The following is a 72089-nucleotide window of genomic DNA, read 5'->3' as shown; positions in this document are numbered from 1 at the left end:
GTTTTATATGGTTCAGTGTTTGGAAGTTTTGAGGGGCATTTCATCCGAAGGTGGCGCGTAGTACTGTCAAAACGGTTTGACAGTTCGGGTTCGGTTCGGTTTGAAATCGGTTCGGTATTAAATTGGGTCGGTTTGAAATCGGTTTAAGTGTCTCGCGGGTCGGTTTCAGTTCGGTTTAAATAATTATCGGTTCGATTTGGTTTCGGTTTATTCTTGAGCGGTTTTAATTCGGTTCGGGTTGTAAACAGTCCGGGTAGTAAACGGTTCGGTGCAGACGGGTCACGGTTTGTTGACGATTCGGTGTAAACCGTTTTTATCCCGGTTCAAACAGTTTCGGGTTGGAAACGGTTTCGGGTTAGAAAAAGTTCGGTTCTTTTTTGGTTCAGTTTATAACTAGTTCGGTTCTTTTTCGGTTCAGTTTATAACTAGTTCGGTTCTTTTTCGGTTCAGTTTATAACTAGTTCGGTTCTTTTTCGGTTTAGTTTATAACTGGTTCGGTTCTTCTACGGTTTAATGTTATTCGGATCGGTTCCATTTCGAGTTTACTAAATTACGGTTCGAGTCGGTTTTCGGTTTCAAAAAATCGATTGTCTATCGAGTCGTTTGGATTCGGGCAATGAAATGGTTTTGGTTTGAAATTTGATAGTATTGCTAACCTTTTGTTGGTTAACAAGTTTTATATTAAGTCGAGACTTCATCATTTCTTAAATAGGCATCATATTACATATAAATTCTCATTGATTTTATAAACACATATCATGTTCTGTTTCATGTTTAGCCATACCGATCTTACTAGTTTGTAGTCGATTCGTTTATAAGGGGTCCGGTTCATTAAACGATTCGGTTTGCAAGCGGTTCAGTTAATAAACGGTTTGGTTTATATACAGTTCGGTGCAAACGGGTTGCAGGTTGTTAACGGTTCGGTGTAAACGGTTTTTATCTCGGTTCAAACGGTTTCGGGTTGAAAGCGGTTTCGGGTTAGAAACAGTTCGGTTCTTTTTGGTTCGGTTTGATTTCAGTTCGGTCTAGAACTGGTTCGGTTCATTAACGGGTTCGGTTCTTATACGGTGTAACGTTATTCGGATCGGTTCGGTTTCGGGTTCATTCACATACAGTTCGGGTCGATTTTCGGTTTCAAAAAAACGGTTTTTAATCGGTTCGGTTCTCATTTGGGTCGGTTTTTTTCGGGCAGTTAAACGGTTTCGGTTTAAAATTTGACAGCACTAGTGGCGCGGGATCAAGTCCCCTACCAAACAATTTTATGCTTTTCTGTAATTTTTTTTCCTCACATTTTATTTTGGTTTAATTTATTTTGTACATATATGTATTTCATTATACACATTAATTAATTGATTAAAATTATTCCTTTAGATTTAGTCAGATCAAGTCTCCTACCAAACAATTTTATGCTTTTTTGTAATTTTTTTTCCTTACATTTTATTTTGGTTTATTTTGTACATATATGTATTTCATTATATACATTAATTAACTAATTAAAATTATTCCTTTAAATAATCTAATGCAATACTACTATTGGTAGCATTATCAGGGTACTAACTACTAAGGGATGTTTCACATTTTATGTTTTTTTTTTTTTTTTGTTATTTTTTCTACACATTTTATTTTGTACATACATGTGTTTCATTATATTATATACGTAATTAAAAAATTTAAATTATTCCTTTAAATAATCTTATGCAATACTACTATGGATAGCATTATAAGGGTACTAAGGGACGTTTCTTTGATTAACCAAGTCTTGTCAGAGTATTTCTAATTTTGTTAGTTAGATTTGGTTGTAATTTTTTGCAATTTAGATCTGTACATTAATCCTAATGTTGTATTTTGTCAATCATAACAAGAAATTTCATCTGGATATACGGACTACCAATTATGTAGGAATTTGACAATTTTTGACCTAAATTTGTGACCAGGAGGCTACAAAGCAATATTATGCAACTAGTAGTCTTGTAAATTTTTTTGACAAATAGTAGTTTTGTAATTGGGTATGCTCTTTGTTCAGTTTTCTAAGCTGTGATAAATAAATATGCAATTACTCGGTTAAATTATCTTGGACGGTTGATTGCCTTGCAATATTTAATTTCTCGCTTTAGGGGTTTGGATTTTGGAGAAACTAAGTGGTCAATCGGTGGCGGTGACCCAGCACCCATAAAATCCTGGATCCACCACTGCCTATTGGTGCAGTTTTTTCTTCAATATCCCTATTTATTTTTTTATTTTTACTATTTTTTCCACTAAAATCAACTACTTTCTATTTATTATTTGGGTAACATTCACCAAATCTTTTAGTTGTAATAATTTTGATGTACATACATATATATACACACACTAAAATAACAACCGATGATGTCATCATTGCCTACGTGCCACTTTTTTATTTAATTTTTTCCCTCCAAATTGTAAGTATGATGTCATTTTTTTTCTTTTTAAAGCTACCCTATTTAACATAGCTTTGAAATATATATTCCATTTAAATTTTTAAATTTTAAATTTTGGGTTTTCTAAACGAGTTGTTAACAATAGTTAATAATATAATTTAATTGAAATTTCTTAATTAAATATGAAAATTATGCACTTTCAGGAATTGTATATTCATATTTAATTAGAAATTAGTTAGGAAAAATGAGGAAGTTATTTTCTTTCAATACGTGTTAAAAGTCTATAATTCAATTCTTTAAAATTGCGCATCGTACGGGGTTAATATAGTATATAATAAAATATCTTCCATATCTATTACTTTGTATATTATGCATATTATGCCATATCTTTTAGTCCAGTATTAGTAAAAATAAGTTAAGTTCAAAAATAATAAGTTTAGTTAAGTAAAAATAATTTTAGTTCAATATTAATATAACAAAGAACTAGTAAAAATAAATACAGTTCTATATAAATAATTTCATTTCAGTAAAAGTAATTTCAGTTCAGCAAAAATAAGATGAAAAGTATTGAACATACCCTAAAAATATGGCCCTATTCACTTCACCTTAAGAAAAACAATAATATTCGGATAAAATAATATAATTTTATGTGCCACGTTCATAAAAAATACCATGAATATATATTTAGGGTCTATATTATTTTTTTCAAAAAAAATTATCTGTTCACATTAAAATTTTATCCTAATAAAGATATTATTTTGACTAATAAAAAAAATTTACATTTTATTTTAGAATAGCGCCAGATAAAAAAAAATGATTTTAGATTTAAATTATTTAAAAAAAATAAAAATATATTGTTTGCATTAAATATTTTATTCTAATATTCGATGAATAGGTGATACTATATATTTGATTTATTATTAATATTAAATTGATTTTCCTCATAACTAGCACCAACAAATCACAAATTCTTATAAGTCTATTGCCATTAGACCTGGCAAATGGGTCATTCGAGTCGGGTCACTTTCGGGTCAGCTAACATTTGGGTCAGGTATGGGTCGGGTCGGGTTTCAGGTCAACTTCGGGTCAGGAATCGGGTCCAGTTCGGGTCGGGTCAATTTTGGGTCAAGTATGTTCGCCGGGTCATATTCGGGTCAGGTCAAAATTTGTTCGGGTTGTTTCATTTGTGAATCAAGCTCAAATCAATAATTTTATACGCTGTATAAATTTTGTTATTGTTATAACAACACTACCAATTTAGTTTATGAGCTTATCTACGACTAAAGATGAACAATTTAAGTTATTTTTGGTACAAGACATTTTAAGTTCAATTATAAGGTAATTTTAGTTCAGGACATTTTGGGTATCAGGTTTGTTCGGGTCAATTTCGGGTATCGGGTCTGTTCGGGTCAAACAATTCGAGTCAATTTCGGGTCGGGTCAACTTCCGGTCGGGTCAGTTCGAATGTCGGTTTAGGATCGGGTCAACTCCATTTTCGGGTTGGGTCAATTTCGGGTTTCGGGTCAATGTTTTTGGGTCAATTTCGGGTCATGGGTCGGGTCATTCGGGTTGGGTCAGGATTGCCAGGTCTAAATGCCATACCATATAGCCAACAATCATGCAGATTGCTTTGGAGTTTGGAGTGTTATAGAGGTTACTCGATTAATGTTTCACGGGTTACTAAAACGGTCACATTATAAATTACATTAAAAAACAATTAAAATTATCCTTTTTAATTATTACAAGCATATTAATCAAAATATTATACTTCCTCCGTTCTTTTATTATTGCACCACTTGCCTTTTTAGGAAGTTTCACAAATATTGCACCATTTCCTCTTTAGGAAAAAAATTATTTGTGTTCACACTACAAATACCCAACATACCCTTACTTTTTCACAATTACTTTTTAGTTTATCAATATGTCACATGGGCAATTTTGTATTTTTACCTTTCTCTCTCTTACTTTTTTCCACTACCAAAATATTTGTACCCAACCCCTATGGTGCAATAATAAAAAAACGGAGGAAGTATGATCTAATTAAGAAAATTAAGATTTATGCATTCCGCATAAAAAATATGTGCATCGAACTAGCTTTCATGTAGTCTCATACATATTTGGGTAACTTTTATTAATTTCAGAGGTAACATTTAGGTCAAATTTTTAAAAATTTGTGTGTTAATAAAAGTACGCCTTATACAAGACTTTCACATAAAAAAAATTCAAAGTTTTGATGGGGCCAGATCTTAATATTTGAAATCTTATTTGATTTTAACATAAATACTTGTATATCTACAATAAGTTATAGAGAACAAGTCCTACCATTATTTTTTTTTTGAAGAAAAACAAAGTCCTAACATTATTTTATATATATTTTATAGGATATATTAATTTATGGTTAGTAGGATTAATTTACTGATACGAGGAGTAATTTTTAGGAACATTATGCCAAAGGATAAAATGAACCACACACCTTAGTGGCTTAGTGTCAAAAGTGTGTTGTGGGTTGTCATCTTGTGACATTGTAAAAATGGCATCAATACAAGACCGTCCACATATTGCTCAGGGCCCAAACATAAACCTAAACCTAAATCGTAAATATACAACTTAAACTTGATTCAACCCAATTTGAAATTTATTGTCACTAATATATAACCATAACCGAACCCAGATACAAACAAGTGAAACAACTAACAATTAAGAATCTCATCTAATATAGAATGTTGATCATCGGTTGTTTTCATGCTAAACAACTAACCTTGGATTTGAGGATTATAATTCTTTTCTAATTGGCAAGGGTTATTTACAAATCTGGCAAATATTAAATTTCCATTAAGGAATTAAAGACCAATCAAAACAAGGAAACATAGAAAGATACCCTAATTATAAAACCTAAAAATACAATTTAGAGTAATTTATAACACTATTACCAAATCAAGGTGCCTCCTAAAGTTTCCTATATATTTTCCGATTATATTGTATGCGAAAAACAAGTAACTTAGCTATATATGGGCATAATTCTTACCTTACTTTTTTTCCCATTATATTCTTACTAAACTTAGTGATTACCTTTAATCATAATACTTACTACAAATATACAAGTATAAGATTTCCTCCCCTCTTTTGTTTATTAATATTAATATTAATATCTTATTTCTATTTCTATTTTTCTACATATATATAAACATCCCACAAAAATAAAACATAACACCCACCTCAATAATAATAATCTCTTCCTCTTTTGACTCTTCTCTCTTCCTTTTTCCTTTGTTTTTGTAGTAGGAAAAAAACACAAAAAAATCCAAAAAAAAAAAAAAAATTAAAAGAAGAAAAAAAAACATTCTTTAAATTGTTTTTGTTGTAGATTTTTGTTTTTTTAGCAATGGGAAGAGGAAAGATTATGATCAAGACTATTGAGAACACCAACAATCGTCAAGTTACGTTCTCGAAACGACGAACCGGGTTGATTAAGAAGGCGAATGAACTTTCTGTCTTGTGTGATTGTGACATTGCTCTTATAATCTTCTCTTGTACCGGAAAGAAGTATGATTTTGTCAGCAGTAAAACGTAAGTTTTTTTTCCTAATTATTTAGGGTACATTATTGAATTTTTTTTGTCGTATATAATTCTTGTTGCTAGCTGTTGTTGTTTAAACATAATTGCTGTAAAATTTTCTGATCATAATTGAAATCTTCAAAATAATCCCAAATTAATGTTAATTTCTTAATTCAGAGGTAAATTTTAATATCCTGCAATTTTTTCCTGATTATAATTTAATGTTCTTGTTTAACAAGCTTTGATGGATTTTTATGAGTATGACTTGAAAAATAATTTGTGTTTGAGTATTACACCTATTTTTTTTTTTTTTTTAATTATTTGTTAATTTTCCAACTAAATTAACTTGTGTTATAAGTTATGGAAGATCTTTTTTAATTCGTACAGTAGATGAAGGAGAATCAGAATCCATACAAAAATATTTTACGAGTATAGATGAAGACAAATTATTCAGGAATGTTAAAAAACAAAAAATTAAACTTTTTTTTTGGGCATAATTAGAAAGTTATCTTTTTGTTGTGATGTAATTTTATCCTATATTTACCTTTCAGATAAACTTTTCATTATAATACATTTTAGTGATATAAATATTGACTTATCAAGATTCCTCATCTAATTTATGTGCCCTAGAGTCCACAAACACACTTTTTTTTGAGGGAAAATTGTCAAAAGGGGCGATATACTTCATATTACTTTGTACTTTCTTTGTTTCCTAAATATTACAACAAAGGGTATGAGACACAAAAGTTAAGAGAGACACATAGAAACAAAGGTAGAGATCCATGTGATAAAGGAAAGAGAACAAGAAAAAACATGTGCAAATTAATAGAGTCATAATATTTGTGAAACTTCCTAAAATGGTGATTGTTGCAATATTTGTGTAAAAGAGGAATTATTAACTAGAGATGTCAAATTCCGTTTAGGCTATGATACCCTTTGGAGTTGTGGAAACAAAGATACAAAAATATACTTTGTAATTTAAAGAGGTATAAAGCCCATCCCAAAATGGTCGTCAATTGGCCCAATTTTGGCCCAGCCCAGTGATAACCTCTAATTTATTTATTTATTTATATATTATTTTTATTATTTTTTTTTTAATAGGGAGGGACTCTATTATAATCCCATTATACATTTTCAATTATTTGTTAGAATTTCATTTTTTTTCCAACTAAATTCGCATGTCTTATAAGTTATGGAAGATCTTTCTTAATTCGTACAGTGGATGGAGAATCAGAATCCATACAAAAATATTTCAAGAGTAGATGAAGACAAATTATTCAGGAAATATAAAAAAATAATTTAAAAATATCCTGTTATTCTTGACATTTTTTGGCACTTCAAAAAAAAAATTAGAAAGTTATCTTTTTATTGTGATGAAATTTTATCTTTATTTAACTTTCTGATAAATTTTTCATTAAAGTACATTTTAGTGATATCAATATCATCCAAATTCATCGTCTAATTTATGTGCCCTAGACTCCTAGAGTCCACAAACACACTTTCTTTTTGAGGGAAAATCATCGGAAGGGGCGATATATTTCGTAGTATTATTTTGTATTTCCTCCGTTTCCTAAATATTGCAACAAGGGGGTAAGACATGAAAGTTAAGAAGAGGAGAAAGATAGAGTCATAGACAGAAATAAAGGTAGGGATTCATGTGATAGGGAAAGAGAAAATGAAAAAAAAAAAACATGTGCAAATAAATAAATATCACAATATTTGAAAAACTTTATAAAATGGTAATTGTTGCAATATTTGTGAGGAATTATTAAGTCCCAAAGATGTCTAATTCCGTCTAGGCTATGATACCTTGCGGAAACAAAGATACAAAAATATACTCTGAAATTTAAAGAGGTATAGAGTCTATCCCAAAATGGCCTTCATGGCCTGAAACCCTATCTGGCTTAATCATTGGGCCTGAATAGCCCGAAAAATGGCCCAATCTTGGCCCAATTTTGCCCAGCCCAGTGATAACCTCTAATATAATTTCAATATAGTACTCCGTAGTATATTTTTGAACAGAAATTTGGAGAATTAATCCTAATAATTCTAGTTAATGTTGTTGTTACTCCTTGAGCATTGAATAATTTATGGTTTAACTTGCAGAACCATGGAAAACATGTTGCAACGGTACAAGGATTTCGTCGCCAACCGTTCAGCTACGGCCGCATCAAATTCTTCCAACAATGCAGCTACTGTTGAGCATCAACTAGTTGAGGTACGTAACTATAACTATGCTGTATAATTCAAGCTTAATTTCTTGATTAAATAGTATGTTTTCATTTTTACCTTAATTAATTGTGTGTTTAATATTATTGGAACAGTATAATCCAGATTCTGATGTGAATTCTATGCGTGAAGAACTTACAAAGCTACGAGCTTCATGCCTGTAAGTCACACTCTTTATAAGGGTCGTTTTGTAAAATCGCGTCACATTATTGATTTTGTAAGGTTTGGACAATGTAACAACTAATATATGACAAATAGTGTACGTGCTAACGATTTTTATATGATCGAACTCTGTAGGCAGCTGCAGGGGAAAGGATTGGACGGCTTAACTTTCTTAGAGCTTCAAACGTTAGAGAAGCAGTTACTTGAAGGGATTATGTCTATCAGAAATAAAAAGGTATAAATTGATGCTTAATTTATAAATTTGATAATGAAATAACAATAACTTTAAATAGCTAAAATCATGAAAAGTGTAACTATAATTAAGAAATTCAATGCATAACATGTAACTAAATTGTACTTCGTATGTATTGTAGGAGCGCATACTAAGGGAGCAGTGGGAAAGAAGTAAACAACAGGTATAATCTCAAACAATATGATGTCGTGTTAAACACGATACTTATCTCCATTTCATAATGTTCGTTCCACCCATATGCAACCTTATTAACTGTATAACTATTACCTATTTTCAGGAAGAGAAGATTAGCGAGGAAAATGCAGCATTACGCAAGGAAGTATGTGTGCTAATAACAAACAATTAGTAGTATCTTTTTTCAGTTACTCAAATTTAATTCTCCAACTTAAATCATTTTCTTAATTTTTTTTATAAACTTTTTTTATTTTTTTTTTATTTTTTTTTATTTTTTTATTTTTAACTTAGACGTACCCTTTGTTTTCATCCAACACATTTAATTTTTAAACAATTTAAAGTTAGAATTTTGAATGTGCAAATTTTGTGATCATATAAAATTAACATTGGATTCCAAATGTGTGTGTGTATATATAGGTACAGAGACTTAGACAATGCTCGAAGACATCTTGCAGCTCTGAATCTAACTCTTTGAAAAGAAAGCGCGCTGCAGCTGGATTATCGACTGATGAAGGTTCCGTTATGGAGAAAGAAGTCGAATCTGATCAACCTTTTCTAAGCTTAGGGTAATAATAACACTAATTTCTTAGACCTTTGATAAATAATTAAGCTATTGAATGGTATTCTAAGTTGTGTACCTTTACATACATTCTTACATTAAGGTAAATTCTTACAGTTCAATTAAACTTGTACAATGCAGGTTGCCAACTAGGCGTTTTTGTGATGAGGTGATACCTAAGACAGAAACCACGTCTAATGATTCGATTGGGGAAAATCCCGCGACATACGAATCATGAAGCACCTTAGTTAGTACAGATAGTTGCTTATTAGAGTGACAGCCAGTAAATCGAACTGGCTTATCGGCTGATTAGAGTGTAGTACTAGTACTAGTACTCGTAGTAATAGGTTCAGTTCAGTTCAGTTCAGTATAGTTATATAGGAGTGGTAGCTCTGACGTTTGATACCAAGCAATTCCAAAGATTTTCTTTCATTTCAAGGTTTTTTTTATAGTTCTATACATAGTTCAATGGAAATACAATCATGCCTCCTTTCATAATTGTTAATTGTTATATTGAATTCTGACTAATTTGTCTAATTACCGTGGATTGATTTAAACATATATTTGAAATTTTAATATTTAAAAATTACACATTAATACAAAGTATATGACCATTATTTTAACTAGAAAACCAAATGAGCGAAATTAGCACATAGCCATAATTGTAGAATTTGTTATATACACCCGGGTGTATGGTACACCCGGGTAATTTGACTATTCTGCTCATTTATAGAATGAACAGTAAATTACCCAGGTGTACCGTATACCCGGGTGTGCAGAACAGGTTCCTTCATAATTGTAAGTTTATGGACCACATACTTCACCCCATTTTGAAACAAAGTCCAACCCCAAGTCGTTGGATTGCTTTGATGAGGCAATTCGTTTAATGATTTTACTAGAGTAGGCTCGTGCGATGCACGATTTTAACAATATTTTTTAGTTTATTTGTGTGTAATATGTATGTAGTAGAAATAATTTATGAAAAATCTAATAAATTGATAAATTAATAAAGAATGGACACCCCAATTCATATAATCTGTATAAAATATACGAAGTAGGAGAAAAAGATAATGTTTATAAGAAAATGAATAGTCCGACCTTCCTTTAATTCTCCAATGGAAATTGCATAATTAGTCAATTCAAATATAAAATCTATTAAAAAAATATACTGTATAATTAATTTAGCATTTTCAAATTTTCATTTATGTTGAAAAAAAAAAATTAATGATGTCATTATTAGTTTTGGAGGGAAAATTTTTTACAAGAAGTTGACATGTGGAAAATAATGACATCAACGGTAATTACTTTAGTTATATTTATAGAAGAGGAAGTCTAAAGTACCACCTTCTAGGGATCTCATTTAAATTTTTTTTACTATCACTAATTTTTTTTTTTTTTTTTTTTTTTTTTTTTTTTTTTGAAAAATATCACAAGTACAGTATTATATTAAAGACAATTATATATCATTTAAATCAATACTAATAAACTCAAAGCATGATTTTTTCAAAGTGCAAGAGCATGTAACCTTAGGTCTCATTAAAAATATCTTTTAGGATCGTTTATTATTGTAAGATAGAGATAGAGTGTGAATTCTATTAAATTTTAGCGTTGCATATGACTCTAATTTTAACTTTCATAATGAGTACTCCGAATACAAAATTTATATTATTATCACAGCTAATATATACTTACATATTAGTTATTTATAATTTTAATGGTAAGGAGAAGGACTTGGCCTATATTTATTGTTAGGGAAAAGCATATCATAAGGAAAGTTTCACTTCTAACGAGATTTGATCCCACGATCTTTAAGTCATAAGACCAAATCCTTACCACTAAACTAAACCTTACTTGGCGTATATACTTATACAACTAGCTATCTACCACTAAAGCAACTAACTTTACTACACACATCCATAGTATAGACAAACACTATCAAAGTTATATAATGAGTTTGGTTAGATTTGTTTAAGTATGTTGTTTCATAAAATCAGATTTTTAATATTTTAACAAGTACAGTGTTATATTAAAGATGAATATATATCATTTAAATCTAGACTAATAACTTGTCAAAAAAAAAAATTCTAGACTAATAAACTTAAAGCGTGATTTTTTCAACGCAAGAGCACGTAACCTTAGATCTCATTACAAAAATCTTAGTGTAGCATATGACTCTAATTGTAACTTTCATAATGAGTACTCCAAATACACGATTTATATTATTATTACACCTAATATCTACTATTACATATTAGTTATTTGTATTTTTAATGATAAGGTGAAGGATTCAGCCTATTTATTGTTAGGGGAAAGCATATCATAAGGAAAACCTCACTCCCAAAGAGATTTGATCCCCACGACTTTTAAGTCATGAGACCAAATCCTTACCACTTAGCTAAACCTTACTCGGTGTATCTACTTATACAACTAGTTATCTGCCACTAAAACAACTAATTTTGTTACACACACCCATAAAATAGACAAACACTATTAAAGTTATATAATGTACTAGTTTAAATCAGGAGACTAATTGGGATTGGGTTTAACCTAACTTGCTTTGGGCTTATGGACGCGTGGGCCCGGTCGGGCCCTATTAGTTACAATAAATTGACACTAATGTCTTTTCTTGAAAATCTTAAAAACTTTGTTGTTCCACTTACAAAGGTGGAGTTCTGTTCTCAAGTGAACCTAGAGCTGTATCAGCTGATTATAGTTATCGCTTCTCACGGGCACTTGAGAGTAATTATAATGCTCACACCAACCAAAATTTGTCTATCAAATTCAAGGACACATTTCCTACATTTTCGGTAGAATGTATGTAAAATTGTGAAGGGTCAATATTGAAAATAATATACATAATCAACCAATTTTGCCATCTTTTATGGTAGGTTTTGTGGGTTTGATTTCTTCTAGGATGACCAATAGCAACGTGATTCTGACGCTTTCAACCTTATTTTATTTAAATACAAGTATTTGTTTGTAATAGTGTATTGAAATTGTAATAAGCACATACTCTGATTTGATTATATATGATATTATTATAACTGAAAGATAAACATGACATTTTAAAATCTCGTTAAATTAGTTACAATAAATATTTTCAATCGACTAATCTTTATAATTTTCTCTTGTTGATGATATAAGAAGTTTATATAGTTGTAATTATGCAATAAAGAGCATGACATACTTCATAAGTCAATTTATTTTAACCTAGACATGATCCCTCGCTCACAATGCATGACACATGCATGCTAATTTCTTTTAACCTACGTGGGTCATGCTATCCGGAGTAGGCTAGAAAGGATCGATTGAGAAAAACCTAACAACCATAAACCTAAGATCGCATATTGATTGGTTTCAATAGTGAAGTCACTAAAACAATGACATTCAAAGATCAAGATTAATTATTTATATGTGTAAAAACATCAAATAGCTAAAGATTAATTTGAAAATTAAGGCCATAAGTAAGGGGATAAAAGTATAATTATTGCTAGACATTTTCCACAAACAATGAAACAAATAATAAATTTTCTTTGGTTTTATATTTTAGTCAAGGAAAATTATTAGAATAATCCAATTGTAACTCGATAGAGGAAACATTAGACTCCTTAAAACCAAGTATTGTTTTCATAATATAATGCCTAATTGATTAAAACAATAACAAACTCACGTGTAGACAAAAGCAAAGAAGATATTGATGCTAGAAAAGATGGTGACATGTATATGTACGCAAACATATAGACATATAGTTATACTTGTATTACGGAAGAATTGCTAATGGTTATAATACTACACACGTATCATATAATCTTGTCATCAAAAAAGAAAATTAGTAAATGTTAGGCCACCAAAATTATTGGTACAATGCTTATTACCTCAAGGCTCAAGCATATATTATAATTAATTAATCATAAAGGGTTTGGAACCGCCCATAGGTTAATTAATTAAATAGTAGGAGTATCAAAATCATCATTAAACTAAATCATAAAAAAAAATTGTTATCCTTTCTCATATGAAAAGTGATAGAATGGCCTACTAATACTGGCCTTTCATCAACAATTTCTTTTCCTTAGAATGCTTAGCTTTAGTATGTACTCATAGTCTATAACAAGATTATTACATTAATTTAATTAATGTAGTGCTCCCTCCGTCCCTTAATTAGATTGCTACTTCTTTTTATTATGTGAGGAATAAATACTAGAGCTAGAAATCTAATTAAGGGATGGAAGGAGTAGTTTACATAAACCACTCATATTAGACGATTAATCAAGTCATATCTTATTCTAGAAATCTATTGTATTGGTGTTATTCTTATTTATATACTTATTATTGATTACGAAGTACACAAGACTACACCCAATGATAAATTAAAATTATAATCAATTGCTAAAGGATCCTAATTGATGCAAGTATAATTTATAAATTTATTAGATGTTCTCTCATAGTTTTTTGTATTGTTTTTTGAAATGTGTTACTATTGTCTATTGTTTTGACATTATTTATAGTGATCAATGATACATACTCTGATTAAGAGAGTTTTCACAATCTAGCATAATACCACATATCTCACATAAATTTAACTTACATTCCACAAAATACTTTAATATAGATGAAAATTAAAATAAAAACATACACCAATACGTCTAAACAGGTGCTTATTGACTCTAAACCAAGTTATTAAAAACAATGGCAACACTAGATAATTTGGACGGTGACCTATGATATTATATTAATGTAAATGACAACATACATGTTCTGTTAAGGTCAACCAATTTACAGGGACACAAGTCACAAAAAGTACTTCAAAATCTATTTAGGAGTTTATTAGAATCCTATTTATTAACTAAGGAATCCTAAATTTCTAAGTTCTAAGGACTGCTTTGTACTATTTTTGTCAAACACATCACGTCTAAACAGCCAATAATATTATAGCAAAGCAAGTTTTAAGGAATAATTTTTATAATAATCATGGTCCATGATGCCTTCTTGTTTATTCATTTTGCCTTTGTTTAACTTTATAAATTTAAGATGATAAAAGGGGATGAAAAAATGTGCTAGGAGATTAGGAAAAATATTAACTTCTTATATGATTTATGGTAAAGAAAGTCGGGACAAAGGAATTATGATCAATTCTACTTCGTAGCTCATACATGATTTATTGGGATGCTTTTTTAAAAAGTGTACGTGTAACATGTGTTACTTTATATGCTTGTATATTTGCATTGTGTTGTATAAACAACACATTGTAAACACAATATATTATATGTTAATTCTATTAGATGATTTTATAAAATCTTGAATATGTCTAATATTGTTAGATATATGAATATAAAAGATATAAGAAACGTATAACATAAATGTATTATTTTTATATGTCTAACATTACTCGTTCTTAACAAATTTTATTGCAAAAATATTAAATTTGAAATTCAAGTAATTAATTCTTACATACACTCTTCCATCAAATTAATAGTACTACGTAGTCCCATTTATAATAATATAATTTTGAGATAAAGATTGCTTGTATCCTTTAATTTGGGTTAAAATATGTGGGGTTAAAGAATAAAGCTACAAAATTAACAAAAACAATGGCCTTTTCTTATTTGGGGTTAAGACAAATGAAAGAACACAAAGGAGATCGGATGACCTACGTACACTTAATTATTTAATTGATCAATTCAAAAGCTTGCAAATAATGTTACCTCCACAATTATTAAAAACAAGATAATTAATAATAATCAATCTCAAATATATATTCAACTATCTTATGGTCTTACCAATGTTATGAATATATAAAGGAGTATAAATATTATTCTAAAGCATATGATAATTGATCATTAACACTTCCAACATATTGGACCACCACAAACTCTCCACTCTTCCCTCTTTACTCATCATTTCCTTTGTCTCCCCCAAAACATTCAATCAATCTTACAAACTATTTCCTCTAATTCCTATTATCATTCATTCTCTCTCTAAAATCACTATTTTCTCTCTCTAAAATATGAAGCAAGATCAAAAACTTTCTCTTAGTAGAAGTACAAGTTGTAATTCTTGGAGTTCTAAAATTATCCCTTCTAATTTTAGCCGTTCAACTTCTTCTACATTTTCTCCTGATAGTCCTAGGGACGTGTCTCATAAACCCTTTGTACGTACTAGGGATTCTAGTAATAGTAGCAATTCCCTCGTGGTGTCACGGGTGAAACAAACTCGTCTTACTTTATCCACCTTTTTTCGGTCTCTGCTCCATGTTTTCTCCTTCTCTACATCCTCCTTCTCGGCGGTTCCCACGTGTAGATGGTTGACTATTCCGAACCGAGTCCTTTCCTTATCTTCCCCTACTCCCCTAGGGCGGAAGGTGACGGGCACTCTCTTTGGACACAGAAAAGGTCATGTAACATTTGCGGTACAAGATGATCCTAGGGCTGACCCTGCCCTACTAATTGAGCTAGCGATCTCTACCTCGGCTTTAGTCCGTGAGATGTCGTCGGGGCTCGTGAGGATTGCCCTCGAGTGCGAGCGGGGGTCACACCAAACGGGGCGTGGGAAGCACGCGCCTAAGCTTTTCCTCGAGCCCGTGTGGACTATGTATTGCAACGGGCGAAAATGCGGGTACGCAAACTCACGCGCGTGTAATGAGTTTGATTGGCACGTGCTTAGCACGGTTCAAAGCGTATCGGTTGGTGCGGGTGTTATCCCTCTAGTGGAGAATCGAACAGGTTCCGGTTCTAGTTCCGAGGGAGAGTTGCTATACATGAGAGCCAAGTTTGAGCGGGTCGTAGGAAACCGTGACTCGGAGGCATTTTACATGCTAAACCCGGATGGTAATGGTGGACCTGAGCTCAGCATATTTCTTCTTAGGTTATAATAATAATATAAATATATATATAATTATCATTTATAATTTAATTTTATGATGATGAGCTAGATATAATCATGATTAATATAAGAAAAGAGTAAAGAAAAGGGATGTTTAGGGTAATGATTAGGGATTATATGGCAAATGGAAGAAAGTGATTGGTTAAAGTAGTGATCAACCATTTGACATTTTCTATAATGTTGATTTATTATAAAGGGTGTTGGTGTGACCATGTGCTTTTGTTTATAATTCTAATACTTTTTTTTTTTTTTGGCTAATTTTGATTTTAATTTTTTTAAGATATATATGATCTTATACTATAGTTAATTTCATCTTTTGATTGGGTTTGATGACAAAAACTTTAATTAGTGAAATGTACCTTACTACAAAATTAATGAAAATTCGAGAAAGATTTGTAGTTTAATTTGTAATTGGTGTTTGGAATTTAATTAAAAGTGTAAGCATATCATATTTTAATTTATATGCCTTTTTATGAGTGCATGCGCATGCACGCCACCTTCGTTCTCATCTCTCCAAATAATTGCTATGTTTTGTTCTTACTTTTGTGTTTTATTGCCTAACTTTTTAATTAATCTTCTGCTTGTAATCTTTATGACGTATTGTTGTTGTGATTTTATTGATTTTACACCTTCGATTACTTGACATAATTGTGCGCAATTTGTTGAGTCATGCATACCTTTTACTGTATAATTTTATCTTTAGTGTACGTTTTGATGAGCTTAATTTTTATTTGGGTTTTGATGATAGTAATTAGTAACTATATAGTAACTATCATTCTATCAATTTTTACAATTTTACTATATAGTAACATGCATGCGTAGTAGTACGGTGGATACACTTGAGCTAATTTAACATAATTAGGTAGTGATGAATTACGTTTCACAAATTAAAGCTCACTGTGGATTAGGTAATAGATAATAACACTAGTAATTTGTCAAGGAAAGAGAAAAAAAAATGAAATAAGAATTGGACATTGATTGCACAAATCGAAACTTTGATAGTGTGAAAAAGGAGAGAATAAGTGGGATGAAATAGAGTACTTGTGAAATCTTCCTCATCCTCCATGAAATGACACCATCTCCCAATGTCTCTTATCCTCTAATGCATGGGGTTAAGATTGATCGGGGTTTATTGGCTAGGGTATCGAACAATTTTACTTTGAAATTCTTTAAGTTGTACGTAGTTTGAAGTGATTTTCTCTTTTTTTTTTTAAACTGAGCCACACATATGTATTTTTCCGTTGTGATACATAAACACATAATAACAACTATTAGATGAAGCCATGTGTCAAACGTCATTATCAAATATGAACACAAAATTAGCTAATAATAACCGATGAACAATAACTTAATAATCACCTCTGACCCCTATTTAGTTAAATGCCCAAAATCTAGGAATAATATACTACGTATCTTTCTTGCTTTTAGCTAGAAAATGAAATAAGAATGCACGAGGTTTAAAGAGAATTTTCAGAGAAAGTAATGTGTAACATTGGAAATGGAAAAGTAAAACTTTCTTTTTCACATTACATTAGACATACAGTTGGCCCGGTGAAGCAAAGGCTAAGCGTGCAAAGGAGCAAGAAAAGTTGTCTAGCAAACATGCATTACCAACTTTTTGGTAACATAGTATGATAATTTATGACTTTTAATGAAACAAGAGTTTCAAATTAATTTGAAATTGTTTTTCCCTTTGATCTCTAGAAATTGTACCTCCCAAACACGGGCACTAGGGTCGGCTATTTGGTTGTGCAAGCAGCCCAACAATATAGGGCTTTAAACTTATCGAGGCTTTAAATAAAATAGGGAATTCAAGACACGATATGCTATATATATATACTCTTTCTGTTCTAAATAACTCGCATCCTTTTCCTTTTAAGATCATCCAAATTGTTAACACTACTTCTATAAAATCCATGAATCTTCAATTTAATTTGCTTCTTAATGCTCTCATTTATTTATTTATTTGGTGAAAATTCTCACTTATTTGGGACAACTTAACTTACTACGGAGTACTTTCTATATAACATTTAAAAAAAATTAACGAGTTATTACTCCATCTATTTTTTGTAAAAAAATTTGGTTGAAAATAATTTTTAATTGTTGAAACAGAAGGTATTGCGTCAATCCGGTCTGACGAAATGTTTCATCAATCCGGACTGACGAAATGCAGATTTTGATATCCTCAATTAGCTGGATGATATCCTCTATTAGCTGGATGATATCCTCTACTGGCTGGATGATATCCTCTACTGACTATATGATATATCATGGCTGGATGATATCATATAGCCAATAGAGAATATCATCCAGCTATGATATCATCCACTCAATAAAGGATATCATAGACACAATCATAAATAATATCATACATCCAATAGAGGCTATATCCATCCACGATATCATATAACCAATAGAGGATATCATCCAGCCAGCAGAGGATATCACCTAACCAATAGAGAATATCATCTAGCCAATAAACAATATCATAGACACAATCATAAATGATATCATATATTCAAAGAGGATATCATCCAGCCATAATATCATATAGCCAATAGAGAATACCATCCAGCCAATAGAGAATATCATCCAGCCAGTAGATGATATATATAAATGATTGAAGGATATAAATTATTTGATGGAGAATATGTATAACTTATTTGAGGATATGTATAACAATGGCGTAACCTTCATTGAAGAGATCGTACTACAGGTCATGGGTATAACATAACTTGCTCATTTCTCAACCAAAATACATGCATTTGTCATCAAAATGCTCACAATTCAACATTCAATCATATGGGACACACAATTTCAACAATTATACATCATATAAGAAAGCCCCAATTCGATTTTTTGGGCATTTTTCGAAAAATCCGAAAATTAAACTTTCTCTCTCTTCCGCCATGAATACCTCGCTTCTCTCCTTCGCCATTGATGTCATCATTGTCTCCTACAGGGAGAAGGAGATCCACCATTGCCGTCATCATCGTTATCTTCGTCTTTATCGTCATCGTCATTTTCTCCGCCGCGCGAGCTATTTGGTCAGGCTTAACTGACCCAATAGTTTGTGTTGTTGAAAATAACCTTTTATTTACACTTTTTGTGAGTAACAACCTTTTATCTAAATACATATGCTTTGTACAGTTTGAGCTAGAGCTATTAATTAACATGCTATTAAACCTTTGTATGATAGTGTTTTTTATTATGATCCAAACAATGAGTATAAATACGCTTGTAAACCACATGCAAAATAAATTTTAGCAAACAATTCTGATGTACTAATATTCTTGGATCAACTATTTCTATTTTTAACATTGTAAACAAATTCTCAAGGTGAACTTTGGTCGAACTTGTTCTAAATATATCCAATTGGGTTAAAAATTAGTCAGTTTAACTTTTGGCTTCATGTCATTTTCTAGATGGGTAGGTATAAAAATAACATTGGGTTAAGGGATACCACAAATTAAATCAGGTTATGTTGTGTTAAACTGTACTCGTAATTGATTTTGGGTTTTAGTCTGAGTATTGGTCAATATGTTGATGATTAGGTTGAGCTCGATTAAGGTAACAGGTCACCAGCAGTTCCATCAATTGTTTGATGATTATATTTTGATTTGAGTCATTTTAGTAAATGGTGGGTTCTTAGATCAATTCAAATTTTAACAACAATCGCATTCTTATACATATGCGTAATATTTAGAGATAGTATAGTAAGCTGATGGTTGAAACCCAGGGCCAGTTTATATACTCTATCAACATTGATATACCAAGACTTGTCATTTGTCAATAGAGATCAGAGTATTTATATACTTATAATAGCCAATGATACAATAATCACTCAAGTTGATTATTTGGTGACAAATCAAACTTGAGAGGCCACCTTGTACTAGATAGTACATGTATGATGTATGTGACTTATTTAAAACGTATAAACTCCAAGGCAAAACCGTGAAAGCTAGAGGCTAGGCTATCACGGTAGCTTCAGCATCATACTTAATTAGCGCATGGGTTATCCTGATAAATTTGACATGGAAACCAACAAAAACATTATTAAGTCTTGGTGTTCTTAACAGTTTATAAATGATCATGTCTCACCATCTTCTTGACGAAAATTCCAACAGACTCGAGATAGTTGTTGTGCCTTCCAAAAACTCCGACAATAGGGCCGTCTAGTAGCATTGGTGATGAGAATTCTTGAGGACATTGAATTCCCTTTCCTTCTCCAAATGGTCCATACCCCGTTGGACATAAATTGGTGTGGATCTTCATTGTAGCAATCACACATTCGTTGTTTTGATATTTGTAGTTTCCATAGGTACCGCTAATTCTAGTTATTTTTTCACCATGCTGGAGCACAATCTATATTTGAAATCATGTTAGAAGCATGAATTATTACAAATTAAAAATTTAAGCCGCCGATGGTTAAAGCCCAGACTTGGAGTGTGTTTTATTCACCTGATTTTTTCTTATTTAAACTTATATGAACTTATCTAAACTTATTAGATCTTATTAAAACTTATTTTAATTGTAATTTGTACTTGGCTAACCCTTATCAGAATTTATTTTTCTTGAACTGAACTTATCTGAACTTATTAGTTATTACATCTAAAATAAGTAAAAATAAGGTAAACAGAATAGATCCTTGGTTTATTTACTCTATTATCCGTCTTAATGCTATTGAAAACATGAATAGGTAGAAGTAGGGTATTGTGTACTGACCCTTGACTCGCATCCGCCATTGCCACCAAACATCTTGGTGAAGGTGTAGGTAACTCCACATGGCTTAGCTACGACGAACCCAATTGCATCCACAATGAACCCATGCCTTACTATGACTTCCTTGAAAGTTTCACCCTCTTGAAGTTGAAAGCTGTAGTTTTCAGGTAATTGAGAACCATAAGGTCCGTATTGTTCAACCATGTGTTTCTGCCAAAGTATAAGGCTAATGACTTAATGTCAACATACATAAATAATCAAATAATTAAGCTCGAAGAAATCAATTAAAATTTATGTACAAAGAAAGAGAAAAACTATGGGATCAAAGAAAGCTAACTCCAATCCATACGTACCTGGGGACATTCTTGAGCCATTTTGTTGAGAAGTGATTGAAGAAGCTTTGAAATAACAAAGTTGTAGTAGTGACTTGTGATGTGGTTTGGTTGAGGATCAAAGGTTACCTATTTATACACATATTTGGATCACTAAGAATGAACATATTCTTGTGGTCCATCATGTTTGTCAATTGTCATATTATAATATATTCGGATCACTAAGAATGAATATATTATTGTGATCTGTCATGTTTGTCATATTATAATATATTCATTTAAATAATTGACATTATGTATGATTTTATACATGCATGTGAACAAAGAAAATAAGATATACTTGCATATCGTTTGAAATTTAATGGACGATCCAGCATGGATGAATGGATGGATGTATGTATATTTTACGTTAAATTATCATGAGTTTTTACCTTGATGCATTTGCATTTAAATTTATTCTTTGCGTCCAAAGCACGAACAGTGTGCCCACATTTTGAGGCTTGGAGCTCAATACTCATATTGTCATAAATAGTCTAATGGACTAGACATTCAGAGACTAGGGGAAGATTAAAGGTATCTTCGTAACTTTCTATTTAAGTGCTCATAGTGAGGACAGAACATTATATTCAATCTTAAGGTTGGCTGATAGGTTATTTCTTTACCACCAGAGTATCAGTCCAACACTTAGTTGGTAGGTGATACTTATACATATATGGTAACTTAACTTTTATATACGCATATTTCATGTGTTGTCTTTTACTAGGAACACAATTTTACGACACATACATACTTTGATCGAGGAAGAGATAAGTTGATTAGATATTTTAAACAAATAAATAGTATTAATCAAAATGATTTATACGTGATAGAGTATTAAACCGATCCTAGGCTTCAACCGTCTGCTTAAGCTTTATTTCATTAGCATTGATGGCCTTGCTTTATTTCAGTTCATTGGTCAATTTGGTGAGGTTTAGATAAACATAGATTGAATTCACACTAGGTATATAGGTAAGACAAATTGAAGCAATAATGTCACTTAACATAAAGTAATACCAAAACTTAGATTACTACATTAGCATTGATGACCATCAATAAAAGACAAATTTTGATAGACTATGAATTTGTAATTTGAGATGCATAATTCTCTGATCATCTTTCCTACATGCTTAAGAACAAAGAAAATGGGTGGGACTTTGGCAAGTGATTTTACTCAAAAAGAAAGAAAATAATAACTACATTAGAAATTTAGAATTGTCTTCTTCTTCTTCTTATTCAGAAAAAAATATATATATATAGAATTGTCATTGTCAGTGTGTCACAATAGAATGAGGTATTATGCTCATTATATCTAACAAAATATTCCTGTTTAGGAAATTCGATGCATTTTTTTATGCTATATACTACAGCTTCGCATGGTTGAGAGAATGCTTCGGATAATCGATGATTTTACCAAATGCCATCGAGCTTTTTGAAAATTCACTAAATGCCATCACGTTTTTCAATACTCACCAAATGCCATCGAATTTTTAAAAAATTCACCAAATGTTATTAATGAATAACGTCCATTAGTGATAAGGGTTTATGATGACACATGTCATGATATTATTGGTTTCTTTTAATTGATAGAGTTAATATTTTTCTCGATTTTCGTGACGGAAATTGCTTTAGCAAGGTAATTGCCCCGTTCTGCATGTCGAGAAATATCTCGATTTGTGTGTCATTATTTTATAACCTGGAAAATTACCCGAGTAAGGTTTTGGGGTTCTTTTTTACCCTTAATAGATACAAATAAAGCTCAGAACAGGGAAAAAAATAGCGTAAGTGCCCTAATTAGCAATTTTCGTGGTAAAATAATAACAACCTAAACACGCAAAATGACGAACTTACATCTTTTTTTTTTTTTTGCCAATTTTAACTTAACTTGGACCCTTAAAGGGACCAAATGTCCCCCAAAACCCTACCTGGACAATTTTCACGGTTAAATAATAGCAACACGCAAATCGAAAATTTCTTGACACGCAAAACGGGACATTTATGTTATTTTTTGTCAATTCCGAACTTAATTTGGATCCATAAAAAGTCAATATAATCCTCAAAACCTTAACGCGCTTAACAATTTTCGTTACCCAAATTGAGAAAAATGTTATTTTTTATTAATTAAAATAAATAATTAAAAATAATCAATCATAAGATCACACGTGTCATCATTAACCTTAATGAATAATAGAGTTAACAGTCGTTAGCCACTAATGGCATTTGGTGAATTTTTGAAAAATTCGATGGTATTTGGTGAATTTTTGAAAAATTCGATGGCATTTGGTGAATTTTGAAAAACTCGATGGCATTTGGTGTATTTTTAAAAAGGTCTATGACATTTGGTGAAATCGCTATCAGATAATTTATTTAAAAAGTATGCTACTTGTACAATTGATTTTTATAAAATTGATTTTAACTAACATTATTATTCTGGAGTTTATTAATTTTAAAGTTTTACATACATAAATTGCTCCGTATTTTTTAATACGAAGTAATCGTTACTTCAAAATTTGGTTATATATAGATAAAAAAAAAATAATACTCCGTAATAAGATTACAGGGGTGAGACTTAACTTTAAACAATGGGTAGAGTGATATTTGGAGAAATGCTCCGTAGTACGATGTAATTTCTTTCCAAAGAGAGAAGACAAACTAAATTGGACAATCGATATTCTCTAGGTCTCTCCTAGCAAACCTATTGTACTGGCAACTAGCAGAATAAGTCAACATTGTTTTTTCAATTTTTTTTTTAACCTCTTAGGTCTTGTTCACTTCACCTTTAAAAAAATAATATTCAGTAAATATAATTTCATTTCATTAAAAATAATTTCAGTTCAGTAAAACTAAGTTCGGTTCAGTATAATCAATAATTTTGAAGAAGAAATTAACTGAATATCATAAAAATAATTTCAGTTCTGTAAAGTTAATTTCAATTGAGTAAAAATAATTTCAGTTCAGTATAAATAGTTTCAATTTAGCAAAAATGAGGCAAAGGGAACGGGGCCTTATTCTCTCTTCCTTCTAATTGATGACATCAATAGAGGATGGGGCTATTATGAGAGCCACCCACTATCCTCTAAAGTTCAAACACCATAACCCCACCTACCCAACAACCGCCAATCCGCAACTAACACCCACCCTACCTTTCCTCCTCCTTCTTCTAGCCACCGCCTCACTTAATAACAAATATGGTTTGGTTTTTTTCGAAAGTGGTTCGGTTTCGGTTTTGAAAAAAAAAAATCGGTTCGGTTTCGGTTTGAGAAAGTGAAAAACCGAAAAAATCGAACCAAACCGAAATTTAGGTCCAAACCTAAAAAATAGCCTAGCCTAAACAGATTTTACCCTAAGTATATAAAGAAAAAAAAAAACCCTAATTAATATAACTTCTCCTCTTCTCTCTTCTCCGCCCTCTCTCTCCTCTTCTCAGTCTTCTCACTCTCTCTCATTTCGTCTTTGATTCTTCTCTACTTGCGCCCTTTCTCTTTCCTCTTTGATCTCTTCTCCACTTTCACTCTCATCTCCTCTTTTCTTCTCCAGCCCGCATCACCATAGGCAAACATTTCGAGGTTTTTCGAACTCCATCAAGGGCATCAACTAAAGGTTTTTCATTTCGAACACCATCAATTAAAGGTTTTTCATGTCAAATTTGACCATGAAAACTCTAGATCTAGAGTTTTCATGGTCGAATTTGACCTTAAAAACCCAAATTCGACGTTTTTTGATGGAATGTGAGGACGTGAGGTATGTCCTCTTTTTCTTTCTTTTAATTTGGTTTAAGTTTTTTTTTCTACTTTATTTTTATGGTGGTGTGCTGGTGTGTGATTGAATTGTGGTAGTGGTAGGTAGTTTTGGCCTTTTAGACTATCTAAGGTTAGGGTTTGGGTGGAAAGGATGAAGGGTGGTGAAATAAGGAGGGTTGTGGGTTGTGGTGGGTGCGGATCTGGGTTAGGGGTTTGGTTTTTTTGGTTCGGTTTTGATTGGTGTGGTTTAGTTCTGTTTTTTTTTGCTAAATTTGATGTTTATGTTGCTTGATAGGAAAATTCAGTGCGGTTTGGTTTTTTTTTTTTTAAAGAAAACCGAAATTTAGGTGGTTTGGTTTGGTTTCAAAGCTAAAGTGGTGCGATGTGGTTTGCAAAATCAAGAAACCGAAATATGGTGGTTCGGTTTCGGTTTGGGCAAAAAACCAAACCGAAAACCGAACATTCACCCCTATGCTCCCCCCGCCCCTCCCCACCATCAGTGACCCACCACTCCCTTCATCCGCCTTCACATATGTAGCCATTGTAATCCCCTTCCCCCACCATTCCCTTCCCTAACCCCGAAACTAGACCTGGCAAATGGGTCATTCGGGTCGGGTCATTTCGGGTCGGGTCAAGTTCGGGTCAAAAAGTTATCGGGTCAGGTCGGGTCATTTTGGGTTTCGGGTAGATTTCGGGTTAACTGATAATCGGGTCAGGTCGGGTTTCGGGTCAACATTTCGGTCAAGTTCGGGTTGGGTCAAGTTTGGGTCGGATCAGTTCGGGTCGGGTCAATCTTCTGGTCCAATTTTCGAGTCAACTTTGGGTCAGGTCATATTCGGGTCGATGCATTGGGTTAAATTCAACTCTGCATATATATTTATATATTTTTTGACGAGAAACTCACTATATTTATTAAGGCTACTTTTTTAATGGAATACAATAGTTGTTTGACTTTAGATTATTTTGTATTTTCATTTGGTATGAACATTATGTTATGCACGCATTTATTATTGTACTATTTTTTTTTCTAGACTTGTGAGAATTGTGACTTTTATTTCAAGCTTTAGTTAATTTTTTTAATCTTATGGACAAACTCCGTAGAATAGTCATTAAATTTCAATCTTTTTACGAATTTTTAATAACTTATAGAGATAAAAAACCGAAGAAATCGAGAAAAGTAATGCTCAAAATCTGTAAATTATCTACACTGTTACACATTACAAATTAATAAAAAAAAAAAAAATTAAGTCAGTTTTATTGCGGTTTTTTTCTATTTTGGTTTGCTTAGGTCAAGTCTTTAGCTTAAATAAGTTCTGGTCATTTAAGGTATAAGATAATTTTGGTTCGGGTCACTTTGGGTTTCGAGTCTATTTGGGTCAATTAATTCAAGTTAAAGTTGGGTCACTTTGGGTATCGGGTCTGGGGTCATTTTGGGTCGGGTCGTTTCGGGTCTCGGGTCAACTTCGGGTCGGGTCATTTCGGGTTTCAGGTCAAGGTCGGGTCAATTCCACTTCGGGTCGGGTATAGGTCGGGTCGGGTTGATTCGGGTTTTGGGTCAATTTCGGGTCACTATTTTCGGGTCGATTTTGGATCATGGGTCGGGTCATTCGGGTTGGGTCATCGGGTCTGGATCAGGATTGCAAGGTCTACTCGAAACCACACCACCCCTCCATTTCCCAAAATCTTACATCATCCTTGAAACAACCATCACTAGCCCATTGTCAACCTAGTTGGTTTGGGGCTTTAAATTTGTGGGTGATTTGGAGTGTGTGTGGTGGTGGTTCATGGTAAAGGGATGGTGAGATTCGTGGGAAGTGATGAAATGAGAGCAATGGTGAGTGAGTGGTGGTGGCGGTGGTGGTGGTGATGATGGGGTGGGTGCGTAGCGATGGTAATGACGAGGTGGCATGGCCTAGGTAGTTGGTGTTAAGGGTTAGGGGTGAAGCAACCATATATAGAAGGTAGAGGAAAGGGAAAGAAGCAATAAGGAAGAAGAAAGGTAAAGGGGAATTTTTTTTTTTTTTTAAATTTTAATTATCTGAATTAATTTCTAAATAAAAAAATTTTAACCAATATACTACCTTCGTTTCTTTTTACTAGCAACAAAGGGGTATTATTTGTGAAACATGAAATATCCATTTGTTGCAACTAATAAGAACCAAAGGTAGTATAAAATGGCACGTGGCTTGACAATCAGTTATAGTGGGTAAGGTGACCTGCAAGGGTTGCCAAAAGAAAATATTTAATAAAGTTAGGATTATTCGAGGTTAATTGAAATATTAGAATATTTTAGGAGAATGGGACAAATATTGGATTATTCTTGTTAAAATAAATTTCTTATAATTAATCCTTATTGATAATTTAATGTATTAATGGTTAGAATTTCTTTGCATTAACAAACATTCTCCAAAAGGTAGTACTTATCCACTAGTTGATTGGTACAAGCGAGTGTACCATCGGAAGTACATTACATATAAATAAAATAATAATGGAGGAAATTTAATGTTCTTTTTTTTTTTATATTCAATGTTCTTTATTTTATATATAATGTTATTTTTCAGAAAACATGATGTACACTATGTTCGTTTTTAATGTATAATAAATTATTATAACTATGATTTTTTATATGTCCATTATTATATAAATTTTAAGAATATATTTATATGTAATTAATGTTCTTTTATTGATTAGTTATGTTCTTTTATTTATGGGTATGTTCTTCTGGATATACCATACGCATGGTACACCCGCCAAGTACGTATCCTTTCTACAATTCGAGCAAGAGCTATTAACATGCTATTAAACCTATATAATTGTGTTCCTTGTGATTCAAACAATGAGTATAACTGTGCTCGTAAATCATAAACATAATGAATGTTAGCAAACAATTCTTTTTTTTAACATAAAAGGAAGCATATATTACTTGGGCATAGCCCTTATAATTACATCATATCATTCAAAGAGATGCGTAAAGCAAAATGCTCTCTTTGAAAACCAAAGTAACCGTAGTATCTTAAAACTGAAATAGAAATATTGTTTACAGACAAGTAAGAATAAAAGCAGTAATACATCATATCGTTAGCAAACAATTCTACTGCGAGTAATATACATTTTTGGATCAACTATATATTTTATATTTTTAACATTGTTAACAAATTCTCAAGGTGAACTTTAGTCGAACTTGTTCTAACTATATGGGGTTGGGTTTAAAAATGGTCAGGTTAACTTTTGGCTTCATGTTAATTTCTAGATGGGTATTGGATAAAATTGAGTTAAGGGATACCACAAATTGGGTTAACAACATGTTGTGTTAAATTGTAATTTTTTTGGGTTTTAGTCGATCTAGTATGGGGTCAAATCTCTTGATAATTAATTAAGTCGAGTTCGATAGGTTAAAGGTCGAGAAAATACAAGTTTATAATCTTGATAAATAAGAATTGTTCATCAAGGGGTGTAAAGGTAAATTACATCTAACTTTGGTTAACTGTTGTTTTCTCTCCCCTCTTTCAACCTTTTAGTATTTTCTGGTTTTCTCTCTCCTCCTTCAACCTTTTATTGTTTTCTCTCTCCTCTTTCAACCTTTAATTTCAATGGTGGAAAGTACATCTTTTCACTATATAATGTCGAACAAGTCGAAATCAATGGAGGGAGAAAAGCTTATTTACCCTTTAGGGTTAACCATGTTCGTTATTCTCACTTTGTTATTTGGGTTTTCGTTTAATTTCGGCCGCCGAAAATGGTGGTGCGAAATAGAATTTAATAGAGGAAGGAAAGAAAACTTAGCTACCCTTTATGGTTAACCATACCATTAATTTTTCCTTTTGTTATTAGGGTTTTCGTTTAATTTTACAGGCGAAGCTGGTGGAAATGGAGTCGAACGGACTTAAAAGAGAAGGTGAAAGTGAACAGAGATAGGAGGGAGAATATTAAGGTGGGTGGGAAGAAAAAATATGAACAAGAGGAAGAAGATAAACATGAAGAAGAAAAAGGTGGGAGGAAGAAGATGATGAATAGTAGCAAACGGAGAGTTAACGGCACGGTGTTAGCTTTGAAAATTTGTCCAACTTGTCATAGTGACCCACAAACAGTAAAAATATATACGGAGTAATTTTTAATCAAGAACACAATTTTCAATGCAACTTATCTACGAAAATGTCATTTGATAAACATAATTTGTTATCTAGGTTATAAACTGGGGTTTGCTCTTAAAAGTCACCGATCATCAATTGTTAGATTACATATTGATTTGAGTCATTTTAGTACCTGTATGGTTCTCGGAGTAGTTCAAATTTTAACAACAATTGCATTCTTATACATAGGCATTATTAACGTACAAGTATAAGACATTGATATACCAATTCCTTAGCTTTTAGAGACGGTGTAATAAGACATTGATATACCAAGAGTTGTAAATAGTATTCATATATTAAAAATAGAAAATGGTACAACAATCACTCAAGTAGATTATTGGTGACAAATAATCACACTTGAGTGGTCACCTTGTACTAGAAAGTACATGTATGTGACTTATTGGAAACGTATAAACTCCGAGGCAAAACCGTGAAGCTAGGCTAGAGGCTATCACGGTAGCTTCAGCATCATACTTAATTAGCGCATGGGCAACAATCCTGATCAATTTGACATGGAAACCAATAAAAGTATTATTAAGTGCGTACACAAATTTAAAAAAGAATTAGTAATATCCGTTATGAAAAATCTTTGAACGTGTTCTTAACAATTTATGTATAATCATGCATGTCTTACCATCTTCTTGACGAAAATTCCAACAGACTCGAGACAGTTGTTGTGCCTTCCAAAAACTCCGACAATAGGGCCGTGGAGTGGCATTGGTGTTGAGAATTCTTTAGGTGAGCATTCAATTCCCTTTCCTTGTCCATATGGTCCATACCCAGTTGGACAGAAATTAGTGTGGATCTTCATTGTAGCAATTACGCATTGGTTGTGTTGTGTTAAACGCGGGTCTGGGCCGCATCCGCAAACCAAGAGAGAGAGTTCACTTTACAAGATCAAAGGAAGTTCCGTCCCAAAACCATATGGCAATAGGAAGAGTAGCCCCTTAGCCTTATAAAGTGTTTTACTCTCTCTTGTTCAACCAATGTGGGACACTTACATGTGGTGACATTTGAGAGGTTTATTCTTCAACACTCCCCCTCACATGTAAGGTCCCTTTTAACTTTGTCTCATGTGATTTTTCGGGCTAGAGTGCTTCTTCACTCCCCCTCACATGGATCTACTCTTGGCCCAGTGAACTTTAGCCATTTGAGGTCTCATATCGTGGGCCTGGCTCGATACCATGTTAAACGCGGGTCTGGGCCGCACCTGCAAACGAAGAGAGAGAGTTCACTTCACAAGATTAAAAGAGGTTCCATCCCAAAACCATATGGCAATAGGAGGAGTAGCCCCTTAGCCTTATAAAGTGTTTAACTCTCTCTTTTTCAACCAATGTGGGACACTTACATGTGGTGACACTTGAGAGGTTTATTGTTCAACATGTTGATATTTGTAGTTTCTGTAGGTACCGCTAATTCCAGTTATTTTTTCACAATCTATATTTGTACATGCATATAAAGTGAATTAGTGAAGGTCAATGAATAGCATGTTAGAAGCCTGGAAATTAAGAGTTAAAAATGTGTGAAAGGATCAACTCAGCCAAAAATTTATGCTGATGGTTGAATTAAAACTAACAAGACTAAGATTGGTTTATATAATCTATGAGAATGATTAAATGCTTTTGAAAACTTGAATAGGTACAAGTAGGGTATTGTGTATTAACCTTGGACTCGCTTCCGCAATTGCCACCAAACATCTTGGTGTAGGTACCTCCACTACATGGCTTAGCTACGACGAACCCAATTGCATCCACAATGAACCCATGCCTTACTATAACTTCCTTGATACTTTCACCTTCTTGAAGTTGAAAGCTGTAGTTTTCAGGACATTGAGAACCATAAGGTCCGTATTGTTCAATCATGTGCTTCTGCCATAATATAAAGTTAACGTCAACATACATATATATTCAAATAATTAAGCTTGAAGAAATAAATTAAAATTTATGTACAAAGAAAGAGAAAAACTATGGGATCAAAGCAAGCTAACTCTGTACGAACCTGGGTGGTAACTTGAGCCATTTTGTTGATAGGTGATTGAAGAAGCTTAGAAATAACAAAGTTGTAGTAGTATTACTAAGTGAGTTGTAATGTGCTTTGGTTGAAGAGGTTATCTATTTAGGGCCTGTTCACATTTACTTAATTTCAGTTCATTTCAGTTTAGTTCAATTCAGTTCAGCTACAATCAGTTCAGTTCAGTTCAGCTCCAATCAGTTCTGTTCAGTTCAGCTCTTAATTTCCCTCTCTCATAAAATATTCATTTCAGTTCAGTTCAGCTCCAATCAGTTCAGTTCATTTCAGTTCAGTTCAGCTCACTTCAGTAAATATGAACATGCCCTTATACACATATTTGGATCACTAAGAATGAACATATTCCTGTGGAGTTGTGGTCCGTCACGTTTGTCATATTATAATATATTTGTTTAGATTATTAACGATATGATTTTATACATGCATGTGAACAAAGAAAACGGGATGTATCGTTTGAAATGTAATGGACGATCTATGGATGTATGATGTATATTGTAAGTTGAATCATGCATGAGTTTTATGTTGATGCACTTGCATGGAAATATATTCTCTGCGTCAAAAGCACGAAGAGTGTGCCCACATTTGGAGGCTTGGAGCTCAATACTCACATAAGTCATATTGTCATGTATATTATTTTGGAATTTCTTTCAAGTAAATCTATAGAGACTTGGGAAAGGTTAATAATTTAAAGGTATAGATACCTCCATTATTCAACTTCATATTTAAAGTGCTCATAGTGAGAATCGAACGTTATATTCAACCTTAAGCCTGATAGGTTTTATCATTACTATTAGTCCAACACTTAGTTGGTGGTACATACTACACGTATAAGGTAACTTTTTATGCATAGTACTTCATGCATTGTCTTTTACTTGCAACAAAGTCATACGCCACATACTTTGATCAAGGAAGAGATAAGTCGATTAGATAATATAAACAAGCAAATTAAATCAATCAAAATAATTTATATACATAGTACATGACCCTTATTTTGGATGTTAAAATACTTCAATTCCTCCGATTTTTAGTTGACATGTTTTGTTTTTAGACATTATTCATAAATCCTACTTTGATTAGCTTTTGTGATTTAAAATATAGTCATGTTGAGGTCTTGTTAGATAATAGATATGCCTCAAAGTATATTATTATAAGAGACATTAATGTTTACTTATTGATAATTAAAGACATTAATCATTGAAATATTGCATTAGCTAACATAAAAATAAATAAATAAAGTGACAGAATTTTGAGAATCCAATAACGTTAGCTTTATTTCAATGGCTGATTTGGTGACGTTTAGACTAATATAGATTGAATTCACACTAACTAGGTATGACTAATAAAGCATATATATATAAAGCCACTTAACTGAAAGTAATACCAAAACTAAGATTACTAACGCTTACATTGATGACCATCAATAAAAGACAAGCTTAGATCGAGTTTGAATTTATAATTTTAGATGCATAATTTCTCACCTTTCCTTTAATTTTTAATTACATGCTCATGAAGAAAATAGGTGGGACTTTGGCAAGTGTTTTTGACTAAAAAGAAAGAAAATAAAAACTACATTAAAATTGTCATTGTCACAAGAGAATGAGGTATTATGCTCATTATATCTAACAAAATATTTCTTTTACTTCATTCCTCTTTAGAAAATTCGATGTATTTTTTTTTAATTTATTTTGCTATCGCAACTTTGCAAGGTTGAGAAAATGCTTCGGATAATTCATGTAAAAAGTATGCTACAAGTATATCTGATTTTTTTATGAAATTGTGTTTAACTAACATTATTATTCTAGAGTTTATTGATTTTACGAACAGAAAATATTACTTTTTCCTTTTCTTTATACTTACAACACACACTTTTTCATAGTATTTAAGATAAGTAGGGCTCATATGATTTAATATACTTAAAATGAGGGTGAGAGATGGTTAGGAGTATAATTTAGTGAGCCTGGAGATTAAAATAAGGAAAATAGTACAACTTTTAACAAAAAAAAAAAAAAAAAAAAAAAAAAAGTAAGGAAGTACTTTATTTGTCCTAATTTAGTGTTCTTCATCGAGGGAGGAGTATTGGAGCATAGTTAATAATTATTACTATGGATTTTAGTTACATTACATAAGTATATATCTACAAAAAAAGTGAGCAGGTTGAGATTTAATCTATACTAATCTTCTATATAAATATAACTAAAGTAATCACCGCTAATATCATTACTATCCACATGTCAACCTCTCATAAAAAAATTTCCCGCTAAAACTAATAATAACATCATTATTTTTTGTAACATAAATAAGTTTAAAATGGCAAACCTAACAAGTTTTATATTTAAATTGACTATTTACACAATTTTCATTGGAAAAATTAGAAGAGTATCGGACTATTTCATTTTCTTATATATAAGCATTATCTTTTCTCCTACCCCATATATTTTATACAAATTATATGAATTGGGATTTCCACTACTCTTTATTAATTTATCAATTTATTAGACATTGCTTAAATTATTTATACTACGTACATATTACAAACAAATAAGCCGAAAATTTATTGTTATAATCGTGCATCGCACGAGCCTAATATAGTATTTAATAACAGGAAAACTTAAAGTAAATTTAGAGTACCACGTGTCATTTTTGGTTTTTATTTTTGTTTATTTTATTTTATTTTTCTTTTTCTAATATATGTTTTTTCAACCTAATGTTCAGTTTATTTCCAATTTTCAAATGACACTTCATTCCTCTTAAATTTCATCCCACCTCTTAAATTCCTTCCCAAACAATTAGTTTCTTTTTTAAAAATATATATGAAAACTAACTTTTATACTATAATTCTTTAATCAATCGATTCAACCCTGCCTTTACTAAAAAACATCTCATCAAAAAATTTAAAACGTGCATGCATGGCACGGGATAAATACTAGTTTTTAACAATGGGAAGAATGATTTTTGGAGAAATACCACGTTGTAAATTCTTTCCAAAGAAAAAAAAAAGCATACTAAATTGGACAAACGAAATAAGATAAGTGGGAACATTATTTTGGGATAAATGGAGTAATTATTATATATAAAAAAATAATAATAAAACGATTTAACTTAATTTGATTGGTTTCTACCGAATATATACAATTTTTCTTTCGCATCAAATGGAGTGTTCAGATAATACTTGGGTAATAACTCGTAATGTACTACCTTTATTTCTAATTAATCGCAATAGTTTGACTTTTTCTTTATTTATTTATATATTTACTTTTATCACGAGTATAATTTTTACCATTATATATATGAAAAGTAAATGTTGTAATAATTGCAACAATTGTGTATTGGTATAAGTAGCAGACTAGCAGTTAAAATGTTTCAATTAATCTAAAACGGGGAGAGTAAAACTTGTTCAAAACTCACTCTTTTCAAGTCGGATCGATTTTGTCAACAAAAAAGATATTATGCCGTGTTTGGTGAAAAGTTGAAGCTTATTGTGTTAGCTGAATTTGACTAGATAATTGTATTAACTGATTTGACTAATTTATTTTATTAGCTGATTGTATAAAAGTGTTTAATAAATGGTTAATTGCTTAAAGTTGTTTAATTATGTGAAATGACCAATAAGCTAATTGTCTAGACAATTGTATTAACTGATTTGACTAACCTATTTTATTAGCTGATTGTATAAAAGTGTTTGATAAATAATTTATTACTTAAAGTTGTTTAATTATGTGAAATGACCAATAACCTATTTGTGGGGGTAGATATTTCATATAGGATTCAAAATTAAATAAGGGTATAAGTGTCATTTCACTATAAGAATTGAATTTGCTAATTGAAAAAGATCTTATTTAGTGGAATAAACTCTTTAAATAAGCATTTCACCAAATACCTTATGTTAGCTTATTTAAAAGCCAATAAGCTAATGTTAATCAAATAAGTTAAATTTGCTCGAATAAGCTATTTACCACTAAAAAAATAAAAACCACTAACTATTTACCCAACACAGTCATTGGGTCATAATTTATTTATGGACCGGGCTTTGTTATAAACATCGTTTATTCTTTCCGGAGAGTTAAACGGAAAAGCCCATGTAATCAATTCATCAAATATCTAATTTTTGTTTCATTTCATCTTTTTCTTCAACCCAGAAAAAGAAAGAGGGGTTTTAGTGTTTTACAGAAAAAAAGGGTTTAACACTACACAGTACAAACTACTCATTCTTCAAGAATTTTCCGCCATTATCAAACCTCACTCAACAATGGTGGTACTAAAGAAGGTATTGAAGAAGGGTTTAGGAGAAATGGGGTTCAACAAAGGAGGTGGTCCTGTCAATTGGTTCCCTGGTCACATGGCTGCTGCTTCTCGCGCCATTAGAGACCGTCTTAAGCTCGCTGATTTCGTCATTGAAGTTCGCGATTCTCGTGTAATCATCTCTTCATTTTCTCACTTTTCTGAATTTTGTTTTCAGTTTTTTGGTTGGAATTTGAATTTTTGATGATATGATTATGAATTTATGATGATTTACAGATTCCATTATCTTCGCAAAATGAGGAACTTCAGCCGTTTCTCACTGGTAAAAGACGTATTGTTGCTCTCAACAAGAAAGATTTGGCTAATCCTAATATTTTACCTGTATGTTATTGTTTTCTTTCTGTTGTTTTGGTTTAATTTTATAATAATGTGTGTTAATTCAATCTTAGTTTTGAGTAATGGTTGAAATAATGTGTATGAATGTATGATTAAATAACATGTTTTGATGAAGTTGCATTTTTTTTTTAATGTTATTATGGTGGATAATAGATGGTGAATTGTAGAAGAGGGTCTTTGTAGATGTCCTTTGGAGATAAATTCTTGGTTCATGTAGCCGACCACTCGATCTCATTTATATAGGATTAAGGCTTTTACATTGTTGTTGGTTTTGAAGCTGTGAAAGATAGCTAGTGCTGGCGGGGCAAAGACAAATGGGCTTGTACGATTTCTTAAAATTGGGCCCTTGTTTCATAGTTCAAAATGTTTTTTTTTTTTTTTTTTTTTTTTTTTTTTTTTTTAAATTTGGAAAATTTGAAACCAAAGGATTTTAAAGACAAATTGTTGGACATGAGAATAAAAAACCAACATTACTAGCATTGAGCTGAACATACCTCTCCCAATGAGTCTAATATATTTCCTTTTTATCAATGCAAACAATTAAATTGTTTCTTACATGAAGCCCTTGTATCTTGGGGGCCTAGTGCGGTTGCCCACTGCCACCCCTGGACCTAGTGTTGGGATAATTTGTAGCTGGATATATTGTGAAACTTTAATAAATTGTTTAACATTGTTCTTTTAGTTGTGTTCTGTACATGGCATTTGCTTGTGCAGTTATGGCTTATGCAGTTGAAGACAGTTGTATTATTAAGTGGGTTACTGCCTTACTGTTGTCCGAGTTCGGATTTTATTTACTTATTTTTGTAACATTTCTTGGGCAGAAATGGATAAAATATTTCGAGTCTGACAAACAAGATTGCCTTTCGATTAATGCTCATAGCAAGACTTCTGTGAAAAAGGTTAGTTAAGGGCTTGTTTGGCATCATTTTTGGTTTTCATTTTCCTATTTTTTTGAAAACCAAAAACAGGAAACAAGAAAAAGGTGTTTTCACTTTTCTGTTGTCAGTTTTCAAAATTATCATGATTTTAATAAGTTTATATAATTTTTGATTTATTATGGAACATATATCATATACTTTTAAAAAACAAAAAACCAAAAAACAGAAAACCACAGCAATGCCAAACGAATCCTAAGTGTAAAGTTTTGTTTACTGAATATGGTTAGTTGGTTACTTTGATTTGCAATAATCATGTCTTTTAATTTGACTTACTAAAAATCTATGATAGTGGCATAAATTCCTTAAATATTTTAATGTTGCTATGCTTATGCTAGAATGCCCAGGAAATAGCAGCTCACCCAAATATGTTGTAATGATATTCATCTTGGGAGTGGACTGCATTGTTGAAAGCAACCTGAAACTTTTTGTGTCATCGAAAAAATTTTAAGTTGCTTTTCTAATTGTAGGTGTAATCGGTGCTACATTTACTATATACTCTGTATTTAGAGAAGGTCTAACGTCCAATGAGGATAACTGTGAAATTGGTAGGGGTGTCCATTATTCGGATAAAAACCAAAATCCAATCCAATCCAAACCGAATTATTAATTCGGATCGGATCCAAACTTTAAATCGGATCGGATTGAAATTTTTTGAAAATTCGGATTTTCGGATCGGATCGGATTGACCTTGTTCGGATCCCAAAAACCGAATTAACCGAAATATAAAACCACACTTTTACAAATAAGGATACATTATATTAATCATGTAAATTTTTTTTGATAATTACATTAATATAAACTATGAAAAATTATGTTTTTAATATTTGTATTAATCATGAGGAACTATGTATTTAAAACTAGGCTTTTCATAATTGCATTTTTATTTTTATAATCACTTAAGTCCCTAAAAAATTTGCAATGTATTTTAATTCGGATTTTCGGATCGGATCCAAATAACCGAATTTTATTTCGGATTGGATTCATGAGAAATTCGGATTGGATTGGATTTAAAAATCAAAAACCGAATTTTATTTCGGATCGGATTGGATTTGGCCTAAATCCAAACCGAAAACCGAATAGACACCCCTAGAAATTGGTGTTCCTTTTGCAAATTTATTGACCTAGTAGGCCCCTAAAAATGTAGCCATAATATAAGGAAGCTAAACATCAAATAATTAAGGGTGATGTCCAATTGTGCAGTTTCACGTCTCTTCCACCTCTCATGTCTTTACAAAGTTTCTTGTAGTCTAAGGTTCTGAGAGCTGCTTTATCTCTCTCTCTCTCTCTCTCTCTCTCTCACACACACACACACACACACACACACACACACACACACACACACACACTCTCACCCTCATAATTGAACAAAAATAAATCAGAGGGCCAGAAGAATTCTTGAGAACCCTTTATCAATGCTAGAACATTACATTTACCATTCTTAAGAGCCTTTTTCCTAAGCTTTGCACTTATAATATCTCTAATCCAGTTCTTCCTTAGAGAAGACTTGAGGTTGATAAGTTGGCATTGTTCCTTTTCCTAATTCACCATTTAGTGTGTACCTACTCGTCTGATATTTCTGCGATTTATAAATGATTGTGTATTTTGGTTTCCTAATTTGTATGTTCAGTTGCTAGATCTTGTGGAGCTGAAGCTTAAAGAGGTCATTTCCAGGGAACCTACACTGCTTGTTATGGTAGTTGGTGTTCCAAATGTTGGCAAGTCAGCTTTAATTAATAACATCCATCGGATTTCAGCTGAACACTTCCCTGGTAATTTTAGCCAAGATTTTTTTTTTGTCTGAACTTGATTATGCAGTTGTCAGCTTGTTGATTTTAAAAGATATTTACCCAATTGGATAATTACCTAAATGTTTCTCTTAGTGCAGGAGAGAATGAAAAAAGCAATTGTGGGACCATTGCCTGGAGTTACTCAGGATATTGCTGGATACAAGGTCAAGTGTGCTTTTATTTTATTCAATGCCTCCTTGCTGAAATCATTTAGAGGTACCAGTAAAAAACTAAAAACATGTTGCGTACAGAGTTATTCAGAATCAGAATTGACTTTTTTAGCATCTTGTCAGCTCCCCCCCCCCCCCTACCCCTTCCCCCACGCGTCATCCGCGTGCAAATCTTGTTTTATATACCGTGTGAGTATGTTTTAAAGTGGGTAACACTCTAAAAATTGTTTACAATTTGCACAGATTGCACATCAGCCTAGCATTTATGTTCTTGATACACCAGGAGTGTTGGTTCCTAGTATTCCAGATATAGAGACAGGCTTGAAATTAGCTGCAACAGGTGGGATTCTTCATCTGATGTTACTTATGCTAGTGGATTATAAATCTCTCTTAACCTCTGCATTATGTCTCAGTTTGAGTTGTAAGCTACCAAACTTTTTGGACTTGATAATCACTTTGTTCATTTACGGCTGTCTACACTCTGCAATATATAATGTTCATTTTTCAATATTCTTAAAAATAGTAAATAGGTTTTCGTTGTAAGTTTAAGATAGTCATTTACTGTAACTATGCATTTGTTTTGTGCTCTCTCCAGTCCTATATATATACACTTTGGCTGAAATACGCCATGCTAATACCAGAATATGTAACCAGTCCTAGATATATTGTAGATAGTGTATTCATGGCTTTCTTTTGCAATACTTCATCTAGGTACTTTCATGTTCTCGGATGCATTTCCTTCAACTTCGCGCAGAATTTAGAGTAGCATCTGTGTTCTTGCTGTCTCATTCTGCCCTTTTTTAAAACAACAATCTGAAGTATTTATCTTGCCAAATTTGGGGATAGCATGTTTGGATAAGAGGGATCACAGCGCTCAAATTTCTTCTGAGTTGTTGAATTCATTGGTGTTCTTGCAGGATCTGTAAAGGATTCAGTTGTAGGTGAAGAGCGTATTGCTCAATATCTACTTGCTGTATTCAACAGCCGTGGGACTCCTATTTATTGGAAGAATTTGAATGATCGGAAGAAAGAACTTCAGAATGGTTCTGAGGGAAAACATGAATACAGCATAAAGGATCTTTTGCCAAACAGAAGGAAGCCACCAGATGATTCTGCTGTTTATTATATTGAGGTATAATTTCTACTTTTACAACTTTTAGTTTCTTAGACTTGGAACTAGGGTACCATGATATATTAGGGTTTAACTTTTCTGGATTCCAATGAATTATCTTCTGAGCAGCAATTCTTACTTGAGACATTTAGAATATGAATGATGGCATATGTAGCCTATAATTTTGTATTGATACATAGCTGGAAACCTAACACAATCCCTGCTAAGTGAAGCCTTGATTTTATGTGTTTTATTTGGTCCATACGGTGTAGTTACTATGCAGTTGTCCCAACTACCATGGTTCAGTTTCTTTTTTTCTGCATTTTACAAACATAATCACCAAATGATTAGGTGTCAAGTCTTATTGAGAAAGGAAATGAGTGACGCACCCGTTAGATGAAATTGCAAGGAATGAGTTGGGGCTGGGCGGAAGTTGCCTTGACTCTAAGGATTGTTGTTTGAAAATCCTTCTCAATTTTCATACCCTTCAAGGTACTAGGAGAGGATGTTAGAAAGAGAGCCACATTCGAGGTTTTTTGCTCCTAATCTAAAATTAAAATTAAGGAACTATGTTAAAGTGCTGTATGGTGGGATTTTCTTAAATTATAACGGATAACTAGCAAAAGATTGAATGTTTTAAAAGAGAATGCCAATTTGAGTTTTTTGGAGCCACTAATTTCCAGACATCTTTAGCAACACAGAAAGGGTGTGAAAGAGGCAGGCAGGACAGAGATAGTATTGAGAATGAAAGAGCACTTTACTTTCTTAGATCATGTCAGGATAAGATGGAGAAGGTGAGGCTAGTGGTCTACAATGCTTGTACTAACTAGATTTAAGGTTAACAGATTGCATCTTAATTCACAATTGGTTGTGTAACAGAGATAAGTCCACAGTCCCTCAAACTGGTGAAATAGCTATTTGGTATTTTTCTTTTATGTATAGCTGTGTTGGAACCTTTATTAACATTTGCGTAAACATCACAAATAGCTGTAGCGCAGAGGAGGTTACAAGGGGAGCCTATGCCTGCTGGAAATTGCTTTTAGTGAGTGTTTTAGGTTTCAGCATCAGATTGTTGTGTTCTCAGTACATATTTTGCTTCATGTGTGATGTGCTGCTTCTTTGTCAGTTGCAGTTAGCCCAACCTGCTTTGTGAACTAACCATAACTTGTGTTTCTACATAGATTTCAACATGTTCATTGTCTTGTGGGATGATTTTGCTAGTTCGCTTAGCAATTTAGAGGGGTCATTTAGTCGATGCATAGAGCTCTGCTTTACGTTGCAACATAAAACCCTAATCTGAATTATGTATGCAGGATATTGTAACAGAAGTGCAATGTGTGCTTACCGATTCTTTCTTGAATTTTGATGGTAATCTTGAAGATGAAAATGACATGGAGAGCCTCATAGAATTGCAGTTTGAAGCACTACAGAAGGCATTTAAAATTCCACAAACTGCTTCAGAATGCCGTGAAAAGGCTTCAAAAAAATTTCTGACTTTGTTTAGAATGGGTAAACTTGGCCATTTCATCCTTGATGATGTTCCCGATGTATCCCAACCTGTATCTTCAACAATTTTGTAAGCTGTATTTTATTCAGAACTGATGAACGAATCTGTTGTTACTATAGCAAATGATGAAGAATGAACATTTGCTTGTTCATCAATATATGGTAATGGAGTTTTATGAAGAAAAACATGGGGACATTGTTGCATAAATTTGGGCATAAACCATTTTACAAATTTACGTACTATTACAATCCTGTATTACACCATACCAATTACCAAATGATTCGAAAGTGCAAAACTTCATAGCAATAATAAGAAAACTCTTATGTTCACAATTCATATGTTCGATAGTAGTTTGTATTTTACAGTAATTTGTATTTGATGGTAATTAGTTTCTCCTAGTTTGTCGAGAGTGGTTTCATAAAAGCTAACAAACGTGTCATGCTCGTGTTTGTGTTGACCCGTATAATATACATGTCATATCACGTTGATCCATATAATTAAATATGTCGATTTGTCGACCTTGATACTAACTTACTTTTTCTGTGATCGGTTTGTGTGGTGTTATTAAAAAGAGTTAGCCTCATTCAAAAAATTTATAATCAATTCCATAAAATGTTGTTTATTGTTGGGAATCTTTACACAAACCGTCTGTTTAACTAAATGTGTTGGCCTTAAACGAGTTATAAACCCTAAACAATATTCTTTTTTATCGTGTCCAATTCCTATCATATCAATTTTTACCAACAACTTTTACGGAGCAAACTGGTAAATACAAATTCTTAAATGGACCTGGTTCACACTAATTTATTGTGAACCACCAACATTAGACACAATATGATTGTTTTATTAATTAAAAAAAAGTCACTATATTAAAATAAAGGTTATTATGTTAAAATAAAAGTTAGTGTGACATTATAAAAGTTATAAGAGGTTAATTTTTTTAATGAAATTTTTAATATAATGGTCAATATGAATAATAAAGATCACTATATTAAAATTAGGTCACTATTCAACATAATGTTGTACTTTAAGTTCATAATAACATTAAAGGTCACACAAGTTTTAAAAAAGGATACTATGTTAAAAATAAAGTTACTATATTAAAATTAGGGGTCACTATGTTGAATATAATGTCAGTTACGTGAGTATAAACCTTAATTCCACAATAATATTATTGTGGACCAGGTCCATGCAAGATTTTTTTGGCCGGTGAATTTCTAACAAGAATGAAAACATTGAGAGCATTTGTGGTACAAATCCTATGGGAATAGTTTAGTGGATCGTTGAAATAACTCCCTCCATTTAAAAGTCGTTCCTTTTACTACCCTAAGCCCAAAACCAGAACCTCAGAACCCTAATTTCTCCACAAAACCCTAATCCTAATATAACCCCCAACTCATTTCTAAAAAAAGCTTCAAATCTCCAACAATGGCGACTCCAGCCCCTAAACAACTCCACTCAGTCCAATGCTTCGGTCGCAAGAAGACCGCCGTCGCAGTCACCTACTGCAAAGAAGGCCGAGGTCTAATCAAGATCAACGGCACACCAATCGAGCTAGTTCAACCGGAAATCCTCCGATACAAGGTGTTCGAACCAATCCTTCTGCTCGGTCGTCAGCGCTTCAATGGCGTCGACATGAGAATCCGCGTCAAAGGAGGAGGGCACACTTCTCAAATCTACGCAATTCGACAGAGTATTGCTAAAGCTCTTGTTGCGTACAACCAGAAATTCGTCGACGAACAAACGAAGAAAGAGATCAAAGATATTCTTGTAAGGTATGATCGTACTTTGCTTGTTGCTGATCCTCGTCGTTGTGAGCCTAAGAAGTTTGGTGGTCGTGGTGCTCGTGCTAGGTTCCAGAAGTCTTACCGTTGAAGAACATACCTTGTTTTAATGGCGGATTTCTGGGTTTATTATGGATTGTTAGTGTTTTTTTCATGATTATGAGCTCTGTTTGTTGTTAGTTGAAACATGAAACCCTAAATTTTGATTTTGTAAGTACTTGAAAGTTTTGATTAATCGTTGGATTTTATATTTTGATGATATCATAATGTTTTGGTTATGCTTTCTAGTGTTTGTGATTGAGTTGCTCAAGCTTAAAGTCGTATTCAACTTGCCATAACAATCATATTTGGTTCGGATATTTTACATCCTCTCCCTAATTCAATATTGTTTCGTGTATCGAAAGCATGTTCACGAGTTATCCCGTTGTTAGCTCTTAGAAATTTCAAACGGAGCTCGAATAGTTCACGAACTAGCTAGACTCATGAGTACACAAAAGATGCTTTCCTAGTCTTCTGGTATGTATCAATCAAGCGAATCAACTACTACTCCGTACCGGTTCTCATTTGGTGCAATGTCGTAAGGAATGGACTGAGCAATTTTTTCACACGAAAATATTCTGTAAATGCTCGTAGTAATGTAGTGTTGCTTCTCTACTACTCCGTACCAAAGTCTTCTGCTCAAACCAACATCTAAGTTTGCCCGTCGAAAGAAACAAAGATACTTTGGTATATACAAAATAAGTACACATGGTAGTAGAGATGTATCGCCATTAGAAACATTCATTATACCCATAAGTATGCTGCTAGTAAACAGCATCCTATGCGTCAAAGGAATAGAAAAATAAAACCACATACATCATTAAGGAAATTAAATAAAGTCATAAAACTGGCATATATGATTATATGCTACACAACAATTGGTAGCTGTAATGATTTCACAAAGTTGTCGATTTGTCCAAAGAAAGACAAGAATTTGCAAACCCGAAGTCAAAAATTGAGGGCTAAAAATGCCTAATATACGAATAGGGTGTTCCAAAAATTCTCCTTAATGTACAAATACGACAACATTTTTGTCAAGAATATGGCTGAAGAGGTACAAAATTGAACCGCAAAGCAATGGTATGCGCCAAGATGAAGTGACCTTACTTATTTGCCTCTATAAATTCTCTGTACTCTTTCTTCATTTTGACTCCTGGAATAGACCTGGGTATGCATAAAAATAGGTCATGTTCAGACAATTGTGTATTCAGAGATCCCGTTGATAATTAGCTGTGACAACCACAAAATTTCTCCACACCCTAATTATCGATTTCCTTATTATTTTTGGAAGAACTAACAGAAAGCGACGATATCAAAACAGTTGTGGAAAAAGGTCAGGTCATCAGAACACCAAGCAAGATAGGGAATGGAGAATGATGTCACATACATATAACAGTGAAGGACTCTACTCTACAGGTTAGATGACCAACCTAATCATTTCCTTGTTCTTGAAGAATTGTACACAAGGTGTACCCATAATTCCAGCAGCCTCTGCTATCTCTTGATCTTCCTCGATGTCTATTTCAACTAAATGAACGCTCTGGTCATATTCATCAATCACCTGCCATTACAAGAGAAGATTTTATGCAAGGTAAAGGTGTATAATAATATGGAAATCACAATACTTGACCAAACTATAAATAGTTTTTAACTATACTACAAAACTACACATGTGCCATTAGTCAACAAGTCCTTCCGCCCTTCCTAATAAAATCCTTCTCTATCTTCAACCCAACCCCAAACCACCATGTCCATAACCCACCACCACCCTCCCCATTAAAACCACTACTCACCCCCACGGTCCCCACCTACCTCATCCATCCTCATCGAAAACCACAATCTTCCCCACTGAACCCCAACCACCCCTAACCCACCAAAACCACCCACCCATAAAATGCAAACACCGCCAACACCTTGACCCTCAAATCTGATTCCTTTCTCCTCAACCCTTCTCCTCCACCCTAATCACTAGATCCATAAACCACCATCGCTCCCACCACATCCCTCACGCAGTCACGCACCACCTCCTTTGCAGTATTGTTTCTGAGATATAGAGAGATTTCAGATTTGGAACATTTCATCTTTACAATAATCTTGGTGGTGGTGCAATTTCTTAATCTTTTTTCTTTACCTGTCTACATTCAGTCCCATATTTGGTAGTGGTTAGGTGGGGACAGTAGGATGCAGCTGCTGATGGTGGTGGGATGAGATCAGAGGTATGGTAGTAGTGGTTAGATTGATGTGGTGGGCTGAGGATGGCGAGGTTTTAGTTGTTAGATATGGACAGTAGGATGACGTAGGTGGTAATGATTGATGTAGCCAGTGGGGGGCAGAGAAGGGAAGGTGACTGCGAAATTGCACCATCACTCAAAACATTCAGAAAGTCAAAAATCATTCCCACTCCATCTGCCTTCCAAACACAAAATTCTGACCATTTTCAACCCCATAATATGCATCAGAAGTACTACGAGCAGTGTACACAGTTGTATGTCCTTTCCAATTCATACTGCAAACTATTATCTACATATACATACATATAGATTTTGAGTAACCATACCTTGTTAAGTATTGGTTTCAAGGTCCTACATGGTCCACAAGTTGGTGATGTATAGAGAACACATACAAGCCTCGGGCTTTCATGATACAACTTCCGTAAAGCATACTGCCAATGAAAAGCAGAATCAACTAAATGAATAAATATGGTTGAGAAAAAAATAGAAAATCACATGCCATCAAGGGCAGTAACGAGGTCGTGAAAAGACACCTGGCCTTTGTGCTTGGTGCGGGTAATATCAAAACCCTCTTGTACATCACGAGGAGTAAGTTCCTTTTTAGTCTCTTCCCTTTGTGGCTGCAAAAAAGTAGTGATAGAAGCATGAATTTCTTAAATTTGAAACTTAAAATAGAGTATGCTAACATCAATATAATTCAATCTGTAATATTATACGAAGTGGCAATGTACGCAAACTTTCTGTCAACATAAGGTCGCAGAAGAAGGCATTAGATGTAGACAAATAGCACAGAAATGATGGCTGATTACAAGATCATCATTTTGCCTTTACTCTTACATGGCATTAAAAGCATCCCTCCTGTTTCCTTATTACTACGTAGCAATAGAAAGAGCAGACAGATTTTGTAAATACTTAAATGGGGTAAGAGATGAAGAATTTACAAAATACAAATCAAGAAAGAAGCATAGAAATTGGTATATTATAGGCCATTCAGCATCAAAAACATTCATGGACATTAGTCTCGATTTAATAGCTCAAGCAAACATGTATGATTAAAAATAGATTATAGAGCTTAGAAGAGGACATAATAAATATCTACTACGGAGTACTTTCTTTTATTTGATAAATTATGCAGTAAAGTTCCATGGAGTATGTAAGATAAGTGAACAATTTAGTTGATTAAGTACCTGATGAAACTCAATTAGAATATTCTTGCTTGTAAGGTATCTTTCAACTGACATAGCAGCAACACACCCAGATCCAGCTGCAGTAACTGCCTGTCTCCACTCGTGATCCTGCTTGTCCAATTACTCGTGTAAGAACTTTTCAGACTAAGATAGCTATAGCTTGAAGCATCACTTAAATGTATAATGCAGTAACCAGACAACTTTCATCCAAATATATTACCCGGTAAAGTTCAGATCAAATAGTAATATAGTATGCATATCATTATTATCATATTGAAACCCTAAATCTAATTCTTGGTAGTAAAGACCATCTACTCTAATGAAGGATTTGCTAGCGAACATTTAATTTTAGGATTTATGGTGTTCGGCAAATTTTAATTGAAACACCATTTTGCAATGTAATTAAAAAATTTATAGGCAACATAACCAGAGCTCTCCTTTTTTTTTAAAAAAAAAAAAAAAAAAAAAAAGCATTTTATGTTGAGATTAATTGGAGTCTGAAAACCATAGTTACAAAATATTTTATTTTTCATTGAAATTATTGACCAGCTACTACAAGATACAATGAGGTTAAAATCAACAAAAGAAATCTCTGCTATATCAAGATTTTAAGACCACGCCAATAATTCAATGGTGATAGTGGAGTTTTTTGAAATTTAAAATAGAGAGAGATTTTGGGAAGAGAAAATTTAAGAATAAAAGGAGGAATGATGATTGAACTTGGGGCTTACTGGGGTCAATATGAATTGGAGATGAAGTTAGACTGGATATGTTACGTCGTCTGATAGCAATCTGTCATTCATAAGGGCATTTTGGCTAAAAGAAATCAAACCTCAAGGCCTCAAGGGTACCTAAGTCCTCAGGTAACCCCAAAACCAGGGGTATTTTGAAATTTTCATCAAACCTCAAGGTACCATAGAAAATTTCCAAATTTGAAGAGCATCCTGAATATTCCAGATTAGGTGTGATTTAAAATACTCCCAATTCATGGATGCGGAGTTTGCTATTAGTATAATAGCCGCATCATCCCACCAACATACTTATTTTCTCCCAACCAACCTCAACTTCATCATTTTCTAGAAACTCTAATAATTAGTACTCAAGGTCAAAGTAAGGAAAGTAACAATATTACTCTAGTAATGCAAATGAAATTAAATATAGAGAACAGTACCTGTACATCTCCAGCTGCATAAACACCTTCTACTGAGGTGCTTGCAGTGCCATCCTTCACTAAAATATAGCCTGCACTATCAAGTTCAACTTGACCTTCCAGCAATTGGCTGTTTGGAGAATGCCCAATGCCATAGAATAAACCTTTGGCCTCGATCACAGATTCCTCACCAGTATCAGATCTTCGAGTCAGGACTCCAGACATTTGGCCTTTAGCATTGCCAACCACATCCAAAGTTTCTGTGTTGAAGTGCACGGTGATGTTTGGGTTGTTGAAAACTCTGAAACATTCGCCATAATCAACCTGTTAAACAAACGTTCAGATAGTTGAAAACTCAATAAATCAACTTTTCTGGTAAACTTATCTAGACACAAAGAGATGTGCCCAGGTTTTAACACCATGAACAGGTCAAATAATTGCTAAAAGGCAAATGTCCTTGATGAGGCAGCTCCTTTTATTTTATTTTTTTATTTTTTTTTTTTTTTTTTTTTTGTTGTGGATACAGCATTTTGAAGGCAGATGACAGTAAATCATTTTATGGCCGGCAGGGAAGTATTTTAACACACACATTTATTATAGAGAAATTAGAATTAAGTCAAATAATCCTAAAAAAGGAGGATAAAAATAAACCCTTAGCATAGATAACCCCCTTCTCATATAGTTTGGAATATGCTTTTTTCTAAGGCAATCTAAGATTAATGCTACCACTTTGCCAAACTTTTCCTCTCACCATATTTCCTATATATATAATAACATACATAAATATATAAAAGAAAAAAGGAAAGAAAACAAGAAGTTAGGAGAACAGAAGTTGAAAGGGAGAATGGTGAGAAAATGGAAGTATATGAGGAAGGGAAAAAATGTAGAAACAAAACATTGAGTTATTAGGGATGGTATACTAAAAAGTTAAGGTAAAAATAACTTTAGATGTAAATAATCCAAGATTCCAAACTACTGCTATGCAGCCTCTCCCCAGGTTCACATATCTTATTGGACAAAGAACAATCAAATCTTCTATTTTGGATTTCAATAATCCCAACTATTATTAACAATGTAGCGCTAAAAAAACCCAACAACAGATACACATTCCAAAATAAGAACAAATCTGCTAGCAAAATATAACCTTCCATCAACATAAAATTATCGCATGAATATCATCACATAAACCATTAGACAGTCTTTGTCTTCTACATATTGGTGACTGGTGAGCACTGATTCAACTATTCACAAGTTCATTTATCAGCATTCCACGATGATAAGGTTCGCTTTTTGATAAGATATAAAAATATATTTAGCTTTGTTGGCAGCAGAAGTGGCTGAGCTTCAGGGCTATAAAAGGTAATCTATTTTGTTGGTTCAAAACAATTTGGTTAATTTTTGTAGCACTTGTTAAGTTGTTAGAAGTTGTTATAATTGAATTCACCTTTTGTTCCTACTTTACTCTTCGTTTGCTCTTCAACATGTACAATCTTTTTATTCGTAAACAAAGGGTGAAGTATCCGATGACATTATTGAAATAATGGCTTGTTTAAGGGTGAAGAACAACACAATGAAGAAACATACATTTTAAAGCACTCCTGTAGGCCTATGATTTTAACAAATTAAGGGATAATAGCCACCATGTTTTTGGAACTCCTATCATATGCACATTAGAAACTATTTGTTTATTTTATCTGAATCAATCAATCTAGAACTCCAAAGTTAATCACTCCACTTTTCCCATTAAATGAAAGATGATGAATACAACTACCATTACTTGCACATCAACAACAACAACTTGACGAAGAGACTACAACAACAACAATAATAATAACAATAATAATAATAATAATAATAATAAAAGGCCTGCATTGGCAACATTTGACACAATTGCTTCAAGCAGAGATGGAGCTAAGAATACCTAGAAACTAGGGGGCGTATGGGTAGGAACACATGGCTTTTGCAGCCAGGTCCCAATGGATCTAGAGTCTGAACTAAGTACTCCAAACCATACTCTTATTAAAATGTTAGAATAGCTCTCATAATATGGCATTATAGCTCATCTCGAACCTGGCAAGACAACACTATTCGAAACTGGCAAGACCAAAAAAAAAAAAAAAAAAAGCGATGGCAATAAACTCTGTTCAGACACTCATATTGATGCAATAAGAAGTGATGAAGTTCAATGAAGGCATAATGAACACTGACCTATCTTGCATAGCTTTAGATGCCCTCAATTCATTTCGGCGCACAAGTAAATGAACATGACGAGCATACTTGGTCAGATAAATCGCTTCCTCAGTAGCTGTATCACCTCCTCCAACCACAGCAAGGACTTGGCCCTTGAACAATGGTGATGCCCCATCACATATTGCACATGCACTTATTCCTTTGCTCCAGAACTCATCTTCATGAGGCAACCGAAGCCTCTTAGCATTAGCTCCCGTGGCAACAATCACAGAATTGCATTTTATCTGAGAATGAATATGATAAAGAATTTTTTATTAAATTCAATCAGTAGTCGATCATAGGCAACAAACCAGAAAATCCTAAAGGCCAGATTAAAGCATCAAGATGCACATCAACTTTCTTCACGTGTAAGGCTTTTAATTAATAAAGTAGAGCTTTAAACCTTTTTGTAACAAGATAGAATGTACCAATTGACTTGTTTAGAAAGAAGGAAATTCAGAAATTACTCACTCCGTCCATAAAAAACATTAAATTCATATTATGGAAAATAAAATAAGTCACACACCTATACTATTCTTAAAATCCAAGGCAAAGACAAGATATCTTCCCACATATCTCCCCTTTCTAAGTTGACACTGTGCCACAATGCACTAACATGTCATCTTCTTATGTAGTTTGGAACTTTGGAGTGTTTGGAACATTGTAAAACAAAATGCTTGTAATAGGACTTGAGCCCTTGTATCACTCACATTCATAGATTTCCAACATTCCAGTCATCAAGCTACCATCTAAACCTGATATCTGAATCACTAAACACTCTTGCCATTTTATACATTGATGATTTATGATTGCATATCTATCCTCCAAAAATTCAGCCTATTTTGATGAAACCGATATATCATTTGTGATCATGTGGTCTATGCCTTATAATCTATAGGTCGTTCTAGCAGATCATTACAAATAATTCCTGTTATACGGATGCAAGAAAGATAATGAAATCAACAAACAAAAGAACACAGATTTATGTGGTTCATCAACAATGCATTGGCTATGTGCCTATGTCCAATGTCAGGCGAGATGAAAATTTTTATTACTCTTGAGGAATTACATATTCCAGATTGATAATTAACATAATCACAGCTAGACTACTCCCAAAATGGAAACGAAATTACGCTAAGGCCCAAACAGAAAACCCCAGCCCAATAACAGAGTCGCGCGAAGCATGAGCGCATGTGTTTCGTAGTAGCGCACTATTGCACAGCAGCATATTACTACACATGGTTTTGTACTATAAATCACATGGTCGTGTGTATTGCTGAGCAGTAGTACGGACTACACATGGTTCTGTACTATGAAGCACAAGGTCATGTACTCGTGTGTATTGCTGAGTAGTAATACGGTACACAGTCATGTCCTATATGGTGCATGGTCATGTATATATCTCATCATATATAGCTCGCCTACTCAATCAACGATTCAAGGCATATTCATTACTAAAAGTTCCATGTATACAGTCAAGTTATTCTTCCCCATAAAACGGAGCCACTTATAATATATGAAAGCAAAGAATCCACATCCAATTTAGCAACTCCAATAGACTGCTAGAATGCTAGATCCCCAACTTCTATCAAGTGAATTAAGCTGGGTGTGGAAGTTAAGACGCAAGATTTCTGTCTAATTGAGAATTTGAGATAGTTGTGCTTTGTACAGTAGACAGTGCTATAAAGAGGCCGGGAAAATGCAAAAAGAAAAGAAAGAGGTTGATATCATGCCCAAAAATCCACCCAGTTACCTAGTCCATCATCATCTCAAAAATAGATCAATCCAAATTAAATAGATGATGACAGAACAACAATATTTCTGGAAGCTCATGAAGGAACTCAATCATAATGTTTAGCCTGTCTAAGCATCACAACTACACTCCAAAGCGCAATACTAGCCAATACCACCCTGAAACCACCCCCAAACCTATCAGAACTTAAAACACATATCTCATTCACAAAAGTAGAAAAAGAGCACATATGAGATGCCCTAACTTTGACAGAGCAACAGTACAAAAAATCTCACCTCACGCTCACTGCTCCGCACAGTAAATGGACTATTTTTTACATCAAGTAATTCAACATCTTCTTGATGCAACTCTGCTCCCCATCTTTCTGCTTGTCGCCGCATTCTACATCCAGAAAGAAATTCAAGTTAGGAACTTCAACAGTTAAATTTCTCTTTATGACACTTATATATTTTAAATTAGAAAATTTTATAGTTCAAATCTTCACCTATCCATTAGATCAGGGCCAGTAATTCCATCAGGAAACCCTGGGAAGTTCTCTACTTCTGTGGTGGTCATCAACTGTCCACCAGGTACACCGCCTGCTTGGAACCCCTCAAAGACCACTGGTTTCAAGTTAGCACGGGCAGCGTAAATTGCCGCCGTATATCCAGCAGGACCTGAGCCAATTATCACCACATTCTCAACACCTGACCCTGCAAGTTATAAGTAGATAGCATTATACAAGGATTTCCACTTCTCAAGCACACAGCTGTATAAGATACATTATCCCAACAATCTCAGTTAAGTCAAAGCCCAAACAAGTGGAACACAAAACTAATATTTAAAAGCACAAAGATAAGGGCTTCCAGTTTCTGCACTAACTCAAGATTATACAGTCCTTTCGAACAATAACACTACAAAATTCTACACACCAACACTCTTAAATGAAAGTGTGGAAGTTGCAATTCAACATCTTGAGTTGGTCATAAATTTCAGAGTAATTAGTCACAGTTAGCATACTATGTCAAATAATAGCAACTCTTGATTTTCACAACTAATATATCCATAGTTACTAATTGCCACAAAATATATTCAAGCCCCGCAAATTCTTTGACTGTCAATTGCATTTACTAGTCAAATTATGCCACATCTCCATAAGTTAAATTGGATAAAAACATTTGGCAGAACAAAGAAGTTAGTTCCAAAAGCTACTTGTCAGCAATTTACCAGTTCACCTGGCCTCATCGTATTGCAAACCATACCAAAGGGTCAAATTTTCTCCTTGTCAACTTAATAATTGTTGAAGGCCTTTAGTATAATCAGCGAAGTCAAAGGATCAGTGCACATAAATTGTGCTCAATGCATCAAATTGTGTCTCAAAAGAACTTCCGTGGTAACACTTAGCACTTCTTGTACAAATGAATTATAGTGAAAACAGTTAGAGACAAAGTAAACTTAGTGCTATTACTAACTCCAAGATACACATTCATATTAAGAACCCTCACCTAAACTATATGGCATCATACTTCCATGTAGCAATCGAAATAACTACATTACATGCTTTTAATACAATCAACTTTTAGATAATGAAACTTATATCATCATACTATAAAGATGAGGGAACAGCACACGCTTGCTTGGGGCAACCATTTATCTTGTTGGGTACATATCCAGTCTTCATTTGACACATTCTTATTCATAAAATTACGCATACATAACTCATATTCAACCATTTTCACAATAATTCTTCAACTCAAACCAATCTATCCACTTCAATATCATACTATGGACTATGGTCAACGATACATTCTATATAAAATGGCGCCTTTCAATTAAAAGGATAATATAATACCAAATTCAAGCAAATTATAACAATTCTTAGAAATCCCACCATCTCTTCAACCTCAATTTCCAGAATACAGTTCTCAACATTGCAGTTAATAGTTTACCCAAAAAAAAAAAAATTACAAATAAGATACTACCCATTTCTAACAATTCTTAAATACCCACCATTTTTTCAATCCAAATTTCTAAAACCCAGTTCGCATCATTGCAGTTACTAGAAAAACAATATCCAGAAACAGAATAAAAATTGAAAAAATCAAACCTTGAGGAGATTGGGGGTCTTGGGAGGAAGCAGCAGAAGCTCGAACACGAAGAGCTGAAGAAGATTTATTAAAACTCGGGGAGTTGCAGGAAACTCGAACTGAGTTGACTCGGATACTTAATCGACGATTGAAGAAAGTATTTACAAACAGCAGATTACTGCTACTAGTTCGAAGAGAAGTTGAAAGGGTTGAAGAGAGAGAAAACGAGGAAGAAGATGAAGTTGGAGGGGACTGGGTTGAGGTACCGAGTCCAACGCCGAGTCCCATTATCCGAGTCGTCATTTGCTTCGGAGCATACAAGATGTAAGCAAGCAAGCAAAGCTCTGCTTATCACTGAAAGTTGTGTGAATAATGGCAAGTATTTGTAGAGGAGAGGCTGTTTGTGTTTCAAAAGATAACGCTTTTCACTTGCGAGAGATCTCAGCCACTACATTCTCTTCCCTTCCTGTGTTACGGAATTCTACTCCTGTGGGGATGATTGGGGCTGCATTTGGTAGGGAGGGTCGCGTGATCGATCCTCCGCAACAATAATTGAGAGAGAATTATAACCTAATCACTCAAAACTGATTCTCGAATTCGTATTAGCTCAAAGAGTAAATCAGGTAGAACACCCAAAAAAAAAATAAAAAAAAAATTCAAAATTGTCAAAAGTAATACTCTCTCTGTTTTAAATTGGAACACTTAAATAAAAACGAAGGGAGTACTCCAATATAAATAATAATCAAATAAAAAATTAAGAAATTTTATTTTAAAAATTGTTATTATCAATTAGTTAAAAAAATCATTTTGTGAAATTTTAAATTATTACCCGTTTTCACCAAATATTATAGATGTTGGTAAAATATTTGCACCCATTTCTGATTAATTGTGAGAATTCCTTATTTGATAAGGATCCATTATTAATTTATTATTTATCTTTTTCACAAATACAAAATAATGATGATTTGTTTTTGACTTATCCATTTTTCCTCAAAAAAATAAATATCAGCTCATGCTTTTGTACATGTTGTAAAATTTGCTCATTTGACTTAGGTCATGTTCACTTCACCTTAAAAAAATAATATTAAGTAAAAATAATTTCAATTTAGTAAAAATAAGTTCAATTTAGTAAAATTAATTTCTATTCAATAAAAATAAGCTCAGTAAAATTCAGTTATCTTAAAGAAGATTTATAATAGAAAATCAGTAAAATAATTTCAGTTCAGTAAAAATAATTTAAGTTCACCAAATATAATTTTGTTTCAGTAAAAATAATTTCAATTCAGCAAAAATAAGGTGAAGCGAACAAGGCCTTAGGTGAATAAAACTTGTAAGAATTATTGACATATAAATTCAACTTTGCGCAATTTTATTTAAATTAGTATAAATAATGTTTGTTTGCAAAGGGGCAAACTTTATATGGGTTGAATTTTAGAATAATTATTATTATTGAGGTGATATAGAAACTTACTTTTATTTATTCATGAGCAAAGAAAATATTACTCGTTTTATGCAAATGAGCAGAATTTTGTGCTATATGATATCCAGTTGTACATTACAATCGGTTAATTATATGATTATAATTGTCAAAAAAATTCCTCGAAAAACATGTTTTTCGATTCCTTCTATCTATCTATATTATTATTAAAACTCAAAACGGTTACATGTGATTGACATGTGTCATCTCTTCCTTAGTATGAGGTGGTACCACTTGAGCAATGACATGACATATATCCTCACCCCTTAAAAAGTCTCACCTTACCCCCTTATGAATAGTAACTATATGTGTGAAGGGCATGCGTGTGAGAGATGACGTGGCCTTTTTTCCTCCATTCCTTTCTTTGATGAATAACACTGGCTTGCTTTTTACCTAGAGGTGATCATAGGGCGGGCCGGATCGAAGCCAAAAAATAAGCCCACTACTCGGAATTAACTTACTTTTTCTAATTTTATTTGATGGGAATTAACTTAATTTTTCTAATTTTTAAAATTCAATATATGAATTAACTTAATTTTTTTGATGGGAAAATTAAACGATGTTGTAATCCCCCATATTTTTAAATATATTAGTAATGAAATTATATTTTATTCATAATATTTATTTGTATTTTTTTCGGATTTAATTTCAAAAGTTTCAAATTATTTTTGGGTTTGATGAACGATTTTATTACAAAGAACTTTTTATGAACCTTTCTTCACTAATTTATATCCAGCAAACAAACCAAACCCACTTTCTTTTCTTAATTGGCCCATTAATTTTATGAGGCCCAATCTTAAAACTAACCCTACACCACTCTCTCTCCTATAAATACCCCATACATCCCCAAAATTTCCCACACAAAAAGGTTAGTCTTATTTTCATCCTCCTTTGTTTCATTATTTTGCTTAATGTTATTTTAATTGTTTTGGGTTTTGATTTTATTATAAAGATTATATTTTTAGTATTAAATTATATTTTAATGGTATAAAGATTATAAATTTCAGATTATATTTATGTTATAAATTTCATATTTTATGAATTATAAACCTAGGGTTTCAATTTATTGAAAATCATGATTTTAGGGTTTTTATGAACAATTGATTTAGGGCTTTTATAGTAATGATTTTTTGAAATTTTGGTGATTATATTACTAATTAGTTTCCAGATTATTTTGAACACGTAAATTCGTGTTTTAATGTTTAGATTTCGGTTCGTTAATATTAATCCCGTTTTAATCCCGATCAGGTTCTGAACTCATCCGATTTTGACAAAAAAGTAGTGTTTTCCATGTGGAAACGATGTTTTAAGAAAGACTCACTACCTTTGGTAGTGAGCACCACCCTCTCGTGGCCAAATTCTGCCTCTAAATATGATTTTCGGGCAGTTTTTCATTTTTAACGAAGTTTTTTATGCTTAAAATTTTATCCTTGATTTTGATTAATAAAATTAATTATGTTTAAAGTTAATTAAGCATATATATATGTTTTATTTATTTTAATAAGTTTTTCATCATATTATATTGTTGGAAATTACTTGGGATAGTAATATTAATTGTTGGTTGTTTTCTAGGAAGTGATTATTCCCTAGGAGAATTTTAAGTGATTAAAAGTGGCTCAAAAGGATTGTTTGTATGAGGTACGTACATGTCTACTTCGTTATAAGTAGTATCATGTTTAGGTACCAAAAGGAAAGAACTTAGTTTCATGATTAGGGAACACTTGGATGGAAATTGTTTGGTTACACATTGATTTAATTCATGTGCTTATGCTTATGAAACATGTTTTGGTGAATTGATTATGTTTGTATGGAATTATGGATGCAAACATGTTGAATTATATTGGATAAAATGTTTGTATGGAATGTTGATACAAGCATAATTTTATTGGATTGGTTTGTTAACCACATTTGGTTTATTAAAGGATTGGAATTGAATGGTTTAAGTGGAATGAATTTATTAATTATTCCACAAGGTTATTATTATTTATTTATTACTCAATCATAACTTGTTAGTATGTTGAGTAAAGGTGGATTAAGCCGAAATGGCTAGGTGAGTTGACTATGTTCAACAATTTTGAATAATTTGGAAGTTTAATTGGAATTAAAGGCCAACTTGTGATGTAATCACATGAACCTATTTGGGAGATGTTTGTATTATAGCATATGTAATCACACGTATCTATTTTAGAGTCGTTTATATTATTATTGAATGATTAATTGTTCATATGCTTTAATTTATATGTATGATTAATGTATATAATTTCATGATTTGATCAAATTTAATGTCTTGTTATTATTGTTGTACGTATATGATGAATCGTATAAATATGTTAGGGTTTTTAATGTTGTTGTTATATGGAGTATTGTTTTATCGAGGTTTAGGTTTATAAATGCAGAGTGTTATTTTGGGTTGAGAATTAATTAATTTTGGGTACTAGTATTAGCCCTGTAAGAGTTGAGATATTTATGAATCGAATTGTCATGTAATTTGGGAATCTGTGCCATTGTTGAGATATACATTATTAGTTGTGAATGATTATTTGATCAAGTATGAGATCAAAAGGTTGAGAAATTATTATTTTGTTATTGGTTTGAGGCTCGGCGTTATAGACCTTAGTCCTTGGCATGTTTGGTAATGAGATAATGATCATAAGTTAAGAATGAGGTACAATCTTTATTAATTATTTTTCTATGGTCCCCTACAGTGGGAATTGACCCGTATGTGGTCTGGTTCAAGGTGTTTTCTAGTTATTGGGAGTATTCAAGTTTTTATACTTGTTGGTTTTATTCGAATTACCCATGTCCAAGGCTAGGTATAGAACAATGAGCATGGCACACTTACGGGATAAAGAGTTGAGTAAAGGTTTGTATTATTATTCGAGGTTGAGTTGATAAAGGTTATTTTCAGAGTACAATGTGTTATGTAGTTTTGAACTACATTATTTAATTGAGCTAGTAATGTTGATTATCCTAGACTAACTTTGTGAGAATGGAGTCGCGCCCATTCTTGCATCGCGCTAAACTTTTATTTCAAATGGTCATTTGGGACCTGGATTGGACAACCTGGTCTATTGCTTACTCCAAACTAAATTAAATTTATTAAATTGAATATGATGAGTCAAGTGTTTGGAATTGGTTAGTAGTATGTTGAGTCAATTGAATTGTTTAAGTGTGGAGTCTTGATTATTGAATTCACATTGTATGTTTATTTACTTTAATTAATTGAGCATGCTAGGTTTGGTACGTTGTAGCTTGTATGTACTCAGCTTTGCTGATTGCGTGCTTTTGTGTGTGTTTTCTTTTGGTCATGGCCTTCGCCTTTCAATGACCCTGTGATGATCCAATTATTACACTTGTATTATTGGGGAGCAGTATGCACAGGTTAGCTTGATGATGTGAAGTTAAGGGATTTGACAAACGCATTGTCAAGGGATTGGTGTGATTGAGAGTATTCGATTCTTGTGTTGAACTTATTTATGCTTTGCTATTTCGTTTATGTTTTGGATTTTTAATATTGGTTTGGTTTTAAATAAGGGCCTTATATGGTTCCAATTTGTAAGCTTTGACTTATTCGTTTTCTAAATTGTGTTATTTTAAATACTTAAGTTTGATTTTTCCGCTGCGATACTTTGATAAAGCCTTAACGTTTTAACACGTGGCGGTAACATGTCAATGGTTCTCCACTATTTTATTTAAAGTAAGTGGTTTGAAAAAGGGAGAATTATTGGGGTGTTACAGATGTAGGCGCCACCATCGCAATCAAGAACATCACCGGAAAGGGAGGAGGAGATGGGGGAGTACGGAGGAGTAGATGAGAAGTCGATTGTCACAGAAAGGGAGGCGGTGAGGCGGGAGCGGATGGGTTGTCTAAGGGGCCACCTCCCTTCTAAGTTCAAACAACCCAATTCAACCACAACATCAACTGCCGAAGAAGAAGACGGAGAAAAAGACGCAGCAGCGCATCATCAACAATGCCGCCGCCTCCTCCGCCACTCCTCTGGCATTACACCTTGTCTGTTACTTTTTCTCTCTGTCTCTGTCTTTCATTTCAGATCATTTTCCTTTGCCTCTTCAAAATTCTTTTTCTCTCTGTCTCTGTCTTTCATTTCAGATCATTTTCCTTTGCCTCTTCAAAATTCTTTTTCTCTCTGTCTCTGTCTTTCATTTCAAATCATTTTCCTTTGCCTCTTCAAAATTCTTTATAACACTGTCATTACCATTGTCTTTCATTTCAGATCATTTTCCTTTGCCTCTTCAAAATTCTTTATAACACTGTCATTACCATTGCCATCATTGTTTTTGATTTTTTAATTGTTTTTGAAACCTAACTTTTTTTTTTCCTAAATGTCAATTACCCTTTTTATATTATTTTTAGGTTTTAATAACCTCCTCTGTCTTGTCGGGCCAAAGCGGGCTTTTTGGGACCGGGTTCGGGCTTTTTAACTAAAAATGCATCTTTAAGCTTGCCCAAACCCGCCCTATTTTCGTGCTGGGCTAGCGGGTCGAGCTGATATTGATCACCTCTACAAATTATTGTGTTGAAACAAAAGAGAGTAAATAAAAAAATAAAAAATAAAAACAGATTACACTTTCTTTAACATTTTTTTTTTTTTGGTGTTTAAAGAGCCAAAATGGCAAGTGATGAGAATCGACCTAAGATTTTTTGGAATAAAGAGGGAAGCTATAACCACTTGAGCTATCCCTTACTCTCACTTAATAACATATACACAATCACTTTATGATTTATCCAACACATTATCTTTGATTACCATGTGTCATCAACCAACTAAAACATATCAATTTTGTAAGAAAATCACTACTGTACCATTATACACGACATTACAACAACAATCTGCGCACTGTGAGTCGTGAGCGTTTTCACTTTTGTGGGTATTCTTTTATGAAAGCATTGCAGTCTGCCATAAAGTACATTGTTTTTCATGCTTGAAGAAGACATAGACAATTAAGCATTCTAAATGACTTACTAATATAAAATAAGATTTTTTTACAAATTACTTTTTAAACTCTTACACTTCCGGTCTCACTCACTAGCAACACCATATTGTTTCACGCGCGTTTGCGCGTGTAGTACCGTCTTAGTATTGTTATAAAAATTACTTGGGTTAATTAAAGAATTGATCCATACACTTTAATTTTCATGAATGGTCATCATAACAAGAATTAATTTGCAAGCCATATATTATTACCTAAAAAATGTAAAAAATATTAAAAAATAATAATATAAAAAAGGAATACAAAATTACTACGGATTACTCCTTATTCACAATCAATTCTAATTCTCTTCAAATAATCCCATTCTTTTCATCTCTTCATATTCCATTCATTTCACTTTACATTACATTTAATTCACTTTAAATTACATTCATTTATCTTCAAATCCCATTCATTTAACTTTATATTGTATTCTTTTATCTTTAAATTATATTCATTTCTCTTTAATTTACATTCATGTCATCAATAATTCACTTTAGTTTGTAACCGAAATTACATGTAATTAAACCCCCAAAGATTTTCAATTGTTGTTTTCAATTAGCTAGCCATCTATTATTATAATATTCCTGTAACTCTACTAAACTCTTCATCTCTAAAGCCTTGCTATTTTTTATTTACACAACTTTTTAATCACTTACTTTTTTACCCTCTAATACCTAATTGCCTTTGGGAACTTGGCCTTCAAAAGTATATATATTTTAATTTGATTTTATACTTTTATACATTTTTTAATGTAGTATATTACAGGTTTGAGTAATTTGAGGTCAATGCCGACAGTTCATCACTAATAATTAAATTGTTAAGGTAAACAAAATTGGTAAGTTGCCTAATTTTGTACTTTATTATTTAAGATGGTTTGAACATGGTTTGTTGTTCTGCATGATATCAAAATTTTATTTATGAAAAAAATTGATGGAACACTAATAACTCTTTTGGTAAAACTATGTATTTAGTGTAGAAAAAAGATAGAAATATCATCTAAATTCTATTACAAAGTCAATGTCTATAAAAGATTCAACAGTTACTTTTCAATTGAATGTTTCATACACGGTACAATTTTATTTTATTTTATTTTTAAACTAGGGTGGCCTACGCGCGCGAAGGAGTTAGCTTTTGTAGAGAAGTTGTATTGGCATGTATTTACACCTTTGGTTTGGGTGGTAGACCTGGTAGTTTTAATACCTACTATTTGGTTTATGTGCCTATGTCGTGACTTTGTAGAAGTATAAAAAAGCCACCAAAATCTTTTATGACAATTATTTTTTGAAACCCTCAAAAGTTTGACACTATTATTTCAAAATTATTATTAAATAATATTTAATTGATTTGCATCCTTTCATATTTTAAAATATTGTTAGTTTAGAACTCTTAATTGATTTGCATAATTCAATAATACCTAGTGTGTTTTTCTTCAAATGAATATTTTTTGAGCTTTGGTCATATGGAGTAATAATATGTGAAATGTTCGTTTTAGCTAAAAACTTAACAATCTAAGTTTTTTAATTGTTCTACGACCATCTAATATCTATATCTAATACTATATCAATAACCACTTAGTCATATTTTTCCTCATAAATTCTCTCCATAATTAATACTCAATACCAGTCTAGTTTTTTTTTTTTTTTTTCCCATCGATTTCCCTTGATTATAGGATTTTTAAGTTCTTTACACCTCTTGATAACATCTGCTTAAATATCACTATTTAATATGAATCTCATTCAAATTCCATAATATTATTTATGTGTCATCAAACAATGTACAATTCAAAAGCTAATAAACCTTAACAATAGTGTTGCAATTAAAGGACGAAAGATTGTAAATAAGAAGAGCAACAACGAAGGAGTAAAAATAAATCGTCTCTTCGTAAATACAATTTTTTTTTCTTTTTAAATGATAATAATAACATATGAAGTATAATTTTTATATTTGAAAAAAGGCATTACAAGTTTTTTGTTAAAAAAAAAACTTTGAATTAATTTGATGATGTGTTTAATGAAAAAAAAAACATAAATATATTAATGAGAGCAAACATATTAATGGGGGTAAAAAAGTAAATACACATTTTGTACACATTTTTTAGGGTATAGTTGGTAGCACAGTATTCCTAAGAGTTATCTTCTACTTTTATAAGGTAGGGGAAAAAAATTAAATAATTTACAGTTGTTCAATGACCTTCAAGTTTGTTACAAGGGAACAATCTCAACGCTATCTTTCAAATCTAAAAAAATAAAACTCCTTATTCAAATTAAGAATCCGGGGCAACGCCCGGGGCCACAAACTAGTTGCATTATAAAACACAAAGGTTCAGCAAGCCACGGTTAACACAAAACAAAGTTGTTTATCAAAAGTAACAAGGAAATAATTCAATCTTATAACCTTTATCAAGATAAAGCATAAAATAGTAGATTGAAGCAGGAAATGAAGGGCATAAGCTGTCAATGACCTGTAGCAATTTAATAACAACCGTCGTTGTTGAATGGTGTATTAGCCCTTCGACATCGTTCATCACGTTTCTCTATTTACCTCTCCTTAGGTTAACTTCTTTTTCTATTTTAATCCGGTGGTTGTTATGGTTGAGAAGAAGTCGAGTCCTTATTTGATCTTCCTCTATTGTTGAAGTTTTCTGAAGCTATTTATTTTAATGGAATTTATCAGAACTCCCACAACAAACACCTATCTTATTGGGGTAACAATTCTCTTTATTCTTCATTATTTTCACAGGGTTTTCTTTAAATTAGGTAGTGGAGCCACTGGAAGATGGCGAAATAGTAGCTAGACCTCTATACATGTATAAAATCAAGGATAAGATACCTGTTAGTGAAAAATAGGAGTGTCCATAAGGAGGGTTCACCAAACAACACAATTTAACGAGTGCACCCATGTCAGAGTTAAAATACCCGAAGCTAATTATCACCAAAGCTCTTACCAAAGCAAAAGTAAAACATTTTCATGCCATTAAAAATCTTAACAAACATTGCCAACTCACAAAAGTGAGCACGGCATAGATCGCCTGTGCGGCGCTTGAATCCCTAAGACTCGATTTAGGCCAGCCTTTCCCATGTGCGCAACGAGCTAATTGTAATAATAACAACACTAATAACACTAACCTGCACCACAAACACATGCATCAGTAAGGTACACAAAAATATAGGGAAGTTGTCTCATATGAGACTTACTAAGTCGGGACATCGAGGAAATTGTCAACACTTGACAACCAGATCCCCTAAAAAGAAAAAGAAACACTTTTTTAATGGTGTTGTAGTCGTCGTTTGAAGTGCGCCTATTTAAGCCTGTGGTGAATATGCTTAATTGGCACTCTTAGGAAGTGAGAATTAACATGCGATTAGGGAGCACTACTAAAATTCGGCCAAATTGCGACCGTTTCTCTATGACCGCCATAAAAACAGTCGCAAAAGTTGCAATTTGCGACCGTTTTTTAAACGGTCGAATTATTGCGATCTTTTTATAAGCGGTCGCAAAATTTCTCTCTAACCCTAACATTCATTCTCACGCCGCTACATCTCCTCTTTCCTTTCTCTTTTCTTTCTCTCTCTTCTCTTTCCTCCTCCCTCTGTTTTCTGAACGCCGCTACAGCTCTTTCCTTTCTATTTTCTTTCTCTCTCTTCTCTTTCCTCCTCCCTCTGTTTTCTCACGCCACCCTTTCTCTTTTTTCCTTCCTCTGTTCAATCTCTTACCACCGGCGTCTACTTCACTCACTCTTTCTTTGTTCCTATTCGGATTTTGGTCCATGGATCTGAGAACCGAACAAACAAATTTTGGTGTTCATGGTCGAATTCGACCATGAAAATTCCAGTTCTGGAGTTTTCATGGTCGAATTTGACCATATAAACCCAAAGAGGATGAAATATTTGTAAAGGTATGTTGATTTTTTTGGAAATTTTGGGGTTTTTTTTTTCGAATTTCCATGTTTGGTTTTTGTTTGATTCGTTAATTTTAGTTAATATTCGTTTTTGTGATTTTTATTTCGCTTTTGTTTGAATCAGGAGTTTAGTATGGTTTTAGTTTGATTTTCGTTAATTTTTGTTTGATTTCTGATGTTTAAGTTTTGTTCATTTTGGGTTGTTCATGATAAATTTGTTTAATTTTTGTGATCTTATTTCATTCGTTTTTTTGTTTAATTCGTTAATTTTTTTTATTATTTTATTTCGTTATTTTGTTTGATTTTTTTTGTTTAATTTTTATTTATTTTGGGTTTGATATTCATATGAATTTTTGATTTTATGTTTAATTTCACAATTTTGTTGGTTTAGTTTCGTGGGTTATTTTTTTTATATATATAAATTTATTTTTCTGGGTTAAAGGTAAATTAGGGTGGTTGGTGGAAATTGTTTAAGGTGTGCGGTGGTGGTGGTGGTGGTGGTGGTGGGTGAAGTTGGTTTGGGTGGGAATTTTCGGTGGGGGCTAGGTGAAGTATGCAGACAGTGGGGTGGAGAGGGTTTGTTTTCATTTTTTTTAAAAGATTTTAGCTACCGTCGGATCATTATAAGGCAACCACGATAAAGGGACAACGATTGACCCGTGAAGGTTACACCCTGTTCATAATCCATGAGATTATTACTAACTCCATATGGTTCGGAACCACGAAAGGAGGATTGAGGATGATGGTACGAAGTGAGTCATGGAGTCACATTTGCCCATATTAGCCTCTACTCGATTCTTATTGTGAAAAGTAATTCCTACGATATCAAAGGCATGCAAACAAAGATTCAATTTTCTTCAAACTATAATTATGCTAAATTGGTTGAATGTTAATGCAACATATAATTCTAGAATATTGTGATCACTTCAATTAAAAAACAAGATTAAAAAGGAACCTAAACCGGTCGTCCAAATTATCAGATTAGGCGTTATATTCAATTACATATTCCCTTTAAATATGCAATATGGTGATCAATAATAACAATACAATAAAAATTAACATTGGAAGCAATTTAACCATAATAACGTTAGTCAAATCAAATAATAATAATAAACCTAATCATTATACTAGCAATAAAAATAATAAAAAAGAGTAATTAAGTGAATTAATTACTCACATTCCGCGTTTCTTTGAATTGCTACATCATGAATAAATTGTTAGTAACTTCAAAAAAAATATAAATCAAATTGAAACAATTAAATTAAATTAAAAGTAGAGTAGATTTGGTCCAAATCCTCAATCGGTTCTACCATTCATGCCTTGGTTTAAGTATGAAACTTCGGGTTTTCTATGGACTCCGGGGAGTGCTTAAGGGATGTATGATGAGAGAATAGGGAAGGCTAGTATATAGGCTAAATCATAACAGAGAAAGAGAGAATGTTTTGGTGCCCCGAAACTGAGGAAATCAGCCTCGTAAATATAGAGAATATGTTAGGGTGAAGCACGGAACCCTAATATTGAAGGCGCCGTGAAACAAAACCCTAGACATTTGCCGCATCATGGCAGAAATTGTCGTGACATGGCACGGTAATTTTACCGTGGTGCGGTAATTTCCAATTTTACGCATTTTTAAAATTTTGATAACATTTGATCCGTAACTCGGAATAAGTTATATAATGTATAGTTGGAAAGATATTTAATTCTACTTTCCAAAACAATTTTAATTAGGTCAAAATCATTTGTAGATTTTAAGATATGGCCGTTTTAGTGAAATGGTGTCGGTTTTGGGCCGAGTTTAGTGTTTTGCTCATATCTTCTTCATTTTAAATTGGGATTGTGCTTATGATATACCTTTGGAAAGCTTGTTTCTAGGCCTATCCAACCAAATAATATTTGGATCAAAATTATAGGTATACTAAATCATTTTATCTTGGTTTTGTGATGTGGACACGAAAAGTGGAAAATAAGTTATGGTTTGGAGAAATGGGCTAAGAATTGGGTTGGTTTATGAAATGTATTGGATTGAATATGGATTCAAGTACTGTAAATATTAAATACTTGACCCGACCAATAATGACGGTGAAAGGTTGTTCATCATTGGGTTTGGTTTTGGGGAGACATTTTTAGGTGTCTATAGAAATACCCACTTTGACTGAGTTTGTAGAAACGTAAATTTCGAAAACGATAATCAAAATAGTCTATTGGGACAGAGAATGATTTTAAACGTTCTGCGATCCTAAATCACTCTATATATGCTGATACCTATAGAAAAGCGTTAGTTCCACAGATAAAATAGTAAGGGTATAGAATGCGTATTTGACACCAATGTATCAGTGGCAAATATGTTTGGTAGTTTTCTACGCCTCGAGAAATCCACCGGATGATAATTTTCCTTGCCTCGGGAATTCTTTTCGATGATATTTTTCCACACCTTGGGAATTCTTCTAGATGATAATTTCCACGCCTCGGGAATTTTGTTAGATGATATTTTTCCACTCCTAAGGAATTCTGTTAGATGATATTTTTCCACACCTCGGGAAATTTTGTTAGATGATATTTTTCCACGCCTCGGGAATTTTGTTAGATGATACAATCGCTGACTTCTACGCCTCGAGAAGTGTGCAACGACAGACAATTTCCCACGTCTCGCGAAAAGCTTGTTTGATATGAGATAGTTTCCTTGCCCCGAGAACTCTATCGTGAACCAATACGCCTTAAGCGATCCATTAGAAGGTGATAAAATCGCTGTCTTCTACACCTCGAGAAGTGTGAAACAACCTACAATTCTCCACGTCTCGGGATAATATTGTCTTATATGGGATAGTTTCCTCGCCCCGGGAACTCTTCCGTGAACCACTACGCCTTGAGCGATCTGCTAGAAGGTGGTAAAATTGCTGACTTCTACGCCTCGAGAATTGTGTAACGACCGACTATTTTTCACGCCTCGGAAAAAACTTGTCTAATAATGAAAAATTACAAGTCTCTGTTTATCGAGAACCTTACAACGTGAATCGTCCTCGCCTAGGGAGATAGTCACTAGATGTTTGATAAATATTTGATGGTGGTTCGATTATACCCCGAACGTGGGCTGCGGATGATGATGGTTCGATTATCCCCAAACGTGGAATGTAGAGATGTTGATGTGTTTGATTTTCCCCGAAAGAGTCTGTAACTGAGACTTGCAAAAAAAAAAAATTCAAAGGGACTTGTATAGACTATGTGATTGACTTGACCAACTGACTTGACAAAGTTTGACTTGACACAACATGACATGACATGTGTATGACTTGTGACTGTGTGTACATGTATAGTTTGAGTGTGTGCGTAGACACAAACAACTTAAAATGAAAAAAATTCTGTCATTTGTCATGAGTGGAGGGTACCAACTTTTTCCCGAAAAAGAAAGACGTAAAAAATGAAGTAGGAGTTTTTGAACTTCCCTCCATAAAAAAATTTGAAATAGTTTTTGAACTTCCCCAAAAGAAAAAAGATGTAAAATAGAAGAACTATTGTATTTCCACGCTGAGAAAATTTTGAAAAAGTTTTTGAACTTCCCCAAAAGAAAATACATGAAAAAAGGAAGAAGTTTTGAACTTCCTCGTTGAGCAAAGCGAAATGAACCGCATGTATTTTCTTCTTGTCAAATTGAATTGCTCGTCTTGAGAATAATGTATTCATGATGAGTGTTCGTAGGCCAAGAGGCTAAGGACAATGACATCATGTGACACGATCAATGAATGCACTTAGGTCATGAAACTAAGCACAGTAGTTTGTTGTCAATGTATGTTGCTTTGGTCAGGAAGCTAAGCATCATATATAGTGTATAAAAAACAATCTTGATGAACGTTGCTTAGGTCTGGAAGCTAAGCACGTATATTATACAGTGGTGATTCTCGAATATTGCTTAGGTCAAGGGGCTAAGCACAATATGTAATGTATGCAATAGTGGATGTTTCTTAGGTCAGGGAGCTCAGCACATTTTTGCCCAAAGTTACCACCGTCAGATAGAGTGGTTTAATTTGTTATGACAAAACCCTCATGCAGGCAGATCATTGTCGGAAAAGGTGATGGTCGAGTTGGACCTCTCAGCACTTAAGAGGCCAACTATCTCATCAGGGCTCGTGTCAGACGACACATTCATCTTAGTGAGAGCATCCAAAATCTTCTTTGGGTGCTCATGGGAAGAGGATAGAAGCTCCCATATGCTCATGTCAGTTTTGACCTTCTACAATTGCTTGACTAAAGCATGAGTCTCTAAAAGAGGATTAATTGGATCTGGATGAGGAACGGGTTGGATCAACTGCACAGTATCGGACTATCGGGGTTCTACAGCCTTCTTGATCGGGTCAGTGCTTGAACTTGATTCCCCTGAAACCAGTCTACTTGCATAGGGGCTAAGTTGAGAATAGAGAGCTGGCCAACGAAGACATCCTCATTGTTAGAATCCCACACTCTATGGACTTCCACAAATTCTCCTCTTATTTCTAGACTGAAATTTCATTTTGGTGAAGGCATGGTATATAACTTGGAGGATATTCTAGGGGTAGCTCGAATCAAGCGTTTCCACGTTAATCACCCTGTTATTTCAGTTGATATACTACAAGAGGGGGGGGGTGAATTGTAGTAAGTTCCTAGTGCCTAATTTTCGCGGAATATAAAACAGTTATAGTTAGGAACTTAAAGAGTGCAAATCAGATTTTATGAGGAAACCTTCCAGGGCCCAACTAGAAGTAAAACCTCGACCCACCAAGGGATTTTCAACACAAACAATTCACTATAATAGGGCAACACCTAGTTACAACATATTATACAGGCCTTTCTCACAAGTTCCTCCGTGGACACTTGCTACATGATAGGAACCTATCCTACCAGACCCAAGACACACTCATGTTCCTTTCACTTGACCCAAGACACACTCAGGTTCCTTTCACTTACTGTGCACTCACAGCTACCACTTGAATTTTAGAGAATTCAAACTCATCACACCCCAATACCCAAAATACTCAAACCCTTTTTCCCATTACAAGATCTCATTGAATAACTCTAAATACATATATATGAATAAAGAGATAAAACTAATATGTTGGACACTCGAGATCTGTCTGGAACTCACTGGACATACTGTAACCAAAACCTGATAGGAACTTTGATCAGGAGGACTGACTTAGCTTCGTGGTGAAGGATAAAACCATTAAGCACGACCACTACACTTTGTCAGCCTCAACTTTGAATGAATACATATGAGCATATTTATAGTACACTCGAATTATTCATTTCATCTTGAAAAAGATAGGTTTTATGAAAAGATAAGTTTAAAAGATATTTTCTAAAAATAAGAAAGATATTTTCTAAAAATAAGTTTAAAAGATATTTTCTAAAAATAAGTTTTCTGAAAATATATCTTTTTGTTAAGAATAAAATCTGTCATTAATAATAAAGATATAATTAACATAAAATTAGATTTTATTCAAAACTTATCTTTTTGTTTAAAAATACTTTTTAAACAAACTTATCTTTTTCCAAAAGGGATTTATTAGAAAATAAATATCATTATTCAGTAAAACCAAATCCCTAAAAGATATGCACGTATTAGGTAAATATATATATCATTAAAACCAACTTTTAAAGACGTGCATACTTAAGTTCCTATTAGGTTTGGAACTCTGACAGTCTCTGAGTTCCTGACAAGTCAGTAACTCTAATTTCATTGATTGTCTGGAGTTCACCTTGGTTTTATATAAACTTGTTCCAGACCGACTTTTATGTCCAACATACTTACATGAATCCTAGAGCAATATACTTCTATTTCTCCGTCTTCATGTTGCTTCTCTAAGACTCTTGTTCTGGAATCATGTAGTCTTGATGTATTCTAGATCTCAGGTTTTGCCCCAGCATTACACCGGAACCAGGTCATTACAACCTGTTGATATGTTCCTGTCAAGACACACCTTTGCCCCAGCATTACACCGGAACCAGGTCATTACAACCCGTTGATATGTTCTTGTCAGGGAACACCTTGAAGTTCCATTTCTAGAACTCTTCTTCTGCTTTACCTGTCATCCTTAGTCTTCTAAGGTTCCTCTGTTTTAGTCCTCACTTTAACTCCCAGAGTTTACTTATCCTGCAAACATCAAAACACTAAAAGACTTTTTATTAGATAGAAGTTTGCTCAATCATTAACATCATCATCAAGACCTAATCAGGGTCAACAATTTCCCCCTTTTTGATGATGACAAACTGAGCAAACTTCTGAGGATAACAGAATAAAACAAAAGGTTATTTTTATTTATAAAAGCAATAAAGAAAATTAAAACAAAATTAAAAGACTCCTACACATACATGACCTATATATGCATAAGATACTTACCTCGTGAAGCTAACTTATGCAAACACCTATTTACATAGTTACCTTCATGGTTCCTTAGCCATCATCATACTTATCAACCATAACACTCATCATTGTTCTTGTTCCTTTATTGCTTATCCTATATTTCTTAAGTTCTTGATATACACCTGTCATTACTCAGGTTCCTTGTACCCTATTCCAAGCATAACTTGTTCTTTCTATGCACAACTAAACAAACATGTTAGATAGATAATCATCATTAGTTTATAATCATTAAAACCTAATTACTCAACACACCCGCGTATTCTCGGTGTGGTTCTCCCTAAAAGCCATTGAGTAGGAACCTTTTGAGGGGATCCATGATGTTCAGGTGCTAGACAAACTCAGCTATGTTCTTCCCCCACGCATACGCACATGCCTTTACCCAAGGATGAGGCATCGCATCGTTTCCAAATCTCGTAGAACATGTCATCGGGAAGGTCGATTATGGATCTCTGTTTCTCATACAGAGGCTTAGAAGGTTGCCATTTGCACATTTGGAAGCTCTTTTCAGCGGGATACGAGAGCCCATCCCATCATGTTCTCATCCTTTCGATTATGACCCTTTTGTAGCAGTCACATACGAGTGGGTCGTCTGAAGGAGGGAGGTCATCCGATGTCTGCCGCCCCTTGGGTCTGGGTTTCGAAATTAGGGTAATTTGGGCCCATGGCGAATCCAGAGGCGTTGTGACCCTGGATCGAGGCGAATCGATCGAGGGAGCTAAGGAGGGCACTCTGGTCGATGTCGGGGAGTCATAGGGAGTGATAAGCTCTTCTGTGAGTTTACTTATGAACTTATCGAGCCTACGTTGACACTCCTCATCCTCATCAAACTCAGATGACTTGCTGCAGCCGATACCATTGACCTCATTGTACCACTCATAGCATCTGATCTTCTCCAAAGATAGTGAATAGTTGCAGGAAGTGGGTCCGTCCAATTGTGGTCGAGGGACCTTGATTTTGGGTTTATTAAAATTTATTTTATTTTCTATTGGCGTTAATATAATTAAAATGTGATACCAACTTATCCAATAAGAGTGAAAATTAATTATAAAATAAATTTTATGAATTCTCTTTGTCTTAAGAACTTACCCGTTTTTTGACACATTTGCTTATTCTTAAGCTTATACTTATTACTCATGCTTGTACAAGATCAAAATATTAAGGTTTGATTTCTGATTTTGTTTAACCACTGTCAAATTTATTAATTTGTACAAAATAAAATAACATTACATACAAGATACAAGTATAGATTTCCGCATACAACAAACATCAATGAATAGTCTTTTCAGGGTGGTAATAGCATTTTTAGGGTCGTATTCTAAAATTAAAATTTAGGCCCTTATATGATTACATTTTGTTTCATTTCAGCCATTAAAAGATGGGTATGTACGCAAGTATTTTTTTTAATTAGAAAATATGAAGAAAAAAAATGGGACTATAATAAAAAAAAAATCAACAAAACAACATGATTCCTCCCAAAAAAACAAAAGAACATGATTCCTTAAGTTCTACTACACATTATTAGGTCTATTATAAATATTACAAA

At 33.1% G+C, this 72089-nt stretch overlaps 6 protein-coding genes and 1 pseudogene across 7 annotated transcripts; 4 read left to right on the top strand and 3 right to left on the bottom strand.

Moving 5' to 3' along the window:
• Positions 1–5781: 5781 nt before the first annotated feature.
• Positions 5782–9569, top strand: LOC145581321 (agamous-like MADS-box protein AGL15). Its single transcript, XM_081638345.1, has 8 exons — positions 5782–5966; positions 8061–8172; positions 8279–8343; positions 8481–8580; positions 8720–8761; positions 8876–8917; positions 9190–9338; positions 9473–9569. Exons 1-8 carry the CDS (start codon positions 5782–5784, stop codon positions 9567–9569), a joined length of 792 nt encoding a protein of 263 aa, XP_081494471.1.
• A 5710-nt stretch (positions 9570–15279) lies between these two features.
• LOC145582387 (protein MIZU-KUSSEI 1 pseudogene) lies at positions 15280–16613 on the top strand (annotated as a pseudogene).
• Positions 16614–18882: 2269 nt separating this feature from the next.
• LOC145583246 (horcolin-like) lies at positions 18883–21362 on the bottom strand. Of its 2 annotated transcripts, none has more exons than XM_081640437.1 (4): positions 21286–21362; positions 20936–21142; positions 20312–20575; positions 18883–19300 (listed from the first exon to the last, which is right to left on the bottom strand). In XM_081640437.1, the coding sequence occupies exons 1-4, from the start codon at positions 21304–21306 to the stop codon at positions 19265–19267; spliced, it is 528 nt and encodes a 175-aa protein (XP_081496563.1). In that variant the 5' UTR covers positions 21307–21362; the 3' UTR covers positions 18883–19264. The 2 variants fall into 2 exon arrangements, with proteins under 2 accessions (XP_081496563.1, XP_081496564.1); XM_081640438.1 differs by lacking the exon at positions 18883–19300 and adding an exon at positions 19990–20230.
• A 7967-nt stretch (positions 21363–29329) lies between these two features.
• LOC145581320 (uncharacterized) lies at positions 29330–31240 on the bottom strand. The gene is made up of 5 exons (XM_081638344.1): positions 31169–31240; positions 30835–31038; positions 30286–30380; positions 29805–30057; positions 29330–29668 (listed from the first exon to the last, which is right to left on the bottom strand). The coding sequence occupies exons 1-5, from the start codon at positions 31187–31189 to the stop codon at positions 29645–29647; spliced, it is 597 nt and encodes a 198-aa protein (XP_081494470.1). The 5' UTR covers positions 31190–31240; the 3' UTR covers positions 29330–29644.
• Positions 31241–35343: 4103 nt separating this feature from the next.
• Positions 35344–41487, top strand: LOC145583244 (short integuments 2, mitochondrial-like). Its single transcript, XM_081640436.1, has 8 exons — positions 35344–35609; positions 35714–35818; positions 36655–36732; positions 38399–38540; positions 38652–38722; positions 38972–39068; positions 39646–39860; positions 41153–41487. The coding sequence occupies exons 1-8, from the start codon at positions 35445–35447 to the stop codon at positions 41417–41419; spliced, it is 1140 nt and encodes a 379-aa protein (XP_081496562.1). The 5' UTR covers positions 35344–35444; the 3' UTR covers positions 41420–41487.
• A 1192-nt stretch (positions 41488–42679) lies between these two features.
• Positions 42680–43378, top strand: LOC145582385 (small ribosomal subunit protein uS9). The gene has a single exon (XM_081639387.1). The coding sequence runs from the start codon at positions 42775–42777 to the stop codon at positions 43219–43221; it is 447 nt and encodes a 148-aa protein (XP_081495513.1). The 5' UTR covers positions 42680–42774; the 3' UTR covers positions 43222–43378.
• A 625-nt stretch (positions 43379–44003) lies between these two features.
• Positions 44004–54173, bottom strand: LOC145583243 (thioredoxin reductase NTRC-like). The gene is made up of 10 exons (XM_081640435.1): positions 53806–54173; positions 52204–52411; positions 51995–52100; positions 49946–50211; positions 47759–48038; positions 46588–46695; positions 45934–46020; positions 45727–45831; positions 44600–44730; positions 44004–44333 (listed from the first exon to the last, which is right to left on the bottom strand). Exons 1-10 carry the CDS (start codon positions 54086–54088, stop codon positions 44273–44275), a joined length of 1635 nt encoding a protein of 544 aa, XP_081496561.1. The 5' UTR covers positions 54089–54173; the 3' UTR covers positions 44004–44272.
• Between the last annotated feature and the right edge of the window lie 17916 nt (positions 54174–72089).

The sequence above is a fragment of the Chenopodium album genome, chromosome 15 (assembly GCF_948465745.1).
Source record: "Chenopodium album chromosome 15, dcCheAlbu1.1, whole genome shotgun sequence".
Classification (NCBI taxonomy): Eukaryota; Viridiplantae; Streptophyta; class Magnoliopsida; order Caryophyllales; family Amaranthaceae; genus Chenopodium; species Chenopodium album.
This window is presented reverse-complemented; position numbering and strand designations above follow the sequence as displayed.

What these genes read in the sequence shown, in the direction of transcription:
- LOC145582385 (XM_081639387.1), top strand. Translation starts at nt 42,775, where the DNA reads ATGGCGACTCCAGCCCCTAAACAACTCCACTCAGTCCAATGCTTCGGT.
- LOC145583246 (XM_081640437.1), bottom strand. Translation starts at nt 21,306, where the DNA reads ATGGCTCAAGAATGTCCCCAG. An exon ending in TGGCTCAAGAATGTCCCCAG is followed by an intron (nt 21,143 to 21,285) that starts GTACGTATGGAT and finishes ATACTTTGGCAG; the next exon opens with AAACACATGGTTGAACAATA. An exon ending in ATGGCGGATGCGAGTCAAGG is followed by an intron (nt 20,576 to 20,935) that starts GTCAGTACACAA and finishes TTTCAAATATAG; the next exon opens with ATTGTGCTCCAGCATGGTGA.
- LOC145583243 (XM_081640435.1), bottom strand. Translation starts at nt 54,088, where the DNA reads ATGACGACTCGGATAATGGGACTCGGCGTTGGACTCGGTACCTCAACC. An exon ending in TCTAAAGCTATGCAAGATAG is followed by an intron (nt 48,039 to 49,945) that starts GTCAGTGTTCAT and finishes CGAATGTTTCAG; the next exon opens with AGTTTTCAACAACCCAAACA. An exon ending in TGAAACCAATACTTAACAAG is followed by an intron (nt 44,731 to 45,726) that starts GTATGGTTACTC and finishes TTGTAATGGCAG; the next exon opens with GTGATTGATGAATATGACCA.
- LOC145581320 (XM_081638344.1), bottom strand. Translation starts at nt 31,189, where the DNA reads ATGGCTCAAGTTACCACCCAG. An exon ending in TGGGCCAAGAGTAGATCCAT is followed by an intron (nt 30,058 to 30,285) that starts GTGAGGGGGAGT and finishes GATCTTGTAAAG; the next exon opens with TGAACTCTCTCTCTTGGTTT. An exon ending in GAATTTTCGTCAAGAAGATG is followed by an intron (nt 29,669 to 29,804) that starts GTAAGACATGCA and finishes CAAATTGATCAG; the next exon opens with GATTGTTGCCCATGCGCTAA.
- LOC145583244 (XM_081640436.1), top strand. Translation starts at nt 35,445, where the DNA reads ATGGTGGTACTAAAGAAGGTATTGAAGAAGGGTTTAGGAGAAATGGGG. An exon ending in TTGAAGTTCGCGATTCTCGT is followed by an intron (nt 35,610 to 35,713) that starts GTAATCATCTCT and finishes GATGATTTACAG; the next exon opens with ATTCCATTATCTTCGCAAAA. An exon ending in CTGCTGTTTATTATATTGAG is followed by an intron (nt 39,861 to 41,152) that starts GTATAATTTCTA and finishes TTATGTATGCAG; the next exon opens with GATATTGTAACAGAAGTGCA.
- LOC145581321 (XM_081638345.1), top strand. Translation starts at nt 5,782, where the DNA reads ATGGGAAGAGGAAAGATTATGATCAAGACTATTGAGAACACCAACAAT. An exon ending in GATTTTGTCAGCAGTAAAAC is followed by an intron (nt 5,967 to 8,060) that starts GTAAGTTTTTTT and finishes TTTAACTTGCAG; the next exon opens with AACCATGGAAAACATGTTGC. An exon ending in ATGCAGCATTACGCAAGGAA is followed by an intron (nt 8,918 to 9,189) that starts GTATGTGTGCTA and finishes GTGTATATATAG; the next exon opens with GTACAGAGACTTAGACAATG.